The 72,089-nt window shown below is 37.2% G+C and overlaps 1 protein-coding gene across 7 annotated transcripts; it reads left to right on the top strand.

Annotated features, from left to right (window-relative positions):
• The first annotated feature begins 19,240 nt into the window (after positions 1–19,240).
• On the top strand, positions 19,241–69,825 carry LOC137234493 (uncharacterized). 7 transcript variants are annotated; one of them, XM_067758002.1, is made up of 4 exons: positions 19,361–19,410; positions 48,210–48,299; positions 48,661–48,859; positions 68,780–69,825. In XM_067758002.1, exons 3-4 carry the CDS (start codon positions 48,675–48,677, stop codon positions 69,735–69,737), a joined length of 1,143 nt encoding a protein of 380 aa, XP_067614103.1. In that variant the 5' UTR covers positions 19,361–19,410; positions 48,210–48,299; positions 48,661–48,674; the 3' UTR covers positions 69,738–69,825. The 7 variants fall into 7 exon arrangements, with proteins under 7 accessions (XP_067614099.1, XP_067614101.1, XP_067614103.1 ...); XM_067757998.1 differs by lacking the exons at positions 19,361–19,410; positions 48,210–48,299 and adding an exon at positions 19,241–19,320; XM_067758000.1 differs by lacking the exon at positions 48,210–48,299 and having other exon boundaries at positions 19,272–19,410.
• Positions 69,826–72,089: the final 2,264 nt, after the last annotated feature.

The following is a 72,089-nucleotide window of genomic DNA, read 5'->3' as shown; positions in this document are numbered from 1 at the left end:
CATAAGCAACGGAAGAGCTCTTGGTATATTTGATGCAGCCATCCAGAAATTGCGCAAGGATTTTTTAGGAAGGCTTAAATAGATTTTGGTATATGACGAAAGACGAATTCAACTCGACTTGGCCGCCAGAAAATTGCTGTGGTGAATGGAAGCAGGCAACTCCAGCGGATTTGTGTTATCCCGCCGTGTTCTTCCTCTTATGCTCCTCTGTTGATGTTGATGTGGCACCAATTCATCACTCATTTCAGTGAATACCATATGAAATGCAATACAGTGTATTGCCTATACTTTATTCCTTAATTTGAAACAAATTCGCAACAATAATTAAACTTCAATTTTTTAAACAAAATAAGAAATGGGCAACGAAATTTCAAATGACAAAACAGCTGACTTCGAAAATTCGAAATTCCTATTCCCCAAATATTGTTCTCTCTAGGAGAAAAGAATTGGAGGAATTTTTCCGCGGGAATAAAAAAATTCCGAGGGAATATTTAGAATTGGGCTGCTTATGTTTTGAATTCAGTAGAAAACAAGTAAGGAAATTAAAGTTTGGACGAAACCGAACACTATATACCTAAATGTTTGCTCTTACATATATTTTAAGGAAACGCCACGAACATTAAATGATTTAAAAGATTTTTGATCGACTTATAGCATTTAAAAAAACTTGTTTAAGTCAGAAGAAGGTTTTTCTAAACGGGGTTGCCCCTAGGCAGTGGTTTCGCAAGCACGCCGAGTGTATTTCTCCCATGAAAGCATCCCAGTGAAAATTCATCTGCTTTGCAGATGCGGCAACTGAGATGCCGTTAAGAACAGACATGAAATATGCAGGTCTTGCCCCTCAATTTGTGAAGAAAATAAAAAATAGCGCGACGCAAATTGGCAAATCGCATCAAGTATTTTTTCCATGGCACTAAACGATTTTTGGAGAAATTAACTAAATATAAGGGGATCATAGGAATTTTCTTTTTTTACCTTTTGTGCTTTGTACTACCATATCTCTACTGGAACTATTGTTACGTACCAAATATATATATATTGGAAATTTCTTTAAGATTAAAATTGTAAGCCCCTTTTTTTCAAAGTAGGCGTGGTCCTTATCCGCTTTTGATCGGATCTATATATAATACCAAGGACTAAATTCCATCAATAGATTTTGATTTACGGCTTGCAAAACTTACATTTTCTTCTGTCCAATGAGAGCTGGCGGCCACCGTGGTGTGATGGTAGCGTGCTCCGCCTACCACACCGTATGCCCTGGGTCCACACCCCGGGCAAAGCAACATCAAAATTTTTTTATTCTAATTGAAGAAAATTTTTCTAAGCGGCGTCGGCACTCGGCAGTGTTTGGCAAGCGCTCCGGGTGTATTTCTGTCATGAAAAGCTCTCAGTGAAAATTCATCTGCCTTGCAGATGCCGTTCGGAGTCGGCATAAAACATGTAGGTCCCGTCCGGCCAATTTGTAGGGAAAATCAAGAGGAGCACGACGCAAATTGGAAGAGAAGCTCGGCCTTAGATCTCTTCGGAGGTTATCGCGCCTTACATTTATTTTATTTATTTAATGAGAGCGGCGCCACTCCCATTTTACAAAATTGTAATAAACTTATATTGTAAGTCGCAACTTTTTTTTATCCATTCGTGACGAGCCCCCCCTTCATCAGTATTTGTTAAAGCATTGTTCCTTTTTCTATTTCCCAAAGTGGGCGTGGATATAATCTGATTTCGACCATTTTCAATACCAATATATGGTCGACGATGCTGTAAAAGCTGCTAATTCCATCCACCAAAATTACACAGAAGAACGAGAAAGCTCTATTGCATGACAAGTTAAAATGTATTGAAATTTTATGAAGCTAGCAGCTTTTCATGATTTTATTGGAGTTAGTCATTCTAGACAATAAACACATACTTTTCTTTTACCACCATATGCAGAAATCGTCTCCCATTCCACCATTATCAAAAAGTCGGTTTTAGTTAAGTGCGGAGCTTTTACCGCATCGTCGGCAATCTCAATTTATGCTCAAGTGTTGGTGTCCATGGCGTTAATGTACTGAACTTTGTTGATCTTAAACATGTAGACTATCGGCACTTGGTAAAGTATCGGGGAAAAGTATCAATACTTTACTCAGGACTTGAAAAAAAGTATCGATACTTTACTCAGGACTTGAAAAAAAGTATCGAGTACGAAAACTCGAGTATTTTTTGGAAAAGCATCCATACTACTTACTCAGTACTCGTATCGTTCTATCACTAGATGCACGTATTTACTCTCTATCTAAACAAACACATACATAAACATATGTACGTGTTATTTTTTTTTTATTTTCCTGTTTGCATTTAACTTAACTTTACGCTCGTGGCTTTAAATTGATAATTGTGACAATTTTAACCACTTACACTTTACTCAAGCTACCTAGTTGTTGTTGTTGCATTAACGATTAAGACACTTCCCAAGTTTTTTGGGAAGAGTTATCGATGTCGATGGTCCTTTGCCGCATGTAGATCCGATACGTTTTGGTAACAAAGCACCATCGAGAACGATTAACATGACTACATTAAACCTTCTAGGCCATCCCGCACCCTCAACCCCTAGTTGCATGAGGAACTTAGGGTCGCCAGAGCCTAGCCTGCTAAAGATGTGTATTATAAATTCATATTTCTAACAGGATTCCACTCGCGTAGGTGAGGTTGACAATTGATTAGCGAAAGCTCTGAATTTATAAAGCTTTGTAATCGCTTAGACGAATAAACGATTGCAAGTAAGAGCTCTTCTTTATACCCAGTGATACTTCGTAAGTAAAACTATTACAAAATTTACATGAAAGTCATATAACACAAAGCATTTTTAAGAAGAATATGTGACGCTCCGCGAGAAAAAGACTTCTAACTCAAAAAAACAATTTGCTTAACGTTTTGTTACAAATAAAAGTTCATTCTCGAAATTGGTAAAAACCAGAGATCGATATCCTTATTACTTTTTGAGTTATGAGCAGTCGACAGTAGTTGTGCCGTATACGGTTGATCATGAGAAAGCTAGCGCACACGACCTAATATAACATCCAAACCAAGAAGAATTAAACAAGGGGTGCCACAGGGTGGTGTCCTATCCCCACTTCTGTTTAACTTCTACATATCAAAGCTACCTTCACGGTCTGTTTTCTTATGTCCCCAGAATACCGCCTACACAATGAGGTGAGAGTACTCCCCATTAGGGAGAGAAATGAAATGCTAAACAAATAGTTTCTGTTGAATACCCAAAAATCTGGGCATCCCAGCAGACTTCTGATTGATGAGGCTACACGGCCCAGGGGCTTAAGGGGTCATCTCTGTAAGCATTATGATGAAATACGGCACCTGAGAACACAGCCGTATGAAGCAAAAAAGCAAAAGCAGGTCCTAAGTGATATCCACAAACAAGCGTCGGACCTCTATGCCAAGAATTGTCCGCCGAATCCGGTACTTAAAGAAAAATACCCAGAAGTAGCAGAGGAGGAACGCACTCTCCCTAGGGAAACGCGCGTTACTCTAGCTCTACTTCGATCTGGGTACTGTAACAGGTTAAACTCTTACCTATCCAGAATCAACCCCGACATACAAAATGTATGCACTGCGTGCAATGTGTGCCCACATGACACCAACAATCTCTTCAATTGTAATGTGGAACCAACGCCTCTAACACCCCTCTCATGATGGTCCACCCCTGTTGAAACAGCAATTTTCCTTGCACACCCGTTAGAGAACATTGTTGACAATTTGTGATTGGTCGCATCTATTTGATGGGCAAAGCACTGCTACAACAACAACGACAACAACCTAATATACCTGCTCTCCGTGTAAAATAAACATCGTTCGAGTTAGGGGCCTCTTCTCGCGTCATATACCATAAACCATACACTTAAGTATATTTACTTTAACTATGTATTGATACTTTCATAAAACCACACTATTGCTACATACCGTTAGTATAGTACAATGGACGTAAGGATCATGTTCAATATTTCATAGAAGAAGAAGAATGTAGCCAGGTAGAAAATTGATTTTTAATATTCTGCAAAAAATCCGATTTCTTAAGAAACTCTGACTCGGAAATTTGTCTACTATACTTACATTATTTCATTATTTCTCTTTAAATAGTTAATTACATGCAATTAAGATTAAGCTACTCTTCCCTAAAAAGTATAAAAGGAAAAATGCTAGTGACGGTAAGAAAATTGAAAGGATCTTGCAAAATGAGGCTTCATTTTAAAACGTATTATTTTAAATTAATCAGTTTCCTCGGTACTCTACGCTCCCTGACAAAAAATTTCTTAAAAATTGGCGGAACTCCAATTACCAAGGCGCCTTAACTAAATTATAACTCACGGCGTATGCAGATGACGTTTCAGTCATCATACCCGGTAGTTGTCTACCAACAATCAGCTCTCTGAGGGATCAGGCGTTTCGGGATGTATATGCCTGGATATCTGCAAAAGCAATCCTAGGCCAATTTTCTTACATATTTTGTTGCCACGGTCGAAAAATGAAATACAGGTGGTCGCAGGACAAAATTTTTATATTTGAAATGCTGACTCATTTCACCAAATGTACGGTCTAAAAATATCCAGTAAATTTATGGATGGCGCCATGGTTCAACTATACAATGTTGGCTCATCTGTAAAGCAACAAAATATGTCTGTTGAAATTGTCAAAATCTGTGTATTGGTGTTGGTGCGAATGGTATGGAATGGAAACATAAAACTTAGCAGTTTTTGTATGTGTAAGTAAAATGTTGCCAATGTGTTGGTTTCATTTTGAGTTTGCCATCTCCTTTTGACAATCCCTTCGACCATGCAATGACATAAATAAAATCAGCTGATGAGATGAGCCAACCTGTATAATTGAACCATGTATGGCGCTTTGTTCTTTCATATCAGATCGAAATGTGTCCAAATACGTAAATCTATGTAGTTTTTTGGATATATGAGAAAAGATGTTTCGGTTAAGCGACAATACGAAAACAGGACCAGCGAGTTTCCGGTAACGACAGTTTCTTCTCCTCAAGGTGATACCATACCAGGAGTTGGATGCTCGATCTCGATGGTAATAGAAGTATGAGTAAAAAATATCGGTATCGAATGGAAAAATGTGGATATTCCCCGCTTTCCTCTGAATAATAATCCAGATCCCTAAAACAATTTTACATGTAAATGCAGCAACAAATTGGTCCATACCGCTTACATTGTTGTTGCATTTGCAGGCCTAATTTCTATCGGGATATGAATCATTGTTCATTGAAACGCGCATATTAATCGTATCATATCATCATTCGTATCCCTTTTTTAAAACCTGATAAATTAGGAAACGACCATATACTCAGTTTTACTTAGGGCTTTATTCTGTTTTGCGAACGATAACTCAGACGAACAATTCGCCTCCTAACGATTTCGTCTAGCAATGGTATTCTCTATCATTTTCGTTCGTCCTTCACGTCTCTTACTTTATGTCACACATGAAGGCGAAATCAAGTATCAAATGATATTGTGGCGAATGTTGACATCACTATGCTGTTAGTAAATAATCACAACAACAAAAGCGGCAAGCAGCTACACTTATGTACAAGGCAACGAAAAACATTTCATACACATAACCAGCAGCTTAAAGCAAAGCGTTTATCTCACATACACATATGTATGTAGTCATCAGCTAAGAGACAAAGTTCTTACTCACATATACACACGCGTATAGCTAAATAACTAAGTATGTAATACGACTGTTCCATCTTCGTGAAAAGTCTATAGCTGGAGACATTGGTGCTTTATCGGTAACCGTATCGGTAACCTTAGAACAGCTGATTCGACCAATCTTATGAGAATCAATGCAATCGATTATTGGTGCCGCTAAGGTCGTAACCGTATCGTAGCCAACCAATTTGGTTTTGGTTTACCGTCGTAACGATAAACAGCTGATTACGTTAGGGATACGGATACAGCGATACGACATACGGCACCAATGACTCCAGCTTATACCAGCGATCCTCAGCTAGTGAAATAATTATTGACGCCACTTCACACGTATTATTATTCTCTTTCGTCTTTAGTTGTCGCTGAACAAGCAGAGTAGCAGCATCGGATGAGGCTATTGTTAATTTGCCCATTTGCGAAAATATATTTTGCAAACAAACGCTCATGCGCAGAATGTTTTCATGGTTTAATGTTAACAATTTATTTTGTTTAACTTTTTCCTTAGACTCATGCAATAAAGTAGTATTTGTAAGACGTATTTACGAATTACTTTTTGTGTGTTAACAAACATGCGTGCATGCGTCCTACCTCAACGAATTTTCATCAACAACTAAACCACTACCAATAAGATGATTTTAGTTTTACTTACACAGCCATAGTTTTCATTTTGAGGACCGGTCTAGACCTTAGGAGAAACATACGAACGAAGCAGTAGAGAGTATAGAAGCAGCCCAAGCTGAGGAATCAGAATCCGCTTGATTTAAACATGCTATTAGTTGTGAAGTATAATTGTGAAGTAATACTTCCAAAGTAGTCTAATAAAGACAATTTTGCATTACTGAATATTGGAGTTATTTATTCGACAGTTCAGAGATTCGAACGTTAGCAGAAGGTTTAAAATAAGCGGAGTTTCCCGAAATTCGTTACAATATATTGCCATTGTTTAAAATGGTGTAAATACACTAGCGATTCGTATCTGAGGCGAAAAGAACGTTCGTTTTGTAATAGAGAATGAGGGCCTTAATTTGATCTTTTTTAATTTTTCATATCATTTCAAACTGAAACCTCTTATTGCAAAGTCCATAACATAAAATTATATAATTAATATCTAAATATTTATATAAATATATTACAAGTACACATTTAAATATATATAATATTTAATAAGCAAATATATAATGTTTATATTAATGTGTTTATTTTAAATAAGACTGTTTTAGTAGATTAACATAATGTTTAAGCAAAGGAAATTATTACTAACTAAATTAATTGTATATTAATTGTTTACATACATAAATTAACATATAACAACAATAGCCGATTTTTGTTTGCAAGCGAGTGGAAATAAAACGCTACATAAATTAGCGAATTGAATAGAAAATAACAACAAAAAGTAAGCTAGTTCAGTTGGCTAAGCGGTTTGAGGTGAAATCGCTTAAGCCACAGGCGACCAAAAAAATTAAATTAAAGAAAAAAAACTTTTTTAAAAATAAGCTTGTATTATTGGTTAATAAAATTAACTAAAAAGTAAAAAATAAAATGACTGTAAAGAAATATATCACTTTATAAGTTCATTGTAACCTTTAGCGATAATTAGGTTTATTCGTCTGCGACAAAAAAATTCCATATTGTACATAATTATATATTTTTAGCATTAAAACTTTACACCTAATTTATTAAATCTTACACTTTATATCCCAGTCCTAATTGTTCTAATAAAAGCGTGTTAAATTTTGATTAATTGATCTTGCTAATGATCAGTTATCAGCTGAGTGAAAGAAATTGTGCTTTTGAAACGATACGTTGAGCCAACTGTCAACAACCAATCGATAAAAACGTTGAGTGAATAGAACGGAAAATTTGTATGCTCACTGATTTGTCGTAACGTTGCAACTGTGCGTTCCAAGAAGTTATCACTAATCAACTTCGCGAGCAGTTGTGCTTTTAAAATGCGCCCCATGCTTTGTTCAACTCATTCAAATGAATTTGTATATGTATATGTGCATACACATGTTCACGTGTTCTTGCAACAAGAAAACGTTAAATACATACATACATACTTATGAAAATACAGATTTTCGAGAAAACATATCGTATGTATTTGCCAAAAGTGGCTTCACCTTCGGATATCGGTTGTCAGATCTTTCGCGTTCAACGCTATCGCGGTGTCAGGATGAAGAAGACTCTCAACCAAACTACTGATACGAATCGCTACGTTTAAATAACCCTGACTGAGTACACGATTTTTTATGTCATGATCCGAATATATTTGGGCATATTCATAATCGAAATAAAATGTGACTAAGTTAGTTGAAGCATTTTTGACAGAGAGCACATATAAAATTATGTCAAACATCATCAAAATTAAAATCATATTTTATTGTTACTTTGCCTATGTCGCGTTCAGTTTACTACTACTCATTGCAGATTTCTGCTCTCTGGGTTAAACCTGTAAAACAAAATCAAGTGCGCAGAAAAGTATGCAACATTGAGGAATGACAGCCTAACTTCTACGTTCGTTGTATACACTAACAAAGCGAAGTTACCTCGTTCTTGAGCCACTGTAGGTTATTCAGCATCCCTCTAAACAAAGGACCTAGGCTTTTATTCCCTTGTGAACACAAATATTTACCGATAACTCTGTTTTCGATTAATTTATCGAATTCTCGCAAAGTAATATTGCATTGTCATCGGAGTTATACATGTGTGCAAAATTTCAGCTCAATCGGATACCGGGAAGTGTATCAAATTTAACTTGCAAGATTTGATTACAAACAACAGCCAAGTGAAGGTAAATAAAAGCTTATAAAAAGGGCACTATTGTGAACGAGCGAAAGGAATGTATATACGAATGAGCGGATAAACGAAAATATCAAAACAACAGCGTGGCGGCAGTGTGACATACATACAAACATACGCATTCCATGTATTTTGTTTTTGTAATTCTCTGGTTTAGTGTCAAAAACGTATTGCGCCAGAAGGAGAAATGTCAATGCAGCTAAAAAAAAGTACCCATTACCTGATAAACTTCCACCACCCTATATGGTTCCGCCATGATGAAAGTGTTTAGTTTGTTTGAAGCGTTTTTTTTTTCAAACTCGTTTGCAAAAAAAAAAACAACTAATATGACAGCAGCAATTTGCTTTGAAAAATAAAGTTATCGATAATATTAAATTAAGCGAAAAACGCATATGTTAACATAAGAAAATTGTACCAAAAAAAGGAAAAAAATAGAAAATTTGTTAAGTAATTGCAAGTTTATAAGCAATTCCAAGTTATATAGCATAATGGTAATAAATAAAATTAAAGTGTAAATCAATTGATTTTTAATTATAGCAAATTCAATCAAAAATTTATTTGTTTTAGTTAAATCTAAATTTATGTATGGAATCGATTTGTTCTGATAGTCTCAAAAATAAATGCAAAGCATGCATTTAAACTTTTATTTCAAACTAAAATTAGATACTTTAATTTTCAATTAGTTTGAATCCATCAAGTAGATCCAATTACCCAAAGAGGTGCCTTATTTGAAGGGGCCCTTATTTTTTGCAAGTGGTTCGAAATAAAACGCGTGGTAGATTAGGAAATTGCATACAAAGCAACAACAGCTAGATTAGTTGGCTATTGAGTTTGAAATGAAATCGCTTAAGCAACAGTCGACAGAAAAACGGGCACTATTGTGAACGAGCGAACGGTAATTCTCTGTATTAGTGTCAAAAACGTACTAAGCTAGAAGTAGAAATGTCAAAGCAGCTTAAAAAAGTACGATATGGCTGATTTCCTTTCACCACCTGCATTGCTCTCCCAAGATGAAACTGTTTAGCTAGTTGCAAGGCGAATTCAGCAGAGGTGGTGTTATCCCAACAGCTGATTGCTTCTTCTTGATAATTTTCCATACAAAGCCTTGTACAACAATATGTCAGTTAATCGAAATCAATAAAAATTTTCTTTTGACTTGACATTCTTCTGCACGGCGAATTGGTTGAATTCGCTTTGCCACCACCTGGTATGGATTCGCCTTGGCTAGTTGAATCGTTTTTTTTTTTTTCAAGCTCCCTTGCAAAAAACAACAACAAGTGAAAGGTGTGCAGAGGCATGTCACAGAGGTGTTCTGTCTCCTTTACATGGGGCTGTGATATTAAGCGAGCTACTAATAAAGCTGAGGGCCATTGGCTGTCGAGTAGCTGCCCACGCAGATGGCCTGGTAATCCAAATCAGGGGTAAATTGCTGGACACCGTGGTCCATATTTTGCAATAATATCTCGTTACGGTGGCTAAGTGGGGTGACTCACACACAAGCGCTCAACACTGGCATAATGGAACTGGTTCATTTTGCGAGGAAACAAACTGTCCCCGCTTTCCGTACTCCCTAGATTAGGTGTATCTTTGGTACTCTCTGATGACCGGAAGCTATCTTAAAAACCACATTTGGAGGTATAGAAAGGCATCGGTGGCTTTGGACTGCTTCGGGAACTGCTGGAGCTCACTAGACAAGGCTAACATTAGAAAACCATCGACTGTGGGATTGAAAGTCATAAGGGGTGGCCAATCGTTAATCAATCTCCCTGACTTGGGCTTTTTAAATTCACCCGATCATTCTTACCAACTTCTACTTTATCTCAGAGAGGACAGATGAGGCGACAACTGCTCCCTGAACGCTTTATCTAAAGTTTTACTTCAGCCAATACTCTGAGAGGATGCGTTGCGATGGTATACTATCAACTGCTACTACAATCGGATGTTCAAGTGGCTATTACACCACTGAATTCAACTGTGATGCGATCGAGGGCGGTATAAAAGGGATAGACTTGTCTTGCGATCGCGTCGAACTAAATAAAGATTATAATAACTACGTTGTTGTTGCTGTAGCGAAAAATCCACTCCCTGAGAGTCGCTAGAGCCCCGGCTGCTTAAGAAACAGGATTCGCCACGGGTAGGTGAGGTTGACAATTGGGTTGGATAAATTATAAATTGCGCTGGCGACCTCTTGAAAGAGTTGCGCTACACAACCCATTGAATCATTCGGGTATTTTATGTGCCTCCTACTGCAGGCATACCTGCCACGGGTATATTCTAAGCCCCCTAACACACTGGGATCTTAACCAGTCGTAGAAAGCCTTAGAAAATTCGTAGTAACGCTGGTTTGTTCCTGTGATCACCGAGTTATGTAGGTATATGCTGAGCGTAGTAAAACATGCTGGGCTGCGATGTCCGGGAAGTGAATAACATGTTATCTAACGGTCGGTCAGCAAAGTTATTGGGTTCATCAATACTGATTGGAGTTTTGACGACTCACTTTTCAATCGGAGTCCATGCGGTAAGCTTTTAATGTGTTGAAAAAATCTTCTGTTTTGATAGCCAATCTGAACTATTCCAACCACACAGGCATCACAACCATAATAGTTTCCAGAAATTAATCTCTATTCAGGACTTCGTTGCTCTACTCATTATTTTGACTGCGGTTTCACCAAAATCGGCTGCATCACTTCTGTTGCTCAGTTCAGTTGCAGAGCAACATTGACTTACATTTTCTCCCTCTCTGCTTTTGGTACCTTTGGACATCAAAATTATCAGTGATGCCTGAACTTTTCCAAGCGTCCATAGAGTATCTACCTCTTTAGTAAGCTGGTCCTATGAAGTAATTGATGTCCTTCATATTCTCCGCTATACTGGAAGTTTTATTTGGGTGCCTACTATACCCTGTTAAGTGCGAGTACCTATAGTAAGTATGCCAAAAGTGCCCTTTCGGAGTAGTCAAAAGCTCCCTCATCATACATACACATATGCACGCCCTTACATTTTTTGTTTGTGTGTATGTGACATGTAATTTATATATGATGAATTTCATATCAAAGGCTGAAAAAAACGTACATTTTGAACCCGACCCCCTCAGAATTTGATGAAATTTTGCATGGGGTTACATCTTACCCACCCAAACACAACCTCATTTTTAGAAATTGCATTTTCGAAAAATTATGGGCGTGGCAAGGTATCGAAATATCCGAAAATATTAGAAAAATGACGATAATAGGTACTTTTAAAGTGTGATTACTACGGAATGGCTTTACCGATTTCAAAGATCTTCATACCATTAGAAAGGTATTGAAAAAAAAATTTTTTTTTAAATAAAATTTAAAACTGAAAAAACACTTCAAAGATCAAGCGATTTTGAAAAATAAAATTTTATTTTAGAAAGGTCTATTTAATATATATAACATATCTGAAAACTAGAAGGGTGTTTTTTTTCTGTTTTTTTTTAATTTATTTAAGTAAATGCATCTCTTGGTTACTTTCTGATATTTTGATATCACGCGTAAACTAATCAACCGGTTACAAACATTTTTATACCGTTAGAAAGGTATTAAAATCACCTTTTGAAAAAATACACTGTAAAAAATTTTTATTCCAGTGGGGTTCACCCCAGCTAACATCAAAACAACGGCTCGAATACTTCACGTACAAGGAAAAGGTCGGCGGCTCAATGTACTTGAGAAAATGGAGATATACAAGTTAAAAACGTTTGACGGCAGGATAATAAACGAACAAACCAACACTATCTCTGACGAAATATTTGAACCCTTAAAACTAGTTTACAAAAAACAGCACAAGCCAGAAGGTACAGCAACCAAACACGTAACAATGAACAAGCAAAAACGAAAAATTTACCAAACGGCAAAAATCACCGATTTCTACCTACCTCAACCTACCGCTTAGCTAACAAGCGGTATGTCTAGATACCTACAAAAACAACCCTTGGAAAAGGTAACAATTCGGACGTATCAATACCGCGCACACACACACGCATATTAACGTTACCTACCACGGACACATAGATTGACATTACCTGCCACACCACCCATGGACTATAAAAAACAACACAACGGATAGACACAGACCAGAACGAAACTAGGCATTGATATGGAATCAACTAATAAATACAGATGTGTGCAGCTATCAAGAAAATGTTCCTCTCAACTTCGAAACCTTAGCTTAAACGAAGCAGCGCTGATATCAGAGCATTTTCCAGCAGTCTCCGACATTCATCGTTGCCGTATTTGCGAAAGTTGTCGCTTTAAACTTAGGATGCTATCAAGATTGCTGATAATCAGCGTTCTACTGAAACGGAAAGTGAAGAGGCACAAGAAATCTTGACTAGCGGTGAATTGTATCAAGAATATAAGGAAGTTCCAACATGCAGCAGCTATACTAAATCACTCGAACGCAACGAACTCGTCGACAATATAAATAAGCATGTTATTCCTCATCTTGGAAGCCATCCATCGCCAATGAAGCGAAAATATTTAGAAAGGGATTCATATTGCAAAAAAAACACAGCAAATTGCGCAAAGTATTTCGGATTCACTTGGAGGTGGTTCACTGTCAGCTTTATCAGAAGACCTAAAGAAGATGAAAGCTTACTACGAACAAATTTTGGAGAACATGAAATATCAAATCGAAAACTGCTCAAATAATTTGGATAAGCAAAAAATATTATCTCTGTTACCAAACACCATGACATCTAAGGAAATTAAAGACATTTTTGGGCATGAATTATCTTACGAATTGATAAAAATTAGCAAAGATATACAAAAAAATAAAACAAAGTTTTCGGACGTCAAACGCTCTAGCATGGACAGGCGTAGTTTACCTGAACAAACTAGTAAGTAAGCAAATATTCCGAAAATCAGCAGTATGAGCTGCGCAAAGTTGTATATTAAATCTAAATAAATAAAAAATTTACTTTATCAAGTCTATTTCTATTTATTGTGCGTGTCTGAAAAATTTGATAATACTATTCTTGTTCGAATCTATTAGAATACTTAGTCATAGTATCTGTATCTGTATAACTTCCAAAGTATAGCTAGGTACCATTTTTGTCACACAATAGCAAAATTAAAAAAAGTTAACAAGAGATGGTTTTACTTATAAATTTTTTTAACAGAAAAAAAACACCATTCTAGTTTTTATATTGAATCGACCTTTCTAAAAATTTTTTTTTTTAAATCGCTTGGTCTTTGAAGTGTTTTCCCAGTTTGAAAAAAAAAATGTAGAAAAAAATTAAAAAAAATTATTATTTCAGTGTAATATAGAATCTTTACAGTATAACCTTTCAAAGGTGATTTTAATACCTTTCTAACGGTATAAAAATTTTTGAAATCGGTTGATTAGTTTACGCGTGATATCAAAATATCAGAAAGTAACCAAGAGATGCATTTACTTAAATAAATTAAAAAAAAAACAAAAAAAAAACAACCTTCTAGTTTTCAGGTATGTTATACATATTAAATCTACCTTTCTAAAAAAAATTTTTTTTTTAATCGCTTGGTCTTTGAAGTGTTTTCCCAGTTTGAAAAAAAAAATTTTGAAAAAAATTAAAAAACTTTTTTTTTTTCAGTGTAATATAGAATCTTTTCAGTATATGTTTTCAAAGGTGATTTTAATACCTTTCTAATGGTATAAAAATTTTTAAAATTGGTTGATTAATTTACGCGTGATATCCAAATATGAGAAAGTAAACAAGAGATGCATTTACTTAAAAAAATTAAAAAAAAAAACCCCATTTTAGTCTTCAGATATGTTATATATATTAAATAGACCTTTCTAAAATAAAATTTTATTTTTCAAAATCGCTTGATCTTTGAAGCGTTTTCTCAGTTTTAAATTTTATTAAAAAAATTTTTTTTCAGTGTACTAAAAATTTTTACAGTATATTTTTTCGAAATCTTATTTCAATACCTTTCTAATGATATGAAGATCTTTGAAATCGGTAAAGCCATTCCGTAGTAATCACACTTTAAAAGTACCTATTATCGTCATTTTTCTAATATTTTCGGATTTTTCGATACCTTGCCACGCCCACAATTTTACGAAAATGCAATTTCTAAAAATGAGGTTGTGTTTGGGTGGGTAAGATGTAACCCCATGCAAAATTTCATCAAATTCTGAGGGGGTTGGGTTCAACGCATATTGGATTTGATATGAAATTCATCATATGCGGAATTGGAATACTGCTGCATATTTGTAGGAGTAATAGCATCCCAATGCAGCATATATTTTCATTGTGGGAATAGAACTTCTGTGAATTAGAGATGAGTAATCAAAATTTCATACCTAATTTGGTACTAAAAGTGTACATTTTCGATGCCAATCGCCATTATAAAGGCAAGACATCGAATAATTCTTTAAAGCAAATCCTTTTCGAATGGTTCATACTCTGAGCCTGATTAATGTTGGACTCCGAAAAAATTCAAGAGGGTCGCGGTGCATCGAAAAATAATACCTTCAGCTGAGGTTAATTTACCCATTATTGATTCTACAGAATTCAAATGCATTAGAATCAATCTCGGAATGGGTTGTGTCTATATCGCGGTCTGCTATATCCCACCATCTTCTGATCCTTCGGTGTATATGGATCACATTTTTCTCTGCTCAAAATTGTTAATTCATTAATGAAGCCCATTGATTCGATGATAGTCCTGGTGACTTTAATATCCCGCATGTATTATGGACCATATCTGATCAGAATATTGTACCTATTTCTTCTAACCTGTCCAACAACGAATTTTTAGCCGAAATAACTGAACTTTGCCTTAAACAGATAAATATAATTCCTAACATGTTCGGGAGGACCCTTGATTTGGTATTTGTCGATGATACATCAAAATATACTCTAAGCCGGGGTGAACCTCTTACTGTAGCTGAAGACCCTTACCATCCTTCCCTGGAAATAGCATACGAATTCGAAAGAAATTCTCCGAGTAGCATTGCTACTAAATACGACTCTAGTTTCAGATTTCAATTCGCGAAGGCTAATTTTAGTAAACTTAATCAAACTTTATCTACAGTGGCTTGGCCCAAATATGGTGTTGATATTGACAAAAATTTTTCTGACTTTTATACCACCATTTACGGTATTTTGGAAAAACACGTACCTAAGCGAAAACGTGTGTCTACCGAATCAGTCCAAATATGGTTCACTAAAGAGCTGAAGTCCTTAAAAAACAGAAAATCTCGCTTCTTCAAATTATACAAAAGGTCGGGCTCTCACTCCGATTACTTGCATTACTCTATTTTGCGTCATAAATATTTTGAATTAAACAAAAAGTGCTATAATACGTACATCTGTAAGATGAAAAGGAAAATAACTTGCAATCCGAAAGCTTTCTATAATTTCGTGAACTCTAAACGTAGGGTTAAAGGGTTTCCCTCTGCTTTAAAATACCAGGGTGATTTGTCTAGCGACGATCAAGATATTGCTAATTTCTTTGCACAATTTTTCAAGTCCAACTATTCCAATGAATTTAATACTTTTTCAAATGAATATCCATTTCAGCTTAACTCACTTAACACCATTAATGTTCCAGAAATATATCCGGATGAAGTTTTTTCATATTTAACGTCTTTGAAAGAATCTTACAAGTACGGTCCTGATTTAATTCCTACTTGTTTTCTTAAAAAATGCGCTGAGCACATTTATCAGCCACTAACTGATTTATTCAATATGTCCCTAAAAAGTGGAGTCTTTCCTTCTGCTTGGAAGGAATCTTTTCTCATACCCCTTCACAAAAGTGGTAGTAGGTCGTGTGTAGAGAACTATCGAGGAATAGCAAAGTTGTCGGCCATCCCAAAGTTGTTTGAAGCTATCGTTACCAATCAGCTAACATTTTCCATTTCTACTTTGATTGCAGAACCGCAACACGGATTCTGTAAAGGCAAATCTACCATTACTAATCTACTTGAATTCACAACTCATGTTTCTAAGGGATTTAGAGAAAATCTTCACACAGATGTTATTTATACTGATTTCAGTAAAGCATTTGACAAAGTATCCCACTCCTTACTTATCTACAAGCTGGATCGGCTTGGCTTCCAACCTGGTCTCGCCCAGTGGATCTCGTCGTATCTCTGCGGTCGAACGCAAAAAGTTATTTTTAAAAATACTTTTTCAAATGTCATCGATGTTCCCTCTGGCGTCCCACAAGGCAGCCACCTTGGTCCAATTCTGTTCTTGCTATTTATTAATGATATCTGTACCACTATAAAATATTCCAAAATCTTAATGTATGCTGATGATGTAAAACTTTTTAGGTCTTATGCGTCTATCGAAGAACGTCCCTTGCTTCAAGGGGATTTAAACTGCCTAGTTACTTGGTGCAACGTAAATTCAATGCCGCTGAAACTCAATAAATGCAAATTCATGTCCCTCTCTCAAAGATCTTTGCCAGCAGCCTCTTACGTAATTAATAATTTTTGTCTTCTATCAGTAAACTATTTTGAGGACTTGGGAGTCACGATAGATGCTAAACTTAGTTTCAACCTTCATATTAATGCTACTGTCAATAAGGCTAGAGGTGTTCTTTCATACGTGAAACGGTGGTCCAAAGAATTTAGTGACCCTTATGTAACTAAAGCCCTTTTCATCACCTTAGTTAGACCGATACTAGAATACGGATCAATAGTCTGGAATCCACAATATCGAGTTCATGCAGATAGACTTGAATCAATACAAAAGCAATTTCTACTTTTCTCTTTAAGGAATTTTCAGTGGGACTCTGCGTATAATCTTCCACCTTATACTAGTCGGTTAAAGCTTATCAATCTTCCAACTCTTGCAAGTCGTAGAGAAATGCTAGGCGTTATATTTATGGCTAAACTCCTGAATGGACTGATTTCTAGTCCAATTCTTTTGAACGAAGTAAATTTCAACGTCCCATCACGGGTGTCAAGACATTACAAACCTCTTCTTTTGCGTCAGTGTAGAACTAATTTCGAATTAAATGAATCTTTTCGGTGTTTGTGTCATGATTTTAACACTCATTCTAATTCATTTGATATAACGGATTCACTTTTTACCATAAAGAAAACTGTCTTATCATATCTTAACTCTTAACAAAAAAAAAAAAAAAAAAAAAATCAAATAAATTAAAAATGTTCACTTATTTAACAATGTAGTATATATATGTATAATTTCTATGTAATTTCTAACTGTTATGTATAGTACTCAGCTGATGATTTTTATTCTGTAGCTGAGCAGTTTTAGATCTCGACGCTTAACAAACCTCCGCCTATCAACAACTCGGCAATAACAAATCCGTGCGTCATGCGGATGCGCCCCTCGCGCCGGTCGGGCGGGCTTTGGAGGGTTTAATCCGTTGGGTATTATTATTATTATTATTATTATGAGGGCACTGAGGTAGGAGTGATTCTGAAAATGGAAAAGACAAACAAATAATTTCTTTAAAAAAAACTGCACATTTCTCACTCACGAAGTACGGCCACAGCCTACATACGATTTCTAGCAAGGACGACAAAAGCACTCTTACGATGGGAAATGTCGCGCTGCCTCGGAGACGTGTGCTGGAATACTGTAACTTTTTCAATGACATTCGCCATCGTTTTATGACGATTCGATAAATATATCAATTTCGATGGTCAATAGAGACTTTTTATTGATATACGTTAATCTATGATCAGCTATTATCCCTAAATTGTAAAAGGATACTAAACATTTGTTTAACAGCATCAGCTGTGAATGCAAGTTTCTTTCATTTAGGGCCAGATTATGTATGACGCCGTGCCATTTTGAGTTGCATTCATTGACATTCACATTTACCACTATATAATACTAAAAATTTCACAAAAGCAATGAGGTTTACTTTTACTCACTGAGGTGAATGAATGCCGTTATGTCATACGTATTCTGGTTCACCAGAGAATATACGACTCGTTGAGTTATACATAATATACCCCTTAAACTCAATAAAATTGTCACCAACTAGCTATATCTAAACTGGGGCCAAATCGTAACATCCGTGATCGTATAACTCGCCACGTAAAAATATGATTTTCGAATTATGACATACGTGAACGTACTACTTCGATCGTGATTTTGAATCACAACGTACGTGACGAGTGACTGGACGTACACGTTACGTTCCACTTTCATTCGAACACAAACTGGCAATCGTATACCCACAAATTTCATTGAAAATGTATGAAATTTGTTAAAATATATGAATAAATAAAATATAATAACAAATTTCAAAATCTTATGATTAACAAAGGTGGACTTCACACAAACCAAATCCAAGCCAAAAGTAATTATTGGCGGAATTCATGGCGAAACATCCGCTTTGGTATCGGCTTGCTTCAAATTTAATTTCTCCAGAAAATACTAAAAGCTTCTTAAGTTAAATATCTTCAAGAAACTGCAATAATATGTTGTCACAATGAAATAATACATAAATGATATGCTTATGCTTTGTTTGATAAGTCCAAAGGGTTACTGCACTCTCTTAACCACCTTCGGACTATCTTTTCATCGCCTTCGCTATTACTGGAGCTCAAACAAAACAGTAAAATTGGATCAATCGCAGTTATCTACTTTATTTTTTATATTTTTGGCAACCAATTTGACAGTTCAAAATCTATTGGGAGCTAAAAATACAATCCAACCTAATGTGGATCGTAAACTCGCGTTTTCAATCTCGTCGTGAACGGTTCGCTGAAATTCCTTGCAGCTCAACCACATGAAAAATTAGACTTTATAACATGTGGTTGAGTACAAATCCAGACCGCAAGGAATTTCACAGCGCTACGCGTAAGTAAAATGTTTTCGCGTTAAATAACTAAAAAAAGTGAAACATTTTCAACAAATAACATACAAACCACTCACGGGAAGTGTTAAAATGTATGTATAAAATTTTCGTTTTATACGCAAATTCAGTTGCAAAATCATACAAGTGCTATCGGGCTAATAACCGAAAAAAATTAACTTCAACAAGTAAGGAAGGTTAAGTTCGGGTGTAACCGAACATTACATACTCAGTTGAGAGCTATGATGACAACATAAGGGAAAATAACCATGCAGGAAAATGAACCGAGGGAAACCCTGGAATGTGTATCAAATGAAAGGCATTAAAGAGTATTTTATGAGGGGTGGACGCCATTTAGGGATATAGCCATAAAGGTGGATCAGGGTTGACTCTAGAATGCGTTTGTACGATATGGGTATCAAATAAAAGGTGTTAATGAGTATTTTAAAAGGGAGTGGGCCTTAGTTCTATAGGTGGATGCCGTTTCGAAATATCGCCATAATGGTGGACCAGGGGTGACTCTAGAATGTGTTTGTACGATATGGGTATCAAATTAAAGGTATTAATGAGGGTTTTAAAAGGGAGTGGTGGTTGTTGTATAGGTGGTCGCCTTTTCGAGATATCGCCATAAAGGTAGACCAGGGGTGACCCTAGAATTTGTTTGTACAATATGGGTATCAAAAGAAAGGTGTTAATAAGTATTTTAAAAGGGAGTAATCCTTAGTTCCATAGGTGGACGCCGTTTCGAGATATCGCCACAAAGGTGGAGCAGGGGTGACCCTAGAATTTGTTTGTACAATATGGCCATCAAACGAATGGTGTTAATGAGTATTTTAAAAGGGAGTGGGCCTTAGTTCTATAGGTGGATGCCGTTTCGAAATATCGCCATAATGGTGGACCAGGGGTGACTCTAGAATGTGTTTGTACGATATGGGTATCAAATTAAAGGTATTAATGAGGGTTTTAAAAGGGAGTGGTGGTTGTTGTATAGGTGGTCGCCTTTTCGAGATATCGCCATAAAGGTAGACCAGGGGTGACCCTAGAATTTGTTTGTACAATATGGGTATCAAAAGAAAGGTGTTAATAAGTATTTTAAAAGGGAGTAATCCTTAGTTCCATAGGTGGACGCCGTTTCGAGATATCGCCATAAAGGTGGAGCAGGGGTGACCCTAGAATTTGTTTGTACAATATGGGTATCAAAAGAAAGGTGTTAATGAGTATTTTAAAAGGGAGTAATCCTTAGTTCCATAGGTGGACGCCGTTTCGATATATCACCATAAAGGTGGAGCAGGGGTGACCCTAGAATTTGTTTGTACAATATGGATATCAAACGAAAGGAGTTAATGAGTATTTTAAAAGGGAGTGGGCCTTAGTTCTATAGGTGGACGCCTTTTCGAGGTATCGCAGTAAAGGTGGACCAGGGGTGACTCTAGACTTTGTTTGTACGATATGGGTATCAAATGAAAGGTGTTAATGAGTATTTTTAAAAGGGAGTAATCCTTAGTTCCATAGGTGGACGCCGTTTCTAGATATCGCCATAAAGGTGGGCCAGGGGTGACTCTATAATTTGTTTGTACAATATGGGTATCAAATGAAAGGTGTTAATGAGTATTTTAAAAGGGAGTAATCCTTAGTTCCATAGGTGGACGCCGTTTCGAGATATCGCTATAAAGGTGGACCAGGGGTGACTTTAGAATATGTTTGTACGATATGGGTATCAAATGAAAGGTGCCAAGGAGTATTTTAAAAGGCCGTGGGGCTTAGTTCTATAGGTGGACGCCTTTTCGAGATATCGCCATAAAGGTGGACCAGGGGTGACTCTAGAATGAGTTTGTACGATATGGCTATCAAATTAAAGGTATTAATGAGAGTTTTAAAAGGGAGTGGTGTGAAGGCGTTTTCCAGATATCGACCAAAATGTGGACCAGGTGACCCAGAACATCATCTGTTGGATACCGCTAATTTATTTATATATGTAATACCTGCCAAGATTTTAAGGGTTTTTTATTTCGCTCTGCAGAACTTTTTCATTTTCTTCTACTTAATATGGTAGGCGTCACAACCATTTTATAAAGTTTTTTGTAAAGTTATATTTCGAGTCCGTGGTGTGATGGTAACGTGCTCTGCCTATCACACCGTATGCCCTGGGTTCAACTCCCGGGCAAAGCAACATCAAAATTTTAGAAATAAGATTTTTCAATTAGAAGAAAATTTTTCTAAGCGGGGTCGCCCCTCGGCAGTGTCTGGCAAGCGCTCCGATTGTATTTCTGCCATGAAAAGCTCTCAGTGAAAACTCATCTGCCTTGCAGATGCCGTTCGGAGTCGGCATAAAACATGTAGGTCCCGTCCGGCCAATTTGTAGGGAAAAATCAAGAGGAGCACGACGCAAATTGGAAGAGAAGCTCGGCCTTAGATCTCTTCGGAGGTTATCGCGCCTTACATTTATTTTATTTTTTTATATTTCGCGTCAATAAAACAATCCAAATACCTTACCATGTTTCATCCCTTTTTTCGTATTTGGTATAGAATTATGGCATTTTTTCATTTTTCATAATTTTCGATATCGAAAAAGTGGGCGTGGTCATTGTCGGATTTCGTTCATTTTTCATACCAAGATAAAGTGAGTTCAGATAAGTACGTGAACTAAGTTCATTAAAGATATGTCGATTTTTGCTCAAGTTATCGTGTTAACGGCCATGCGGAAGGACAGACGGACGACTGTGTATAAAAACTGGGTGTGGCATCAACCAATTTCGCCCATTTTCACAGAAAACAGTTAACGTCATAAAATCTATGCCCCTGCCAAATTTCAAAAGGATTGGTTAATTTTTGTTCGATTTATGGCGTTAACAGTATCCTAGACAAATTAAATGAAAAAGGGCGGAGCCACGCCCATTTCGAAATTTTCCTTTATTTTTGTATTTTTTTTGCACCATATCATTACTGGAGTTGAATGTTGACATAATTTACTTATATACTGTAAAGATATTAAATTTTTTGTTAAAATTTTACTTAAAAAAAAAATTTTTTTTAAAAGTGGGCGTGGTCCTTCTCCAATTTTGCTAATTTTTATTAAGCGTACATATAGTTATAGGAGTAACGTTCATGCCAAATTTCATCATGATATCTTCAACGACTGCCAAATTACAGCTTGCAAAATTGTTAAATTACCTTCTTTTAAAAGTGGGCGGTGCCAAGCCCATTGTCCAAAATTTTACTAATTTTCTATTCTGCGTCATAAGTTCAACTCATCTACCAAGTTTCGTCGCTTTAGCTGTCTTTTGTAATGAATTATCGCACTTTTTCGGTTTTTCGAAATTATCGATATCGAAAAAGTGGGCGTGGTTATAGTCCGATATCGTTCATTTTAAATAGCGATCTGAGATGAGTACTCAGGAACCTACATACCAAATTTCATCAAGATACCTCAAAATTTACTCAAGTTATCGTGTTAACGGACGGACGGACGGACGGACGGACATGGCTCAATCAAATTTTTTTTCGATCCTGATTATTTTGATATATGGAAGTCTATATCTATCTCGATTCCTTTATATATGTACACCAACCGTTATCCAATCAAACTTAATATACTCTGTGAGCTCTGCTCAACTGAGTATAAGAATTACTATGTTTTAAAAAAAAAAAAATTTACAAAAATGTGTAAAATTAAACATACATAAAGCTATCGATTTATGTATATACATGCATACCGTTGTGGAAAATAGAATACATAATGTCCCCGAGGACAAACGGAACTTTAAAAAAAATTTAACCAAATACATAAATGTACAGTCATGTACATATAATCATAGTTCACTTAAACTGGCTACAGTATAAAATCAACTACGATGTATATCTTTACTAAAATAAAACAACATAAAAATATTAAAGACAAATTACCGGATTATACATAACGCCACCGTGGATCAACGGAACAAAAAACGGGACTTCTACATAAATGTACATATATGTAATAATGAATCATGCAACCATAAAGTGGACAAAAATACCAACTTATATTGAAAAGAAACAAAAATTGAAACTATGGTGATTTTGAAGATTTGAAAAAATATCAACAAATGAAAGACCTTTACCAAATTAAATTGGACATAAATGCAAATTTAATAAATAACAAAAATACATATAACGGCACCGATAATATTTAACGGGATAGAAAATATCCTCATATTTTAATGTACAGTCATGGACACATGAATAGAGTGAATATGAAAAATAATTACAATAATTTAATGGATAATTAACAACTTAAGTCAATGTGAATATAACCTGGCGTTCTTTTTTTTTTTTTTTGAAATTATTGGAATGTATATAAATTTATGAAAATATGATACCTTATATGACGAATATAAATTTACAAAAATAAGTTTAAGGAATTACTGGCAAAAAAAGCATAAAATAATAACTATAACAAGCGCATTACAATACCTTGTCTAACCTGATTTCAACTTTACAATTAAACAAATTTCTACGATTGGAAGTGCAACTTTATGATTAAAATATTAATAATCTACATAAAGAAAACAAGTCACCACTTGGAATTACCCAAAAAGCTGAATTATTTAACAAATTAACATGACACATGATGACTATATTAACATTGCTATTACAATGGGAGGATGTCTGAAGCCACTGGCTTGGGCATGATGGGGGTACCACTTGCTGGATGGGAGTGAAATTATGATACATACATAAATATATAATTCACGATGAATTGCAAATTTTGAAAAAAGCACATGGCAACAAGCCATATATTTAGCAATTACAAGGAGAAAATTTGTGCTACGGGTTTTTACTTTGCGACATATGTTAGCTGCTTATGCATGTCTAAATGTTGCAAGTATATTACCCTTATACGTTTGTTAACCTGGCGATTTAAGAGGCAATTTAAAGGTCCTCTTGCCATTTATTGGAATTGAAAAATTCAATTCCCAAAACAGGAAAAAAAATGTGGATCGTAAAATTTATTGTGAATTGAAAATAAATTACGTTCGGTTTGCTATCGCATGTTTTAATCCCATTTTGTTTATAAGTTTGACGTATCACGTAATTTTCTTTCATATGGTTGCCGATTCGTGATCGTATATTACGATTCGAGCCAAGGCGAATCTATACCAGGTGGTGGCAAAGCGAATTAAATCAATTCGCCGTGCAGATGAATGTCAAGTCAAAAGAAAATTTTCATAGATTTCGATTAACTGACATTTTGTTGTACAAGGCTTTGTATGGAAAATTATCAAGAAGAAGCAATCAGCTGATGGGATAACACCACCTCTGCTGAATTCGCCTTGATTGGAGCTCTGAGTGAATGAATAGCTCAAGTGAAAAATGGTTACTGAAAATTTTGACCCGTAGTGTTGCTAAAAGTTAGTGGATTCGCATACTAATAAAAATAGTATCCACGATAAGAGAATCAATACCAACCGCTTTGTCGCCTTCAATGCAAATATTGGCAGCCCGGAAAGGAGTTGTAACTATCCTGCTATGTTTGAACTTGAGTAGTACACATTATTTTTTAATTTTAGTCATGTGTTTATTGGTAAAATGTCACAAGTGCACGACATGTGCGCTTTTTAAAAATAAATGCAATATACCATAGCCTATAAAATCGAAAAAATAAAGGTCGATATGTGTTGTTTTGGCAATAAATTGGTCTAGATTAAAACTATACAATGCATTTAAAATGTTTTTGTTTTTCCGCAAAAGTGGACATGTGCTCTTTTAATAATAAAAGATTCAATTAGATCGTAAAAACAGCATTAGTGGAGAAAATCCTATGAGGCAATTTTAATATATGGGTCGATACATATCAAACCTGCCTAAGTCTACCATAAGCCAATTTTGGAAAACGACTGTTCTTTCTTTTTGCGTAATATAATTTATGTATGTAGCTATTTCAAAATTGTATAAATGTTTACTTGATAAATATTAAAACCATTTACGAAGAAAAACCAATGAAAAATTAAACCATGTTTGAAATAAAACAGTTTTAAGGTTAGACTTGGGCGCGTTTGAAATAAAACAGATGGACTTAGTTGTTTTTTAACGAAAATTGATCGGGACATAAGCAGTTTTGAAAAGCGTATTACGAATTGAAAGGTATCGGATTAATATCCTCTTCCTTTTTGCTTTATTCGATGGCAAAATTTGAACACACTCGCTATTATCATCCATTTTTATTTAAACACACTCACTTTTTAACCGTGCAGCTGTAAATAGTTCGTTAAATTATGTCACAAAATCAAAAGCAGAGGACTTAAGCCGGAGTCATTGGTGCCGTATGTCGTATCGCTGTATCCGTATCCCTAACGTAATCAGCTGTTTATCGTTACGACGGTAAACCAAAACCCAATTGGTTGGCTACGATACGGCTACGACCTTAGCGGCACCAATAATCGATTGCATTGATTCTCATAAGATAGGTCGAATCAGCTGTTATAATGCTACCGATACGGTTACCGATAAAGCACCAATGTCTCCAGCTTTAAGTAATTTTGATTTACAGGTACGGTGGGACTAAGGCAGCTTTGAAAAGATGGCTGAACTAGAATGCATTTTTTAGTGTAAGCAATATGACTTGGTCATTAGACTGGGTCGATTTATTAACCGATATCGTGCCATCGATTTTTCGATAGGATTTTGCACTCAAGAAAAAAATGTTCCACTCCACTACGCATACTCGAAAAAATTATTTTCAAGCCTGCGAAAAAAAAAACGGCGAAAGGATAAATTTTTCGACCAAAACACTCCCCAAAACCCCAAATATATATATATATTTTTTTCAAATAATTGTTATCGCCAACGTTTTTACAACAGTTTTTTTGAAAAAAAATTTTTTTTTTGGATTTTGGGAGTGTTTTGGTTGAAAAATTTTCCCTTTCGCCATTTTTTTTTGCAGGCTCGAAAATTGTATTTTTGGGTACGCGTAGTGGAACTTTTTTTCCTGAACCCAAATCCTATCGAAAAATCGATGGCGCAATATCGGTTCACTTTCGTCCATACAAATCGACCCAGGTTATTGGTCATATTTGTTTTTTTCAATATAGAGATTTGTCGGGTCAAAAAATATCGAAAAATTTCATATGTGGACTTAGGCACTTTTGATCGACTCATATGTATGAATACCACTACTATTTTCAGGCCATCAGTACACGAGTACTTTTTTATAGATACATTTTCAACTGCTAAATAACAGCACTGTTCATGCAATCGACATGTTGCGTGTTCGATGTTGCATTGTAACGTCAATCTGGCAGTCATACAAATAATGATTTTCTTATTTCGAAGCAATTTGCTACTGCTCACGCTGACTGCAACAACGGAAGTGTTCATTAAATTTAGTGAATTGTAAATAAATATAAACATTTAATTTATAACAATAACAAATAAGTATTGCAACAATAGTATGATAAAGAAATGTTTAAGTAAAAGCTTTCTATTGAAGCGGCAAAAAGAATGGACAACAGTCGTTTGGTGAATGGTTGAGAAACTATTACAAGTGAAAAATCAATGCAGCAAAGGTTTAAAAAAATTACAATAACAACAAACGTTTGTTCAACCGGTTTTAAGAAAGATATAAAAGAAAATAACAAACACTATGGTTGAGAATTTCGCAAATGAAACTATACACATAGAAGACAAAACATTCCACGTAGGTATGTATGTATCTATGTAACGCTGTGTGTTATAAATCAAAGCGGTGAAAGTAAATAAAGGGCCACACTAGCTGGCCGTCAAGCGCTAAACAACTTTCTCCAAGAGAATCCGTGCAGATGGTGAGGTCGTCATTGCGGTCTGTGTAATACTTCATAACGATAAATTGTGTTATCGATATCGCATGAAAAATGTTAAAATAAGAATTTCAATGCATAAAGCGTCAGCTATCGTTAAGAAGAAAAGTCTGCCGTGCTTTGCAACGACGCGCTAGAATGGCTTGAAAAGTTAAGCGTCCTTCACTACTGAAATTGAATGAACAGTAGTGGAATTCACTAACAACAATGCGATTTGTCGAGATTTTAATTAACGATTTTGTCGCTTGCCTTATCGATTGTACTGTTCACTAACATAGTTTTAACGACTCGAAATAAAGGACATTTAAATTTCGTTTTAATAGTAGTAAGGTGGCAGCACAGCTTAACGAAACCTAAAAAATGTGAAAAGCACAAAAGGAATGCCAAAAATAAATAAATTCCGTATACTAACTGCTTTTAACGCCTCGATTCTGAGCGTTACCGGTAAAATAGTTCCCAGAACATTATGTAACCGAATATCGTTACCAGTTCTTTTATTCGCGATTCTGGCCCAAGTGGTAACGCTGTCATCACCAAGAAACTCACCAGTGTCTGTGGAGAAATTTGAGTGGTAGTTTTCTTCACTTTCACGGTTGCCACTTTGGTCCATTTGGACCAAAAATGGTCCCTTCCAACCCCATTTAGTCCGCTGGTCCCTTTTCTTCAATTTTGGTCCTTTTTAGGCAGTAGCCACGATTGGTACTTTTCTTTCTTTTTCACTCAGGTAAAAATTCATAATATTGCCCAAAAATTCGCCACACTTTCGTTAGCCCCCATATAATTTTGAATTTACTTCAATGGAACTCTCACCATAAAACAATGCTCAGTCAGTAAAATGTACCAGAACAATAACGTTTCACCTAGGATATAATTAAGCCAGTCATTAAAAAGAAAAGTGTTGGCTAACACATTGTCGTTAATTGTTGATGAAATAACCGACTAATCAAAAAAAAAATCTTGTTTTATAATAATATTAATAACGGCTAGATATTTCGATCGGTTATACAACACTATGTAAAATATATGAAAATAAAAATTTCTTCTCGCTTAGCATAGCTTATAGCGAGCACTCTGTCGTGAGCCTAACACTTTCAAAACTTATACAAATAAATTCGATGCATTACTTCTCGTTTGGAACTTTGATATTTAAATATTTCTCACCCAGCTCAATGAGTTCAAGGAATTCCAGGACTATTGTGGTGTTAAGCAACGCAAGGTATTGAAAACTAAGTATCTTCGCACAAGAAATATTTTAACTCTAAGACAGAAGGAAGCAAATGCAAAAGAGATTTGATTTCGGAAGAAATGTTTTGTATATAATTATTTCCGTAGGTGCTAGCAGAATTCCTGAGTCCTGAGATCAAAACTCACGCTTACTGAATCTAGGCTCTGACATTAAGTTTAAACGCTAAGAGAAAAGGTAAGCATCTATAAAAATAGCACTAACAAAATTTCCTAGTTTCATTTATGATTTACTGAGTTTTCCACATACATAGTTCGGCAACACCAGAACGCAAATTTAGAACCGTTTCTTACTAGAACCTAACTGCACCATACATTTTATTTCATTGCAATCAACAACATAATGCTGGAACCAAGAGCTTTGTGACCAAAACTAGGTTCACAACGTTTTATGACTATCCTATGTCAAAATATAGTATCATTTTTGGTTGCATGCCCATATATTTGTTTGTTCAGCTTGAATTAAAGGAAAGTCTTCACTAGGTTTAGTCAAATTTTGTATAGAAACATCCTAAAATTTTGTATTTTATACTAATAAAATAAAACCAAAATTTGGTTCTTTTTTCAATGAATTTTGGTCCCAAATGAAAACACGGTGTGGCAACCGTGTTCGCTTTACTGAAAATGTCTCACTTGTAGATACGAGGTTAACGAATAAACGATGTGTATATGCATATTATGCATGTTAGGTTTCTACATAGGTATATTGTAATTTATTCTGTGAAAGTACATAATGTAAACAAATATGTATAGCAAGAGGCAACACTTTTTTACTATTATCTTTACTTATTTGTGCTTACAATTCTTTATTTTTCAGTTTTACCCTTTTCTGAACAACAGCTGTTGTGTGGTTATTTCGATGTAACCACCTACTTTTGTGGGTAAAAAATTATCCGGCTACTTTCGCAGGTAGAATATCAAAAGGGTGTAAAAGTTGCCACATGATTTCGTTACCGTGGTGAAGAATGTTGTTACCACACTAGAATCGGGGCGTAAAAGTAACTATTGTGCAAGTTTTTACATATTGTAACAAAAGTTAAGTAAATGCGGTATTAATTTGATTTTTTTCTCTGTTGATTTCGCAGTTATTCTTGTACCCCTTAATTGACCATCAAGCTGAGAAATAATATCATGAGCCAAGTCTGGGGTTAGTCGGTACAGATTTCGAAACTCCGTTAAATTCAAATGAAATGGGTTATCTATTTCTCTTTGAAGGTGTCTGTCCACTGGCGATGGACTTAGTAATTCTTCATCTTGTGGTGAAACGTACTCCAAGTACTCAAATGCCATTTGATTTATTAAGCAGCTTTTCCTGTTTAAAAGTATTTAGGTCAACTTCCGATTTTCTTTTTAAATAAAATTACCAAAAATATTAATTTTTTTGGGGTCATACCTGTAGTGGAATTCACTAACTTTTTTAAGGACATTTGCAATCGCTTTATTTGCGAATCGGTAACTATAACGATTTCGTTATTCAGTAGCCATTTTGTATCGATATTCGTTTATCGACGATCAGCTGTGTTGTTAAATAAACGGCAAGTAAATTGGCTGTGTTAAAAATCCAGAAATTAATATTTCTGGCAATTTTAGTTAAAAAAGAAAATCGAAACTTTAATTAAATACTTTTAAACAGGAAAAGCTGTTTTATAAATCAAATGCCATTTGAGTACTTGGCGTACGTTTTATCACAAGATGAAGAATTACTAAGTCCATCGCCAGTGGACAGACACCTTCTTGGAGAAGTAGATAACCAATTCTACTTGAATGTAACGGAGTTTCGAAAGCTGTACCGACTAACCCCAGACTTGGCTCGTGATATTATTTCTCAACTTGATGGTCAATTAAGGGGTACAAGAATAACTGCGAAATCAACAGAGAAAAAAATCAAATTAATACCGCATTTACTTACATTTTGTTAAAATATGTAAAAACTTGCACTTTAGTTACTTTTAAAATAACTTAGTAAACGGAATTTATTTATTTTTGGCATTCCTTTTGTGCTTTTCGCATTTTATAGGTTTCGTTAAGCTGTGCTGCCTTCTTTCTACTATTAAAACGAAATATAAGTGTCATTTATTTCGAGTCTTTAAAACTAAGTTAGTGAATAGCACAATCGATAAGGCAAGCGACAAAATCGTTAATTAAAATCCCGACAAATCGCATCGTTATAAGTTAGTGAATTCCACTACTGGTGTATTCTTGGGAAAATCCGGGTTTTTTCAGCAGTATTTCCAAACAGGAGGTTTGCATGAACTTAAATTCACCGCAGCTCGAAATTTGTTACTGCAACAACAACAAAGTGTACTGGAACGACCGTGTTAGGGCTATCATTTAAATGTAACCTCGTTCATTCTTGAGAGGTATCGACTTAAGCCAAGGGATATCTATCAGTACATATTTGCGTTTGCCGGGAAAAATATATTTAAAACGATCACACTTTTATGTATTTATTTATTTAGTCTATGATATACAGAGAATCCTACAGACTAGATTTCATAAGAATTCATATACTTATATATAATAAAGAACCACTTAACTTAAGGCAGAAAAGAGCATATTTTTAAAGCATTGCCGCGATAAAGAAAAATCAATACAATGTTTATGATTAATTGAGTTGATTACAATTAGAGCGCGTGTGATTGGTCCATTCAGCTCATAATTAGACTTAAAATTCTCAAGAGCAAACATATACAGACCAATTCTAAATATTCTCGCGGATTTTTTTATTCCCCCGGAAAAACTCCTCTAATTCTGTTCTCCTAGGGAGAACAATAATTGGGGAATAGGAATTTCGAATTTTCGAAGTCAGCTGTTTTGTCAATTGAAATTTCGTTGCACATTTCTTCTTTTGTTTAAAAAATTTAAAAGTTTAATTATTGTTGCAAATTTGTTGGAAATTAAGAAATAAAATATAAACAATGCACAGTATTTATAGCATTTCATGTGGTATTCACTGAAATGAGTAATGAATTGGTGCCACAGCAACATCAACAGCGGAACATAAGAAGAAGACGGCCGCATAACACAAATCTGCCGGAGTTGCCTGCTTTCATTCAGCAAAGCAATTTTCTGGCGGCCAAGTTGAGTTGAATTCGTCCTTCGTCATATGCCAAAATCTATTTAAGCCTTATTAAAAAATCTTTGCGCAATTTCTGGATGGTTGCATCAAATATGTATACCAAGAGCTCTACCGTTGCTTATGATATACTTTTTGACTTAAAATAAAGAATATTGTGGTTGTAGTTGTTGTTGTATTAACAGTGAGAATATTGTGGTAGGATGTAAATACGTATTTTAGCACAAATTTGTACAAATAAGTGTTCTTTCTTAAAATAACCAATTTTCTTTAACTATTTTGATTTTAATTTAACTAGTGAAAAAACTCCTATGAAATGGCAGAGAAATCTCCCTCCCCTCCACATTCATAATATCTACTTTTCTCCCATAACCGGTTTCCGCTTTTTCGAACATTGTTCAGAATAGGAGGAAAGGGAGAAGTGAAAAAACTCACAAGGAATTTTTATTTAGAATACGAGGAATGGGAGAAGGGAAAAAACTCGCACGGAATTTTCGTTTAGAATTGGGCTGATAATGTTGACGCAAATTACGTTGTGGAACATGGAAGTTCAAAGATTCAAGAATTATTGGACAATCGATTACACCATTAACAATATCATAAAGGAACATCATTGTGGATATTACCCTTCTACTTTCCAGGGAATGAAGGTCAATTAACTTACACCTTGAAGAATAAGGAGGAAGGGGCTGGTCGAATTTTAAATCAGATAAACAGTACATCATAAAAGTTTTCTGAACACGATCATCCTCATATTATGAACCTCATAGTGAGGACTCCATATGATGGAAGCATATTCAAGCCTAGATCTAACGAACGCATTATACAACAGCTTGTTAGTATATGGGTCCTTAAATTCGGAGCAATTTATTTTAATAAATGCCAATAAGTCGAAGTCACTGTATTTCTTAATTTAGAATACGTAACACTGTAACATTTATTGACATTGAGCGCGAGCTTATTTCTACAGCACCAAGCATTAAAATCATTGAGTTCAGTTTGAAGAATGGAAACATCAGACTCTTTTAATTTTCAAAAAGATTTGTAAATCATCAGCATACATGAGGAGACGACATTGTTTAAAACAAGCACATACGTCATTGAAAAACATAATGAAAAAAGTGAACCAAGGATGCTTCCCTGAGGTACGCCCGATGTAGCCACATAAGGTGCTGACTCCACACCGTCAATAACGACGAAATTGACTCTATTGGATAAGTATGAACTTATCCATTGTAGAAATGAGGAATGAAATCCCCATCTTTCTAGCTTACACAATAGTACGCAGTGCGATACTCTGTCAAAAGCTTTGGCTAAATCATTATTAACACAATCAACTTGACAGCCATCCGTGAATGATGAAATGCAATTATTAGAAAATACAGTGAGATTGGACACTGTGGAACGTCCTGGAACAAAATCATGTTGACAAGAACTTAGATAAGGATTAACCATGAATGGTATTTTAGCCATAACAATTTTCTCAAACAATTTAGATATAACAGGAAGTTTAGAGATTGGACGATAATTTGAAACTTCATTTTTATTGCCACTCTTATGAATTGGTTGAATGTACGAAATTTTCCATTCATCCAAAAAAATGCCAGACTTAAGTGATAAATTAAATAAATAAATTAGAGGTTCCGCAACAGAAACCGCACATTGCTTTAAAAAGAAAGATGAAAATAGTTGATAATCGCATTGCTTTGAATTTTTGATAGCCTTAATACCCAAAGTAACGTCATCAATATCAAGAACTAATGAGCACAAGTTGAGATAAGATGGTATATTATTGAACATATCACCATTGTCATTCAGTGGTTCATCACTCACGAAATTCGCCTTAAAAAATTCAGCAAAATAATTAACTTTGTCGAAAGACGATGTGGAATTCTTACCTTGGTACGGCACAGACACGGGAACTGTCGAAGATGTGCGCTTGGAGCGAATGAAATTCATAAAATTCAAGCTCCAGTATTAATGGAACATGATGCTTATCTGTATTGGACAACGGACAGCAGGCGCGAGACAAATTATAATTTAGATCATTGCTAACAAAAATTAAATCTAAGATTTTACCAAGCGAGTTTACAAAATTATTAATTTGAACTAAATGCAAACTATAAAAATTATCAACAATTTTTGCCAATGTATATCGTGCAAAGGATCGACGTACTGATCGGGACGTTCTGGCTCAAATTGTAATACGCGTCGTCTCGCAATATTTCTAAAATATTTGTGGCTTTCTGCTGCTCACGCTCAAGAGCATCCATCAAGGCACATACAGGCAATGACGCATCAACTTCATCACGGAACTTTTAAGTAGGGGTTGGTTGACCTATAAGGTTGAATATGGTCATATCAAATCGTTCCCGAGATGGTCGAGCTGGTACCTTATTCATTCTAGTTGCCGGAACGTGCCGAACACCGATAACACTCTCCCAAATCTTCGAGGATCATCTTTATCTTTGAAACAACACTCATCAAATTGGTGGAATGGGACCTTCATGTTTTACGTCCGAACGGCATCTCCAAGCCAGATAAGTTTTCACGAGAACCTTTTCATGCCAGAAATACTCTCGGAGTGTTGGTCAAATCACCGCCCAGAAAAACTTTTTCTAATTGAAAACCCGTTTTTTATAAATATTTGATGTTGCTTTGCCTGGGCTCGAGCACGCTACCACCACACCTAGGCGGCCGCCACTACAACTAAACCTGCATGACCGCATATTCAGAGTTCTAAGTTTGGCGATCAGACGACTCTATATCCGAAGTTGGTTAGTCGATTCTAGCCATAAAGATTTGTGTGGTCCTTAATATATCTGGGAGTTTTCTGCGGGTAATTTATGGTGCATACTTCCACCTGCCGTGGTGTGGTGATAGCATGCTCTTCTACCACACCGAAGATCAGAAGCGATGCCGTCGCTCGGCAGTGGTTTCGCAAACGCAACGAGTGTATTTCACCTGATTGTAAATGCCAATCGGAGTCGGCACAAAATGTTTGTATCTCACCCTGCCAATTTGTAGGAAACATTTAAAAGTAGTATGATGCAAATTGAAAGAGACTCTCTGCCTAAATCTCCCTGGAGGTATATCGCGTCTTGTATTTTTTGAAAACTTTGTTGAAAAAGTCAGACCGCGAACATCAAGACGGGCACACAAACTAAAGAATATTGCTGCTTCCAGTACCATCACGATCATTGAGGTCCAATCCAATGACTTATCAAATTGATTTTGACAACTTCTCAATTTCCACTCAGTCCACAGTAGAAATATATGACCCGGCTTGTACCGGATTAATATCTTTCTGCGGTAACACTCTCAAAAACCTTAAAACATACAGAAGAAGATATGTTTATAACTGCTAATTTGACCTGAAAGACTCCCCTTCGATCAGCTAAGCTAAACTTTAAAGTTCTTTGCAAATAAACCGCATCCAACCTTCCTATCTAGCTTTGATGTTGTTGTTGTCGTTGTAGCGATACGGTTTCTCCCCTAAGGCTTTGGGGAGTGTTACCGATGTGATGGTCCTTTGCCGGATACAGATCCGGCACGCTCCAGTAACACAGCACCATTAAGGTCCTAACCCGACCATCTCGGAAACGATTTATATGGCCACATTAAACATTCAGGCTGTACCACCCTCCCCACCACCAAGTTCGATGAAGAGCTTGGCGTCGCCAGAACCTCGTCTGTTAGTGAAACAGGATTCGCCGCGGATATGTGATGTTGACAATTGAGCTTGGAGAAGCTATATATTGCGCTGGCAACTGAAGTATTGCGCACACAGCCCCTTGAATCTGGTATTTTAGTCGCCTCTCACCACAGGCATACCTACCGCGGATATATTCTGACCCCCTAACGCGCTGGAGGAATCTACCGATCATACCGTGTTACTCTGGGAAATGAATTCAAAGGCAAACTTGTATTGACTTTTCTTATATAGTTTGAGCTTTTAAACTGTGGATGGCATACAGAGAGACCGTGCTATAATATTCCATGTTAAAACATTGGACATTTTTGATTTCTTCTTGATGGCTGAGTTGACCTGTAATGCCTTATGTACGCAGCCAGTTCTATCAAATTGTTTGAAGAAAAAAATCCAGTTGTAGAACTCTGTTAAACCTTCTTTTACGTTAAGGTCATTTGGTGACCTTTTTTGCTTTGTTTTTCTGATATCTCTTGATAGGAGAAAAATTATGGAATCTCCTTTCATGACTTTGTGTATTAAGCGAAACTCCTTCTACAAAGCCTAAAAAGCAAGATTTAGCCTATTCCAATAACTGATAATAAACAAACTTACGTGGGCGCACCATAAGGTCATTCAGTGAACAGAGCTGTTCTTCTGAGCACAAAAAGAAATTATCGGTTGGAAAATAATAAAAATGATAGTAATTGGATACCATAGATCTTTTAGAACATTTAGGCGAATTTTTTTCCAATTAATGTTACGGGGATATTTTTTTTCCTAAAGATTTATGGAGGCCTATGTTTTCTATGCCGATTACAAATGGCAACTTCTTAAGGAGTGGTATTATTATATGGAAAACTTTTCATTGCAGAATACACTCGGAAGGTGTGCCGGATCACTTCCAAGAGACGGACCCGCTTAAAAAACTTTTTTAAAAGGGTTAATTCTTCCATTGGCTGAACTAATGACCTTCGGTATGGTAGGCCGGCATCCTCTGTATATATCACGTCCACGATATACATATAATCAATTAAACCAATAAATCTTACCAACTGCATCAGAAAGTTTTTACCGATAAGCATTGCAAATAGCAATTTAGCATGTATCTTAAGCAGTGGCGTAGTGAGGTTTTCTTGGAGGAATATATTTTTGGTGCCCCCTATAGTGATAAACTATATTTTTATTAAAAATTTATTTGATATTAAAATTAAATATTTTCATGTTTTAAGAATTCTGAAATAACTCGTTTAAAAATTTTCATTTTGAAAGAACATTAAAAGTAAAGTAAGATAAAAATTATTTACAAAATTATAGCATATTTTATACAAGTAACAACCCTACAATATATTTGGTGATAAACCAAATAATAAAAATATTTATTTATTTTTTAAATTTATTTTAGTCATTTGAAGTATTTATTTTAAACTAATTAGAATTTTCTTCTTTTTTCTTCTTTGAAAATTTTCATTTTCAAAAAAAAAAACTCAATTAAAAAATTATTTAAAAATTTAAATATAAATATTTTATTATAATAGGTAACACTATACCGCCCCCCCCCCCCCCCACACATTTTTTCCAAAACAGTATAATTTTATATATTCACAAATTATAAACCAATAAATAATAATAATAATATTGTAACGAATTTTCTGCAAATCCTCTTATTTGCAATCCTCTGCTAAGTTCGAATCACTAAACTGTTGAATAAATAACTCCAATATTGAATGATGGAAAAATGGCCTTTATTAAGTACTTCACAATAACACTCAAACTGTGCAACGAATAGCTTAATAACCAAACTGATATCTTAAAGGAAACTGACTTTCAAAATAATAGTGCTATTGCTCGCTAGATATCGTCTTACTCGTAACTGCTTGACAATTCAAATCAAACTGAATTCCTTCTTACTCGCTGGCGCCGCTTTTATAGTTTACGCTGCATACTTCTAGGCTCTTCGATTTCCAGAAGTTACTAGTTGTTTCGGCTACAAAATCGCCAGCCACAACTACGTGCACAAATTATTGCTCTCTCTTGTGACAACTCAGATAAGGTATATGCATGTGTTTGTAGTTTACAGTCTCCCGCACACACATAAGCGTATAAGTAAATTCATCGGTGTGTGACATCTCATCTCTCGCTGCCTTGTATGTCAATGTTGCTCGTCGGAATGTGTACATATGTGTAGACGCAATTATTGATTCGTTTATGTAGATACATAATGATTGAATTATTGATGTGCATTCACGTCACTGCTTAGATCGGCTTAGAGCTGGCAGCACTCCTTAGTTTTGCTAATATTCGTAACACTGCCCTCCACCTAAGTCTGATCGTCCCGATCAGACAAATCTCTCGATCTAAACGCTGCTAATCTCTCCAAATGAACCACTTTCATTTTGGTTCGTGGTTTGGTAGTGGTTTGTATGCGGTACACTACATCGTTAATCCGTTTTACAACTTTGTATGGGCCTTCCCAGTTACACTGCAATTTCGGGGACAACCCTTTTTTTCGTTGTGGGTTGTATAGCAGCACCAAATCTCCTTCCTGAAACCCTTCCGAATTAATTGCTTTATCGTACCTCGCTTTCATCTTGTCACTCATAATCTTTGCTCGTTGCCTTACCAGATCGTGTATCTCTCTCAGCTCTTCTTCTAAGACATCAGTGGATTTCTTGACATTCCTCTCCGCATCGGCATCTATCCCATACTTCAAATCAGCTGGCAGTCGAAGGTCATTGCCAAAAATTACCTTTGCGGGAGTTTGGCCCGTTGTGTCATGTACTGCCGATCGGTAGGCCATCAAGAATAATGATATGTGTGTATCCCAGTCCTTATGGTACTTGTCGACTACTTTCCTTAAATGCTCCTCCAATGTTCTATTGAAACGTTCCACCATACCATCGGACTGAGGATGCAATGCAGTTGTCCGTGTTTTTCGAATGCCCAACTTCTTGCACAGTTCTTGGAACACAGCTGATTCAAAATTCCTGCCTTGGTCAGAATGTAACTCCATTGGTACACCATACCTAGCAACCCATTCGTTTTTAACCACTTCTGCTACTGTTTCTGCTTCTTGGTTTGGGATTGGGTATACCTCTGGCCATTTACTGAAATAATCCATAACCACCAGTACGTATTTGTTTCCGCGGTTGCTAGTAGGAAATGGACCTGCGACATCCATGGCGATCCTTTCAAATGGTGCACCTGAAATATACTGCTTCATCTGGCCACGACTTCGGGTTTTGGGCCCTTTCGCTCTGTTGCATACCTCGCAATTGGCAATCCACTCGGTGACCGACTGACGGCAACCAACCCAATAGAATCTCTGCTTAATTTTCTCGAGTGTCTTCGTGATTCCAAGATGGCCTCCACTTGGACCATTGTGCAACTCGCTGAGCACGTCAGGAATCCTCTTTCTGGGAACAACTATAAGTTTCTTCTTGCACTGACCATCCTCACTCTCCCATACTCGATGCAAGCAACCGGATATCAATTCCAAACTGTTCCACTGTGCCCAATATGACTTCGCAATGGGACTCTCTGCTGACATATCCTCTCTGCTTGGTCTTTCGTTTCGTTCGAGCCCTTGCATAACATGTGACAGACCTGTATCTTCTAGCTGACACTTTCTTAGTTGTTCCTTGTCCCATTCATCCGTACACGTTATAGTCATTAGCCGGACATCTATAATGTCTTCTTTAGCCTCGGCCTTTGAACAGTGCTTGCATTCCAAACTACATGGCCTTCGTGACATTGCATCGGCATTTCCATGGGTACTACCTTTTCGATGCTCAATGGAAAAGTCATAGCTTTGAAGTCGCTCGATCCACCGTGCCAATTGTCCTTCCGGATTACGGAACTGCAGAAGCCATTTCAATGCTGCGTGATCTGTCCTGACATGGAATCGCTGGCCGTAGAGGTATTTGTGAAAATGTTTAATGCACTCTACCAATGCCAACAGCTCTCTCCGCGTAACACAGTAGTTCCTCTCTGGTTTTCCAATCGAACGGCTGTAATATGCAACTACCTTCTCCTGTCCATCGACCAGTTGTGATAAAACGCCTCCTATAGCATATCCACTTGCATCTGTATCTAGAATAAATGTTGCTCCTGGAATCGGATATGCTAACATTGGGGCAGTGCACAAACGCTCCTTCAATGTTTGGAAAGCCACTTCTTGCTCCTTCTTCCATTCAAAAGCTTTGTTTTTTCTTGTAAGCTCATGGAGGCTATGGGCTACGCTGGAAAAATTTGGTACAAATCGGCGGTAATATGTGCACAGCCCAAGAAAACTTCTCAATTCATGTAGATTCTGTGGTCTTGGCCAATCCTGTACAGCCTCTATTTTTTCGTTCGCAGTGCAGATGCCCTCTGTCGTTACCTTGTGACCCAAATAATTGACTTCCTTTTTAAACAGCGCACACTTTTTGGGACTTAACTTCAGACCAGCGCCAGCTGGAAAACTTCCTCCAAGTTCTTAAGATGTTCATCAAAGTTCTTGCCCAATACGATGATGTCGTCCAGGTACACCAAGCATGTTTTCCAATGTAGTCCTTTCAGTACCTGGTCCATGAGTCTCTCAAAAGTAGCTGGTGCATTACAAAGTCCAAAAGGCATCACTGTAAATTGCCAAAGACCATCACCGACACTGAAGGCTGTTTTCTCTTTATCTTCCTCCTTCACCTCCACTTGCCAGTAGCCGCTTTTCAAGTCCAGCGTGGAAAACCATTTCGTACCAGATAGCGAGTCCAGAGTGTCGTCAATTCTTGGCAATGGGTAGCTATCCTTTTTCGTTACGTCATTCAACTTCCGGTAGTCCACGCAAAACCTCATTTTTCCATCCTTTTTTTTTACAAGTACTACCGGTGAGCTCCATGGACTAGCTGATGGTTCGATGACGCCGCTGTCGTTCATTTCTTGAATGATTTGACTCACAACTTCCCGCTTCGCCAGTGGAACACTACGTGGAGCTTGACGGATCGGTCTCGCATCTCCAGTGTCAATTTGATGTTTCACAACGTTGGTGCGGCCTGGTTTAGAATCATCCTGGTCAAATATGTTCGCGTACTTTAGGAGCAGTTGTTTTGCCTTACTCTGATATGCTTCCTCTAGTCCCTGCATCCATGCCGTGATGTCATTTGAAAGATCAGTATTACTAGCTGAAACGTGTTCCTGGAGCTGTTCACAGTTAATAACCACTTCAGCCTCTTGGCATCTTCCCAAAATAGCTCCTTTAGTCAGTTTGAGTGGTGACTTGAACTCATTGAGTACTCTTACCGGAATACGTCCATCTTGTTTTGTCATAGCCAGGGTTTTTCCTACAAGTATGTTTAGTGCTGATTTGTTTGCTGCTTCGACAACCCACAATTTGTTTGTCCCACAATCTCCATCAACCTTTGCCCAGATGACTGCTTCGGATTTTGGTGGTATTTGCTGACTCTCTTCCACCAGCACTCGTTTACTGCTGTAGCCTCTCTCGTAGCCGAAATTAAGTGGTACATCCATGTTTTTATATCGCATCGTCTTGCTTTGCATGTCGATCTTGATGCCCTGGTCGATTAAGAAGTCCACTCCAATTATGATTTCATCAACAATTTCTGCCACTATAAAATTGTGTACTACCATGACGTTCCCAATTGCGACTTCACATTCTACTTCTCCAATTACCTGGGTGTCCTCTCCCGTGGCTGTACGTAATCTTGCTCCAAGCAATGGTCTTATCTTTTTGTTGACTAAATCCGCTCGAATGATGGAATGAGATGCACCCGTATCTACAGTCAATAACCGTTCCTTTCCGTCCACATGTCCTCCAACAGTAAGGTTGCTCGATCTTCTTCCAATCTGCGAGATAGAGATTATGGGGCATTCAATTGCGGGAGCCAGCTGTCGCCCCTTGCGGCTGACTCGATTTAGTTTAACGATTGAGTGGTCTTGGATATTTGCTCATCACCTTCTGCTCTGCGTTTACGACCACCCACATTGTTGGAGCTATTGGGACCGCTGCTGCAATGTCGTGCAATATGACCTGGGTTGCCGCACTTGAAACATTTAATAACTCCGGCATTTTTCTGTTGTGATCCCTTCAGTGCTTCCAAAATAGTGTCTACCCAATCTGGTCTTTCCACTTCTACACGATGAGCTTTGTATGCTGGTTTACTCAATAGTGAGGCCGTTTCCTGAGTCAATGCATGTGATACCGTTTCAGAAAATGTCAGCTTTGGGTTTGCGTATGTAGCTCGCTTCGTTTCCACGTCCCGTATGCCATTTATGAAACTCTGGATTTTTACCCTTTCAGTGTATTCCACGGGTGTGTCCGCATTTGCAAGATGAGCCAATCTTTCAATATCTGAAGCAAACTCCTGCAATGTTTCATTTGCTTTTTGGTAGCGGTTTTGCAACTCAATTTGGAATATCTGTTTCCTATGCTCGCTTCCGTAACGTCTCTCTAAAGCGCTCATCAATGTTTCGTAGTGGTTCCGCTCGTACTCTGGGATGGTCTGTAAGATTTCCGCGGCAGGCCCTTTCAGTGCCACGAACAGAGCTGCAACTTTATCTTCAGCATTCCATTGGTTCACTGCTGCGGTCTTCTCAAACTGTAGCTTAAAGACCTGAAAGGGAACAGAACCGTCAAAGGATGGTGTCTTTACCTTTGGATTACTCGCTGAAACAGCTGGGCGGTTTAGTTGTAACTGCTCCATACGACCTTTTAACGCTTCTATTTCGGCATCAATTTTGTCCTCGAGTTGTAAAATTTTTGCATCCTGCTCTTCCAGTTTCACAAAGAGCTGCGCTGATACCTGTTCCGAAATTTGTGCCGACATTTCAGATATACGTGCCTCTTGCGCTTCCAGTTGAGATGCCAAATATGTCTTCTGTTCTTCCATCTTGGATGTTATACGTGTCTCCTGCGATTCTAGTTGTGATGCCATATATGTCTTCTGTTCTTCCATCTTGGATGTTATACGGTTCTCCTGCGATTCCATATATGTCTGCTGTTCTGCCAGTTGAGATGACACTGTCGATGTTTGAGCAGATATTGCAGCTAAAATCATGTTCAAGTCTGTACTGGTAACCGTCTGCGATGTTTCGTTCTTCTCTTCAATTTTTGTTGTCTCCTCGCCATCAAGATGAAAGACATGCTCTTCCACATCAATTCCTTCTGCTTCCATTGCTTCTCGTAGCCGTGCCTGAAGTTCGAGTTTAACGCCGCTTGTATTCAATCCACGGCTCTCCAACTCCTTCTTCAGTTGCGGGATCTTCAATTCACTTAACTTTGCCATGTCCTTGTTGTCCTCTAGAATTTATTCAACAATCCCACTTCTGACACCAATTGTAACGAATTTTCTGCAAATCCTCTTATTTGCAATCCTCTGCTAAGTTCGAATCACTAAACTGTTGAATAAATAACTCCAATATTGAATGATGGAAAAATGGCCTTTATTAAGTACTTCACAATAACACTCAAACTGTGCAACGAATAGCTTAATAACCAAACTGATATCTTAAAGGAAACTGACTTTCAAAATAATAGTGCTATTGCTCGCTAGATATCGTCTTACTCGTAACTGCTTGACAATTCAAATCAAACTGAATTCCTTCTTACTCGCTGGCGCCGCTTTTATAGTTTACGCTGCATACTTCTAGGCTCTTCGATTTCCAGAAGTTACTAGTTGTTTCGGCTACAAAATCGCCAGCCACAACTACGTGCACAAATTATTGCTCTCTCTTGTGACAACTCAGATAAGGTATATGCATGTGTTTGTAGTTTACAGTCTCCCGCACACACATAAGCGTATAAGTAAATTCATCGGTGTGTGACATCTCATCTCTCGCTGCCTTGTATGTCAATGTTGCTCGTCGGAATGTGTACATATGTGTAGACGCAATTATTGATTCGTTTATGTAGATACATAATGATTGAATTATTGATGTGCATTCACGTCACTGCTTAGATCGGCTTAGAGCTGGCAGCACTCCTTAGTTTTGCTAATATTCGTAACAATATGATTATCATTAGTAGAACTGAAATCGATATGCAAAATTTGCTTGCCTTTGAGGAACCAAATATATCAATGATATCATCAAAATTTATCTTTTAAAATTTTTCTTTTTCCACACTTAATAATGTTAGGTCACTTAGGCGACCTTGCCCCATCGTCGATCGTAAATATGTCAAAATCAGTTTTAATTTGCTGAATGAACGTTCGCAGCTAGCAATTGATACGGAGATACTGAAGAGTATTTAAAGTGCCGCTCGCAAGTTTGGAAAAACATTTTCTCCATACGAGATTATAAAAGTACGTAATTCTAATAGAGTTTTAGGTTCAATTTCTTTTCTACTGTGAAGTAATATTTTGGAGCCACATATTTCCATAAAAAGTTCTCCTTCCACCGAAATCTTTATTATAAATTCACCCAAGTTTTTACAGTTTCTTTCTAAGTCGTTATTATCCTTGTTTAACAAATTTTTAACGTCTAAGAGAAATCCAAATTTAAAATTAAGGTCATGTAAATCTTGTACGTATTTCTTTTTGGAGATGATCGAGAACACTTTTCATAACGCGTGAAATTTCACATTCTGCGGAAAGACCAACATCTCTAGCCGATTCTACGGGTACTTTGCGGCGCCTTCTTACACGTTTTACTATATCAATATTCCATTTTTGACAAAGAGACTTTGCTTTTTCCATTGCTTCTTCACAGACAGGGTCTCGCATTTCGAATAGCTCAGTCGCTAATGATTTAAGATCATGATACGTTTCTCTAAAATTCATCCCCGGTTTTGTAATCTAAGCTGCACACGATCAATCCTCCTTAAGATTTCATACCAGGAATGAACTCATGTTATGAAATTAAAATGAAGTATATTTTGCAACAGGATTGTAGCTTCGCTTCTGGTGTTAGTGTCCTCTGCTAATTTTTCTAAGTGTTCTACTATATTCTCTAGCCCATCGACGATAACGGTAACTGCTTATATTCTGGCGCTCCATCGTGTTTCAGATTCACGTTTGACAGTTTTTTTTAAAGCAATTTTTAAATTCCCATCGTAACTTTGAACGTGAGAAAAAAAGATATATGCTTTCATTTATTCCAAAACCTGTCGCAATTGTTCCATATATATGTATGCATTTTTTACTATAGAAAATTTTTTCCAGAAATCATAAAAATACAAATTATCATGGAAGTTCTGCTTTGCGGACCATTTGGCGCTTCCTGTGAGTAGCGATCGGGTCAAGATGCCCCTCTTTTCCCCTCACGGCGCCACTGATCGTAAGAGCTCATATATATGTATATAAACCTAAACTTTGTCTATAAACCTAAGAATAATCAATACAATTTATAAATATTGAAAACTGTATCTGATATTATAAACCCTTAGGCCGATATACATAGAAAACATAGCGCTGGTCATTTTGCGACCTTAAGGGCCAATTAAACTTCCTTAACCCTAACGCTATAGTCCTAACCATACCCGTATTCATAAACATCTCCAATGTGATCGATTAATGGTGCCTTAACCTAAAAATCATAAAAATGAAGCTATGATATTGTTACGAATATTAGCAACACTAAGGGGTATTGCCATCTCTAAGCCGATGCTAAACAGTGACGTGAATGCACATCAATAATTCAATCATTTTGTCTACACCTATGTACGTACACGCAGCGGAGAAGAGATGTACAAACACATCCAGATATCTTATCTGTGATGCTCCTTAAGGTATGCAATTATAATTGTGGAAGTGTTGCTCACACATACAAGCGCTTGGGGTATGAGAGAAGCTATAAAAATTATACATCTGTAGTTTTAGCTGAGAAATTTATTACTAGTAAGTTCTGGAATTAGAAAAGTCTAGAAATATGCAACGAGGAAATCAGACAGTATAAAAAGGCGACAACAGTAGAGGCGAGTTTGAGTTTCATTTGAGCTATTCATCAGTTTGGTTTAATTAAGCAAGCTATTCGTTGCAAAGTATAAGTGTTATTATGAAGTACTTTAATAAAGGCCATTTTTCCATTATTCAATATTGGAGTTATTTATTCAACAGTTTAGTGATTCGAAAGTTAGCAGAAGATTGCAAATAAGGGAAATTGCAAGTAAATTCGTTACAATAGGTGTCAGAAGAGGAATTGTTGAATAAATTCCAGAGGACAACAAGGACATGGCAAAGTTAAGTGAATTGAAGATCCCGCAACTGAAGAAGGAGTTGGAGAACTGTGGATTGAATACAACCGGCATTAAACTCTAATTTCAGGCACGACTACGAGAGGCAATGGAATTAGAAGGAATTGACGGGGAAGGGTATGTCTTTCATATTGATGGCGATGAGACAACAAAATTGGAGGAGAAAAATGAAACACCGCAGACAATGGCGAACACAGACTTGGACATGATATTGGCTGCAAATCGGCACAAATATCCGAAATTTCATCACAAATCTCCACCAACATGTCATCACAACTAGAGTCGCAAGAGACACGTATAACATCTAAGATGGAAGCACAAGAGGAGCGCTTATCATTACAGGTGGCAGAAATGTCTTCGCAGTTGGAAGCACAGGAAGCAAGTGCAACATCAAAGCTGGAAGCACAGGATACAAAAATTGTGCAGCTCGAGGACAAAATTGATGCTGAGATAGAAGCTTTGAGAGTTCGTATACAGGAGTTACAGTTAAATCGCCCAGCTGTTTCAGCAAGCAATCCAAAGGTAAAAACTCCATCTTTTGACGGCTCTGTTCCTTTCCAGGTGTTTAAGATTCAGTTTGAGAAGACCGCAGCAGTGAACAACTGGAGTGCTGAAGATAAAAATGCTGCACTATTCGTGGCATTGAAAGGATCTGCTGCTGGAATCCTACAGACTATTCCCGAGGGAGAGCGGAACAACTAGGAAACATTGATGAGTGCTCTGGAGAGACGATACGGAACTGAGCATCGGAGACAGATATACCAAATGGAGTTACTGAACCGCTTCTAGAGGCCTGGTGAAACTTTGCAAGAGTTTGCTTCGGATGTTGAAAGGTTGGCTCATTTGGCAAATGCGGACGCCCCCGTGGAATACACCGACAGGGTAAAAATCCAGAGTTTTATAAATGGCATACGAGACGTCGAAACAAAGCGAACTACATACGCAAATCCAAAGCCAACATTCGCAGAAACGGTATCACATGCTCTGATTCAGGAAACAGCGTCGCTTCTGTGTAAGCCAGTTTTCAAAGCACGCCGTGTGTGCCAGAGTGGGTAGACGCAATATTGGATGCGCTTAAAAGATCGCAAAAGCGGAGTGAAAAAGTTATCAAATGCTTCAAATGCGAGAAGCCCGGTCACATTGCACGTCATTGCAATCTTGATCCTAGTGGTTTCAACAGCATGGGTGGTCTTAATAACAAAGCTGGAGGGGATGAGCAAGAGCGATTAAGATGTAGAGATCGAGAGCTAGCTCCAGCTATTGAATGTCCTGTGATATCTGTGTCGTAAATTTGTAGAAAATCGAGCAGTCTTACCGTCAGAGGGAATGTGGATGGCAAAGAACGTGTTCTGACTGTAGATACGGGCGCATCTCATTCCTTAATCCGATCTGACTTGGTCAACATGAGAGTAAAACCGTTACCTGGAGCAAGGTTGCGTACGGTCACTGGCGAGTATAACCAAGTCCAGGGAGAAGTGGTATGTGAAGTCTTGATTGGAAAGGTCACAGTTCTACACAAATTCGTTGTGGCGGAGATCGTTGGTGAAGTCATATTGGGAGTGAACTTCTTGGTTGACCATGACATCAAGATCGATATGCAGAGAAGGGTGATGCGTTATAAGAACCAGGATATACCACTTAACTTCAGTTTGCAGAAAGGGATCAGTAGTAATCGAGTACTCGAGTCGAGAAGACTCGACAAAGACCACGAAAGTCAAAGGCAAAGGTTGATGGAACGAATGGGCCAAACAAATCAAAACCGAAGGTACCTGTGAGAGAAACACTGGCATTGGAAAGCCCTAACGGACGTACTAAAACGAAGGAAAGAATTTCGCAGAAAGAATGCAAGGGTGGTTTCAAGCCAGGGCACACTACTGTTGTGAAGCGTCGGAACGATACTGATTATGCAAAGAAAATCCGTTCAGCGTAAGCTCTACGAAGTAGTTCCTTGGCCAAACAACAGAGTGAGAAGGAACGAACCAGGGTATTGAGTAGTACGATGAAACACAGGTACGATGAGAACAATAATTCGAAAGGTTTCTTGGCGGGAGATTTGGTACTGTTATACAACCCTCACCGGCGGAAAGGTGTTCCATCCAAATTTCGGTGCAGTTGGGAAGGCCCGTACAAAGTTGTGAAGAAGATCAGTGACACCATCTACCGCATACAAACCATTGGGAAACCACGAAGTAGAAGAGTGGTACATTTGGAGATGCTAGTGGCGTTTAGATCGAGAGATTTGTCTGATCGGGACTATCAGACTTAGGTGTTACGAATATTAGCAACGCTAAGGGGTATTGCCATCTCTAAGCCGATGCTAAACAGTGACGTGAATGCACATCAATAATTGAATCATTTTGTCTACACCTATGTACGTACACGCAGCGGAGAAGAGATGCGCAAACAAGAGATTGCAAATAAGGGAAATTGCAAGTAAATTCGTTACAATATATTTATGGCTTTAGCGTTAAGGTAGGTTCGATCAGCTGTTTTATCTCGTTGTGGATAAGTCACCATTAATTGGCTCTTTAACACCACGTGTGTAAGTTTTTCTTAACGTAACCGATGGGTTAAAAACGCCTTTATCAGAATTTGAATTCATTAACACCCCATCTCAAAAGGAACCAATATTATGCTGACATCGGCCCCTTTTGGAACTGCAGCCAAGCTAAGGCAATCCTCAACTCAATGTTTTCTAACTACTATCTGCACAGTACATCGATAGTAATAAAAAATTAAATCGACCATCGATAGCTTCTCGAGTGTTGTCGATAGTTTTAGCACGCACTACATATTACCGTCGTTTCCACACCTACACAACCAACCGCGCTTTTCCCGCCTAAATAAATATTTGTTTCCACGCGATGAACTGGTTTTGATTTTGTTTGTAGACGATTAACGCGTTCGAACAGCGAAACGCTTTGACACACATCCATATAGATGGGTTTGAGTAGCAAGTAGCCGAGTGCACATAATAGAGAGTGAGTATGTAGACATTGAACGTTTTATAGTAAACAGGTGTAATTCAAAATAATTTTTTTAGATAACAACAAGTTGTATTCCATCCCACAGTGCTGCCATAAAAAAGATGCAAAGCCGGCTATGTCTGTCATTTTAGTCTTATTGATAGCTTCTAAATCTGTGTATAAGCTCATCCGACGGGTATTTTGGTATCTATATAATTTGCTCAAAAGTGTAAACTTTAAGTTACATCTATTTACAATAAAACGTGCTAATTTACATACATACATACAATGCTCAACTCTTATTACATATTTGCTCAATGTATTCATGTTTTATCTTGAATGATTTTAAAATTAGTTTTCATTTTGCATTTCGTAGGCAAACTAGCAACAATGGATCACCACAATATTATTGAAGAGAATTGTAAAAGCACGGATAAACTGAGTTCAGACGAGCCACCAGAGGATACCGAGGCACAAGCTTATTTGGATCATTTGTTGCGTGATGGTGCACTTGAAGGTGATAGTGGCGAACCAATGGAAATGCCGCCATGGTACAATGATGCCTTATTTAGAAAGTGAGTATCCAAAAATAAAATATGTAGTTCAAATATGTATCCATTATGTAAGTTAAATTGTTTACGAGTGCATTTTTTTGTGTCCGTAGCGTGTAAAAAAGAAAATAAATTGCACGAATTTAAGGAACCTTAATTGCATAATTGGGCGCTAGTGCCATAAATATAGTTACAAGTATTAAAATGCTCCACCTACCACAGTAAAGAGACTGGGTTCACGCTCCGGGCAAAGCAACATCAAAAATTTAGAAAGAAGTTTCTTCAATTAGAATCAAATTTTTCTAAGGGTGGTCGGCATGAAAAGCTTCTCAGCGAAAACTCATCAGCCTTGCAGATGATCTTCGGAGTCGGCGTTCCGGAAAATTGTTGGAAAAATTAAAAGGAGGACGACGCAAACTGGAAGAGAAGCTGTCTTCGGAGGTTATCGCGCCTTGATTTTACGTCTTTTTATTAGCTCTAGCGCCACTTAGAGCACCAACCAAGTAACATCTCAACTTAAGCTTCTCTGACCTTCCCTTTATCCTGTTGCCCCAGCTAGTGTTGATAAAAAGACATTAATCTTCCGAATATTTTACTCTAAGACATTCGAAGGGTTTTCCCATCATCCATGTTTATGTACGATATATATAGAGGCGGACCGGAAAAAAAAATCGAAATCTTGAGAAAAAAATGGTTTTTAATTAGAACAAATTTTGGTAAGCGGGGTTGTTGTTGTTTGTCTAAGCTTTGGTGATTCGGCGGGCGAATCGGTTTTTTTTATAGTTATATTATTTTGTTATTTTTAGTGGACTGTATATTATTTTATTGTTTAGAGAGAGGTCGCTATGCGCCTGTTACACCTTGTATGTATTCATTGGGGGCGAGCACTGGGGGATCCAATGTATTGGCTGCGGGTTGAGCCACCTTGCTTTGCTTTGAAAAACCCCGCTTTGGGATTAAAAATTTAAACTATGTCTTTAGAATATTTCACTAACCAGTTGAGAATTACAAGCACACTCAATGGCTTATGAAACAAACTAACGAGAAATGTTCGTAGTATAAGTCACTTAAACATTGTTGTTGTACCGATAAGGCCCGAAGGCCTTGGGGAGTGTTTTCGATGCTGATGGTCCTTTGCTGGATGCAGATCCGGTAAATTCCGGTAACAAGAACCATAAAGGTACTAGCCCGACCACCTCGGCAATGATTTTGTTTGACCACATGAGACCTTCTAGGTCATCCACCGCCTTCCCACACCCTATATCAATCAGGATTTTGAAGTCACCAGAGCCTCGGCTGTTAATGAAACAAGATTCGCCACGGGTAAATGAGGTTGACAATTGGGTTGGAGAAGCTATGTATATATTGCTCTGGCAACGCCTTGAGGGTGGCGCTACACAACCCCTTGAATCAATTTGGTATTTTAGTGGCCTCTTACGACAGTCATACCTACCGCTGGTGTATTCTAAGCCCCCTAACCAGCTGGGGCTTGGTAAGCGGGATGCCCCTCGGTAGTGGCTTGGAAACGCTCCGTGTGTATTTCTGTCATGAAGGCGGCAGAAAACATGTAAATCACGTCACGCAAATTTTAAGGAAAAGTGAATCAAGGTACTACAACTCAAATTGGAGGAGAGGTCGGCCTAAATCTCCTCGGAAGCATAACGCGTTCGGCATTTGTTTTATTTTTTTTCTTTAAAGGCGGAATTGATCAGGGAGTTATTTTTATAATTTACTTTTCATTTGTGTATTAGTCTTAACTTCTTCGCAGGAACGATTATTCTAGATATTTCTAGGTGGACATAATAATCTGTTCCCAAATACTTTATCTATCTGCCCGAAAAAGCGAAGCTACAATGCTGCTTTCAGTAGCATCACAAGAATCATATCCATAGCTGGGGGACTGCTTCAATAGCATAACAAACCGTCATATGCTATTTTGCGTAACTTTCCGGATCAATATGCGGCAGAGGACCATCAACATCGATAAAACTCATAAAAAAAGAAAACATCGCCACACATGCCCCTAGTATAGAAGCGATTAACAAGATAACACAATACAAGTGAACATTGCAGGCATTTCATTCGCGGGTCTATCGATGCCCGCCAATTCGTAAACTTCTGAAATAGTTTATCATGCACTTAAAAACAAGATCTGTACCTCAAAACTTTGTTAAACTCTATCTTTAACACTTCCCATCTGCATTTTTGGTGTGTCAGGAGTTGGGAATGAATGCGTCCTTTCGCCACGATCGTTCGTAAGTGTCCTGGTTACCAAACATATTTAGGTTTTCTTTACCATCCACCGATCAGCAGACTGTCGGTTGCCGATACACCGGCTCAGCAGATAATATTCTACGTATAAACCACTTGTCGTTTCACCATCCATCAATCGACTTTCCGCCATTCACCTTTCATAATCCACCAACAATCATGAAACGTCCGATCATAGTTCTAAATCTACTGGTAACTTTGGCACCGATATACACTCTTCGTCCGACCATTCACAGGTCATCATTCACCCTTAACCAACTACCAGTTAATGAGTCTTCATTCACAACCCACAATCCGAATGATTTTCCGCCAACTGCTTCCGGCATTCGAGAACCAAATTACTTCTAAGTCATTACTTTAGTTGATTTTGGTACCAGCCACTCGTTCACTGTTCCACCGGGAGCTTAGGTACCATTCGTTATTCGTTCACTTCTCCTATTACCTTGAACCGGCGACTTAGTCATCTAATCATTGTCCCTTCTTCCCGACTAATACTTTGCCCACCATCCCGACGAGTTTCCCACTCTCCCTTAAGTTGTAGTCATTAATAAAGGAAGTGGAACCTTCAACCAGCACCTAGACTTCGAAGAAACCCACTTTACACAATTAATTTATCAACTCCGGTCAATAAAATGCATTATACCTAAGGGTTAAATTACCACATACAGCTGAACAGTTTATAAAAAATAAATTAATGTAAGGCGCGATAACCCCCGAAGAGATTTTAGGCCGAGCTTCTTTTCCAATTTGCGTCGTGCTCCTTTTAAATTTTCCTACAAATTGGCGGGACCTACTTGTTCTATGGCGACTCCGAACGGCATCTGCAAGGCAAATGAGTTTTCACTGAGTGCTTTTCATGGCAGAAATACACTCAGAGTGTGTGCCAAACACTGCCGACGGGCGACTCCGCTTAGAAAAATTTTCTGCTTATTGAAAAATTTTGTTTCGAAAATTTTGATGTTGCTTTTCCCGGCGCTTGAACCCAGGATCTTCGGTGTGTATGGCGGAGCGCGCTACCATCACACCATGGCGGCCGCCAACAGTTTGGCACGGTCTAATCAGCCCTATAGCAGTAAGATTCAATTTTTTGTATAATAAGCTTCATAAAATTTTACATGCGGTTATTAAGAACGGCTTATCTGCTTGAGTGCCTTGCTCTCTCTCGCATAGCGGAGTGGCGGAATAGAGATAATTCCATTTGTTATTTCACAATAAGTAGAAATTTTGGTTTATATAATCGCTCAAATTTCAGTCAGTTTCTTCAACCCTTCTGTAATTTCAGACTAGCTAGGTACCCCAGCGGGTTAGGGGTTTAGAATATACCAGCGGTAGGTATGCCTGTCGTAACTAACGCGACTAAAATACCAAATAGATTCAAGGCGTTGTGTAGCGCCACCCTTTCAGGTTGCCAACGCAATATATAGCTTCTCAAAACCCAATTGTCAACCTCACCTATCCGTGGCGAATCCTGTTTCCTTAACAGCCGAGGCTCTGGCGACCCCGAACTCCCCATTGATCTAGGGGGTGGGAGGGCGGATATGGCCTAGAAGGTCGCATGTGGTCATAACAAATCGTTCCAGAGATGGTCGGGCTTGGTACCGGAACGTACCGGATCTGCATCCGGCAAAGGACCATCAACATCGATAACACTCCCCAAGGCCTTCGGGGAGTGTCCTTATCGCTACAACAACAAGGAAGTTTGGGCCAGATTATTACTTTTCGTCGCAGTCACTGACTTCCAGACTCTCCACTATATAATACCAAAAATTTCAAAAAGGCACTCACAGTCATTGTCGAGACATCACACTGATCGGTCGACACCTACCACCGTGTTAATCGCGACAACCTTCCAAAAAGTAAAAGTGATTATCTCTTGTTCTACTCGTGAACCACACACACTCTTGTTGTAAACGGTTGTTAATAAAAGCAAAAAAGAAGCTCACAATTGAGCAAAACAAAAGAAAAGTAATGAACGAACCACATGATGCTCAATCGAGCATCAAAAGAAGCCAACCGCTTATACAAACTAACAAAGAGAAAACATTAGACATCGCCTCTCCCGGACCTAAATATCTAATTATCAACAGAATAGATTCCGAACAAACCTTAACATATGTGTCACCATTCCTATTAAAGAAAACAATAGACAGTGTATGTGGAGGAGAAAAAAAACTTGTAAAAAACTTCGAAACGGTACACTTCTAGTTAAAACAAAAACACAACAACAAGCTGAGAAACTTATTAAGCTATCAGCAATTAATGAAAATATAAGAGTCGAGGTTAGTGTGCACACATCGCTCAATTTTAGCAAAGGTGTCATTTACTCTAACGATCTCCGAGGAATAAGCGAAGAAGAAATTAAAAGCGAACTCCAACAACAAAATGTCATTGAAGTAAAAAAAATTATGAAGAAGTCTAACGACATCCTAACGGAAACAGGCCTTATAATCCTAACTTGTTCCACCATAAACTTACCCGAACGCATCAATATTGGCTACCAATCAATAAACATAAGGCCCTACATTCCTCTCCCACTTCGTTGTACAAACTGTTTGGAATTCGAACACACCGCAAAGTTTTGGAAAAACACAAAGCGTTGCATTAACTGCGGTCTCACGGCTCATACCAATGAAGAACTCAAAGAAAAGTGCAACAACACAACAGTTTGCTTCAACTGCGAAAAACACCAACAGAACGACACTAAACACTTTGTACTCAACAAAAGCTGTCCAATATTCATCACACAAAAAGAATTACAAGCCATAAAAACACTCCAAAGAGTGGATACCAAAACAGCAAAACAAATTTATTACGAGCGCCATCAACACGGCTCCGTTACATACGCATCAGCAACTAAAGCAAAAACCACAAACTATTCAGCTGACCGCAATCAAATAACATACGAAGACGAAAACACAACACTCTGTCAATCAACGACTACTCAGAGAGAAACAAGCAACGCAAAGTCTAGCAAACCAACAACTCATATAATCTCCAACGAAGACTGTAAACGGTCAACAACAAAATCAATTACAAATAAAATAACTCAAAACGCACCAAAAGCCGCTCAAATTTTCCCGAGAACCGCCTCAAATAGGCTAAAGAGGCAACTCAAGGCAAAACAGAAAACTCATGATAGTTTTAAGAATAACAAATCAAAGACCAATACACACAACTTCGATAGCACAGAATCCTCTGATATGGAGGTACTTTAACTTAAGCTAGTTAGATTTATAAGAAACTAAACACAAATCCCACTCCATTACCCTTAACCCTCTCCAAGTCCCTTCTTTTCTCCAAATGTCATTAAAATTTATTCAATGGAACATACGAGGCTATAGCAATAACTATAACGAACTCCTTATACTAATAAAGACTCATTCTCCAACAATCATTGCACTCCAAGAGACACATTTGCAAACCGTCTCCAATATACCAATACCAATTAACTACAATATCTACGCTTCTAATTCCTGCAGTTCATACGGTGGCACCGCCCTTCTGATACATAAGTCTATTCAACACACCCCACTACACATTCGCGGCGCAATTGATACAGTCGCTTCCACAGTCTTTTCGAAAATAAAATTCACAGTGTTTTCTATATATATACCACCAAAAAAACCTTTCAATCTAAGAAACCTTGAGGATGTATTCCACAACTGCCATTCCGCATGCATAGTAGCAGGCGACTTTACTACCCAGCTGGCATAACGACTGGGGTTCTCCCAAAAACAACAAAAGAGGTAAAATTATATCGAAATTTATTAATCAATCACAATTTGTGTTGCTCAATGACGGCTCGCCTACTCATCTGAGCACACACGGTACGTTCAGCCACCTTGATTTAACCTTTTGCTCACCCTCAATAGCGGTCGAAGCAAAATGGGATTTAGAGACCACTTTATATAGTAGCGACCATTACTCCATAATAACAACCCTTTTCCCAACGGCAGGAATACCTCTACAAAAACAAAGACCTCGATTCAACTTGAACAAAGCGAACTGGCCCTTGTACCAAACACTCACAGACCAACACAACAGCGAAACAACAATCAGCAACAACATTAACCAAGAAGCAGGAAACCTACACAAGATCCTTTTAAAATCAGCCAACCAATCCATCCCTCAGACAACATACACACGCAAACAACAAGTTCCCTGGTGGAATTCACAATTACAAGAACTACGCAAAACAAAAAAACAACTTTGGCACACCTTCAAACGCAACATTACACAACAAAACTTATTAAACTACAAAATAGCTAACGCAATATTTAAACGAGAAGTTAAAAAAGAAAAAAGAAAATCAATAAACCAATTTACTTCTGAAATCAACCCTACATCGCCCCCCGGCAAAATCTGGAAAAACATCCAGACATTTTGCGGACTAAAGACACACCACAGCATACATAGCAGTAACCCAGCCAACAACCCCGATCAGCAAATTTTAGACAAGCCAGCAATGGCAAACGAATTCTGTAAATACTGGTCAAACTTGTCCAGTTATGAAAAATACCCGGTGCCTTTTTTACAAGCCAAATCTAGAATTACCATTCTCCCTCCTCCAAGTCCCACACAAACCAGCGAGCCTACCCAAATAATTAATAAAGAAATTAACTTTCTCGAATTTACAACAGCACTCAACCAACTAAAAGGGAAAACTCCTGGATCCGACAGAATATCATATCCCATGATTAAAAACTCTGCCCATGCCGTCAAACTGAGTCTTTTAAAAATATATAACAACATTTTTAACAACTATATCCCTCAGATGTATAAAAATAGTACCATAATCCCTATATTAAAACCAAATAGCAACAAAACTAACATAGCTTCCTACAGACCCATATCACTCAATCCCTGCTGTTCAAAATTATTAGACAAAATTATAGCCAACAGACTATGGTGGTTTGCTTCGAAGGGCAACCTATTCAATAGTCGACAGTTCGGCTTCAAAAAAGGCAAATCCACAACTGACGTCTTACTCTATCTGGACCACCAAATAACAAGCACCCTATCCAAAAAAGGACACATTTCAATACTTTCGCTAGACTTCGCGAAAGCATTCGACAATGTGGGAATTCATACCATCGTCGACCAACTAGTAGAATGGAGAGCTGGTCACAAAATCATCAACTATATTATACACTACATGGAAAATAGAAAAATAATAGTCAAAGTGAACAACCAATATTCAGACAGCCGCCCCCTATATAACGGTATACCACAAGGTTCCCCCCTCACAGTCGTACTGTTTCTAATAGCTTACAACAAATTATGCGACGTTATCACGCTTCACAAAGAAGTAGAGTTCTGTGCATATGCAGATGATTTCCAAATAATACGCAAATTAAACAAAAACAAAAACATAGTCGTGAATCTTGATGATATAATTAGCGACATTCAAAATTGGTGTAATTACTCAGGTGCAGTCCTGTCTACAGAAAAGTGCAAACATCTCCACATATGCCGGAAGAAAAACTGTACTTGCACACTAATAGCCAATAACTTTAACTTTAACACCAGTAACAACCTAAAAATTTTAGGTGTACTCGTCAACAATCGATACACTTGGTTAAATCACATAGAAAATCTGCAAGCGTCACTATCAAAACGACTCAACATAATAAAATGTATGGCTAGCAACAAATTCAATGCCAACCCGTCGACACTTATAAATGTAGTCAATGCCCTTCTCATGTCGAAGATAGATTACGCCCTATTTTTATATGGATACAGCGCAAAATCTCAAACAAACAAAATTAAATCTATATACCATTCGGCGATACGAACCTCGTTAGGTGCCTTTCGAACTACTCCAGTGACTAGTCTACTACACGAAGCTAACATCAAACCACTAGAAATTCGTCGAGATTTAACAATTGCAAAATTAAGTAAGCAAATACTAAGTAACAGAAATAGTCTCATTTCTGCTATTACCAAACGTCTCAATAAAGCCAAACGAACTCCTAAAATACAATCAGCACTATATAAAACTGTTAATATAGCCCAATCTTTAGGAATCCCATTTCTACCGATAAACAATACTGCAGAAAGACGCCCGCCATGGTTCTTAAATCCTACATCCATAAATACCAGTCTTCGTATATTCAACAAATCAACCACCGCCCCCGAAGTATACCGATGTAGTTTCCTCGACATACAAAGCAAACTCGATAACAACAAATTTTTGTATACCGACGGATCTAAAACTCGCAGTGGTGTATCCTACAGCATAACAACCTCTTCTGAAATTTTAAAAACGTCTCTCCTTCCGGACTACACCTCAGTTTTCACAGCTGAAATAATCGCTATAGCAGAAGCCCTTAACATAGCAAAACAAAGACCAGGACACTTCGCCGTCTGTAGCGACTCACTCTCAGCACTCGACGCTATCTCAAACACAAACAACCATAATCACTATGCTTCCATGATCAGAAGTACTCTTATAGACTTCCATCCTAGACTGAAACTTATCTGGATTCCAGGACACGTTAAAATACCTGGCAATGAATTCGCCGACCAAACAGCGAGAGAAGCTACCTCCTCACCTTTAACTATGACCGCAAATTACAACCACAACGACATCAAGAACTTTATAAAAACGCACTTCACTAAAATACACAGATCACAAATACACAACACAACCGCCTGGTACAAAAACATGACCGTTAAACAACCATGCATCCAAACATACCTTAACTTCGCCCACAAAGATAACCCGCACAGACTAGATCTAACTAAAATCATTCGCCTCAGATTAGGTCACACCAAACTAACACACCAGCACAGATTCGACAACAACTTATCTCAAACATGTCCCTACTGCAATAGCACCACATTAATTAATGTCGAGCACATCCTAAGCGACTGCAGGATGTTCCATACCCAACGCACAACTATACTCACCCAAAATCCAAATTCCCTGCTATCAAATCCCAGCCCTCAAAGCATATCTACAATCTTGAGATTTTTAAAATCATCACACCTGTACTTCGAAATCTAAAGAGTTAAGTTAACATGCAACGTAATTATTTATTTTAAAAACATTATAACTATACATAAGAAATTAAGCACATACACATACAAACTTTTAAACCCAGGAGTCAGCTGATGGCCTGCGTTGCTATAGCTGTTTTTTCCCGTTAGCCTATAATTTTAATTATGAGTTAGCGATAATAAATAAATAATAATAAATGATAATCAAAAAGGCACTCAGGTTTACTGACACGCACTGAAGTGAATGAATGCTCTTACATCGTACGAATTCTGGTTCACACAAGACACAAATGACTCTTTTCGCTATACTCAATTTGCCCCTTACCCACCTTAATGTGCGTTCCGAACTTCGCCCGGGTTAGGCTGCTTAGAATATACCCGGGGCAGGTATGCCTGTCGTAAGAGGCGACTAAATACCAAATTTATGCACGGCACTGTGCAGCGCAACCTTTTCAAGGGGTTGCCAGCGCAATCCCAATTCTCAACCTCACCTACCCGTGGCCTAACGCGTTTCTTCAACAGCCGAATCTCTGGCGACCCCGAGTTCCTCATGGATCGGTATGGCCTAGAAGGTTTCATGTGGTCATACCAAATCGTTCCGGGCTAGTACGTTAATAGCGCTTGTCAGCGGAACGTACCGGATCTGCATCCGGCAGAGGACCATCAACATCGCTAACACTCCCCAAGGCCTTCGGGGAGTGTCCTTATCGCTACAACAACAACGTCGCATACATGTCATACTAGAGTACATATCTTTCATTACAGATTAAATATTAGAATTGTCTCCCACTGTTTACATAGTCACGAAATGTATATTGTTTTTATTTTTGTTTATACTAAGTTGAGCAGAGCTCACAGATTATATTCACACCAATTCTAAATATTCTCGCGGAATTTTGTTCTCGCGGATTTTTTTATTCCCGCGGAAAAATTCCTCCAATTCTTTTCTCCTAGGGAGAAGAATAATTGGGGAATAGGAATTTCGAGTTTTCGAAGTCAGCTGTTTTGTCAATTGAAATTTCGTTGCGCATTTCTTATTTTGATTAAAAGATAGAAAAGTTTAATTATTGTTGCGAATTTGTTTGAAATTAAGAAATAAAATATAAGCAATGCATAGTATTGCATTTCATGTGGTATTCACTGAAATGAGTAATGAATTGGTGCCACAGCAACATCAACAGAGGAGCATAAGAAGAAGAAGACGGCGGGATAACACAAATCAGCCGGAGTTGCCTGCTTTCATTCAGCAAAACTATTTTCTGGCGGTCAAGTCGAGTTGAATTAGTCTTTCATCATATGCCAAAGTCTATTTAAGCCTTCTTAAAAATCCTTGTGCAATTTCTGGATGGCTGCATCAAATATACGAAGAGCTCTTCCGTAGCTTATGATATACATTTCGACTTAAAATAAAGAATATTGTGGTTGTTGTTGTTGTATTAACAGTGAGAATATTGTGGTAGAATGTAAATACATATTGTAACGAATTTGCCGCAAATCCTCTTATTTGCCCTTTTGGTAGGTTCGTATCGCTAAACTGTTGAATAAATAACTCTAATATTGAATAATGGAAAAATGGCTTTATTATAATACTTCACAATAACACTCAAACTGTGCAACGAATAGCTTAATAACCAAACTGATAGCTTAAAGGAAACTGACTTTCAAAATAATACTGCTATTGCTCGCTAGATATCGTCTTAGTCGTAACTGCTTGACAACTCAAATCAAACTGAATTCCAGCGCCTCTACACTTGTTGCCTTATATACTGTCTGATTTCAACGTTCGCATCTTCTAGGCGCTTCTAGAATCTACTAGTCCAGTAGCTCTCAAACTTCTCAGCTGTAACTACAATTGCACAATTTTATAGTTTTTCTCATTGCATACTTATAGGAGTATCTCAGGCATATGCATGTGTTTATGCATTGACTCTCCGCTGGTCGTATACGTACATGGTACATATATGTAGACGCAGTTATCGTTTCGTTTATGTAGATACATAATGATTGAATTATTGATGTGCATTCACGTCACTGCTAAGCATCGGCTTAGAGACGATAGCATCGCTCAGTGCTGCTAACATTCGTTACAATATTTCAGCACAAATTTGTACAAATAAGTGTTCCTTCTTAAAAGAACCAATTTCCTTTAACTATTTTTATGCATTCCCTTTAATTTACCAAGTGAAAAAACTCCTATGAAATGGCAGAGAAATCTCCCTCTCCCTCACATTCATAATACCTACTTTTCTCCCATAACCGGTTTCCGGTTTTTCGAACATTGTTCAGAATAGGAGGAAAGGAAGAAGTGAAAAAATTCACAATGAATTTTTATTTAGAATACGAAGAATGGGAGAAGGGAAAAAACTCGCACGGAATTTTCGTTTAGAATTGGGCTGATTAAGTTTGATTGGATAATGGTTGGTTGTACAGGTATAAAGAAATCGAAATAGATATAGACTTCCATATATCAAAATCATCAGGATCGAAAAAAAATTTGATTGAGCCATGTCCGTCCGTCCGTCCGTTAACACGATAACTTGAGTAAATTTTGAGGTATCTTGATGAAATTTGGTATGTAGATTCCTGAGCGCTCATCTCAGATCGCTATTTAAAATGAACGATATCGGCCTATAACCACGCCCACTATTTCGATATCGAAAATTTCGAAAAACCGAAAAAGTGCGATAATTCATTACCAAAGACAGATAAAGCGATGAAACTTGGTAGGTGGGTTGAACTTATGACGCAGAATAGAAAATTAGTAAAATTTTGGACAACGGGCGTGGCACCGCCCACTTTTAAAAGAAGGTAATTTAAAACTTTTGCAAGCTGTAATTTGGCAGTCGTTGAAGACATCATGATGAAATTTGGCAGGAACGTTACTTCTATTACTATATGCACGCTTAATAAAAATTTGCAAAATCGGAGAAGGACCACGCCCACTTTTAAAAACAATTTTTTTTTTAAGTAAAATTTAACAAAAAATTTAATATCTTTACAGTATATAAGTTAATTATGTCAACATTCAACTCCAGTAATGATATGGTGCAACAAAATACAAAAATAAAAGAAAATTTCATAATGGGCGTGGCTCCGCCCTTTTTCATTTAATTTGTCTAGGATACTTTTAATGCCATAAGTCGGACAAAAATTTACCAATTCTTTTGAAATTTGGTAGAGGCGTAGATTTTATGACGTTAACTGTTTTCTGTGAAAATGGGCGAAATCGGTTGAAGCCACGCCCATTTTTTATACACAGTCGTCCGTCTGTCCTTCCGCTCGGCCGTTAACACGATAACTTGAGCAAAAATCGATATATCTTTACTGAACTTAGTTCACGTACTTATCTGAACTCACTTTATCTTGGTATAAAAAATGAACGAAATCCGACTATGACCACGCCCACTTTTTCGAAATCGAAAATTACGAAAAATGAAAAAATGCCATAATTCTATACCAAATACGAAAAAAGCGATGAAACATGGTAATTGGATTGGTTTATTGACGCGAAATATAACTTTAGAAAAAACTTTGTAAAATGGTTGTGACACCTACCATATTAAATAGAAGAAAATGAAAAAGTTCTGCAGGGCGAAATAAAAAATCCTTGAAATCTTGGCGGGTGTTACATATATAAATAAATTAGCGGTATCCAACAGATGATGTTCTGGGTCACCCTGGTCCACATTTTGGTCGATATCTGGAAAACGCCTTCACATATACAACTACCACCACTCCCTTTTAAAACTCTCATTAATACCTTTCATTTGATACCCATATCGTACAAACATATTCTAGAGTCACCCCTGGTCCACCTTTATTGCGATACCTCGAAAAGGCGTCCACCTATAGAACTAAGGCCCACTCCCTTTTAAAATACTCATTAACACCTTTCGTTTGATACCCATATTGTACAAACGCATTCTAGAGTCACCCCTGGTACACCTTTATGGCGATATCTCGAAACGGCGTCCACCTATGGAACTAAGGATTACTCACACATGTCACACAAACACATTCCAGAGTTTCCCTCGGTTCATTTTCCTACACGGTTATTTTCCCTTATGTTGTCACCATAGCTCTCAACTGAGTATATAATGTTCGGTTACACCCGAACTTAACCTTCCTTACTGGTTTTTTTCTGTTTTATTTAAAGGCAGGTTGTTTAGAATTATTAGATCATGATATGATAATTCTATTTTTGTTTCATAACAATAACATTTTTTATTTAACAACAATAACTTATTGCGAGATTAAGTCTGATTACTTTTAGGCCGAACTTATCATCTAACTTACAGAAAAGTGGCGAGGAATCACCTGACGAAGTAGTCGCTGCCAAGAAATTGCTATTGAGAGGCAAGAAAAGCTCAATGAGTTTCGAGTTCGGCACCTCTGGCTTGTGAGTGAAGCCCTTAATCATAACAATTATTTCAAATTGTCTCCTCGCTATTAATTAGCTCAATTATACTTATTTGCAAATAGTATATTCTAACAGCTCTTAATGATCTTACTTACTCACATTCCTACTTTCGTACATACAAAGAGCAGCTTTTGATGTAAACCGATGTAACTCAACATTTAAATTTTTCGAGATTTTATGATTTGATTAATGTATCCATTGTTTTGAGTTTGATGTAATATTTAAAGAGATAATGTTTGTGAAAAAAATATAAATACCTTTGAACTAGTATTTTAATATTTTATTTTGTTATATTACATTGATCTTTATTGTCCGGCCCCGCCAGTTCAACCTAACATACACTGTTGTAGTATTCAGAAATACTCCTTGTGTATGATTTTTGTATTCGGAAGAAAATTTTTTATAGTTCCAGCAAACATTTGGAGGCAGAAGAAATTCAGAAAGGAGGGCTAATTCGGATCGTTTACGCTTATTATGAACTCATTTATGAGTCCGGAGTTAACGTATATCCCTTATTGATATTCGACCGAACTGAGCTTAATTTCATACGTTATATGAGCCTAAGTAAGAGTCCGATATAACTCCTAATAGGGTAGAAACAGCTCATAATTTGCTTCTTATATAACTTTTCGGAATCATTTACGAGCTAAGTATAAGGTATCAGATATGCTGGATCAGAGCGTATTTTGAACGCATGACATTAAAAATGGGGAAGCATATCCTCAATATTGGTTGGGAAATAGAAATTTCGGAGGAAATGCATAAATGTAGAGATACTGACGTCAGCTGCAATTAGGAAAGACTGGCTTGACAGACCAATCAGGGCATACCACGGAGGCAGTTTTCCTCAAATACTAAAATGCCGATCATTAACGAAGATGATTAGATAGAAGCGTCCACGCCAATTTAAAATGGAAACAACAAGACACATTATAAGCTATAATTTTGGCGAAATTAAATATGAAAGAAAATTTTTTCATAATAAAATGTGAATATTTGTATCAAAGTTGCTTTGTTTGCTGAACACTCTTGGCATATAGCTCATAATTTTCATCATATCGGAGTCACAAAAGACTACTTTTTCACATAAGTATTTCAGACTCATATCGGATTCCTAAATTATGTGCGCTCCGAGAATGTTTGAGGGGGTAAAGTTAATTACTTAAAAAGAAAAATACAAAGCAAAAGTTAAGGAAATTATTCAAAATATTTAAGCACCCCTTCAGGCTTTTACTTTATATCATGAAGGTGGTGTGTCCCTAAATGCGATGCATCCGCAGAAAATGTAAACCGTCGTTTCGTACTCCAGCTCATAAAAGCGGCGGATTTGTGTATCGGAAAGATTTAACTTACTTTGATCATATCGTAGATTTCAGTGTTCTGTATAGTACCCAGTAAGAGTTCGTAGGTTCTCCCTGCTTTGATTAATATGAGTTTGGCTGATACTATCCTTGCTGGGAGTATACTTAAAGTATTTGGCCTGCCTTTGCCCTAGACATTCTCAGGATTTCTGCCTGAAAAATAGTGGGGTAGCATCACATTGGTATCGATTTCTTGAAATTCGACCAACAGATGCTAGCTGCCATTTTTCATCATCAAATTTTGATCCATGAATAGTAAGTGTGTGGACCCTTTATCATTCAAATTGGCCTAACTCTTAAAGTGTCCTAGAAATTAACCGATTAATTGAATTATCTAAAATAACAAAAATATAATTTCATTTACCTAACAAACTAAAATGTTTTGCGTTCCATTGGTTTACAATAAAACGAGCGATATATTTACATTAGGGTGAATTACTTTAGAGACTGGTATGTTAATATTATTCAAAAAACTCTGAATTTTCACAAATTAAGAAAGCTTTCAAAAATCATCGAAAATAATTATATTGAAAGTGCTGGTAGATGATGATTACTCTTTTATAGAGTCCACACACTGTGAGTCAAAGTCAATAGTCAGTTTCGATGTGTTAGCGAAAATATTTAATATCAGTCACACAGACTCTGGCTGACTTGACTCGTGAAAATCAAAATAAGGCGAGGCCACACGTGCACAGTTGACTCGCGAGTCATACGCACTGTGCGTGTAGACCTTATTAGGATTCCATTATGCCTTCATCCTTAATAATAGTATTTTTAAAAACTAAGTAATTTTATTTAATTAGCGAGACTTGCTCATACTGCTTTATACAATTGTTTTGTTATTGATATTAGAGAAAAATTTCAAATTTTACAAACGGCGATGGTTACTATGACATGTTTCTGAATTTCACTTCCTTATCAACTGGCTTCTCGGGAGCTGAGTATTGAACTCGAATCTCCAACGTTCATACCAGTGTAAAGGCAGATGCCTTTAACCACTCAGCCATATGAATTCCCCGCTTAACTTAAGTCTGGCTCAGAACCAACGAAATAGTGCCAACAAAAGAACTAGATCTAAACTATAAATTTTCACGCTATTTTGAAATAGTACAAATAAACTGAATATATCTATACTAACAATTTTTTTACTACTAACATACATACATAGAAGGCAACAAAGAATATTTCACTTACATTACTAGCAGCTAGAAGCGAAAAGAATATTTCACACACACGTAGACGGCAAGAAAGTGCCCATATGGCCTTACATCAACTAAAGATATACATGTATGTAGCCAAGGCCAATAAGAGGTATATAAACAAGAAATAAATAAGAAACTATTCGAGACGGCTGTTCGCGAAAAGTTTAGACCCTGGGAGAAATAGGTGAACAAGGCGAAATGAGAGTGTAAAAGCAGCGTAGTTCAAGCGACGCCAATCTGTTTGGTTTTAACATGCTATCCGTTAAGTACGCGAGTATTGTAATTGTGAAGTGTTACTACCAAAGTAGTGTAAATAAAGAGCATTTTGCTATACTAATATTTGCGTTATTTATGCGACAGTTCAAAGAACTGACCTATAAAAGCAAGTGCAGAATAATCAAGAATTCCTAAAGTCCCTTTCCGTCAGTTCAGGGTCAGAAGGATTGTTCTATGATGGGCGAGTTACGCCAACTGCCCAATGAGATAATTATTTTTCACACTTCACTTTTATATTGAGAGGATAAATTGTAGTCATAAAGAACCCTTTAAAATGTGAAAGCATTACCAGATAGCTGATTAAAGACGTTAAGTGGAGCAAGAATACTCAACATTGCGTTCAAAAAGTTATCACTTAATGATTGTGTTCGCTGTAAGCGCCCATTGTCACTAGTTTCGTGAAATTTTTCTAAGAATGCAGAATTGGTTAACGCATTTATAATGCTAATGCTAAAATGTGACCACATCCTGGTGCTAAACTTTGTATAGAAAATGTGAAAGAAATACCGCATTTTGAGCAAAATGCATCCAAAATACTGAATTCGGGCTGAGCTTGAATCGGAAGTTCCGGACGAATAAATTTTTACTAAGAAAACATATAATTCCAAAATGACTACTTATTATGTGCGCTTTTAACAAATTCTTTCTGTGATGAATTTTTTTTTTATTCAATTAAAATTCATAACGATATGCACATTCATTTACTGTATGAATGCAAATTATGTTTCACATGTTGATACTAAAGAAATTTCTACTATGATTAATGTTTCGCAAGTCATAAATAAGATAGTCGTCATTAATTTGACTAGAATAAACTATAGTGCATAGATAAGTTAGGTATAAACGCACATTAGGGTGAACTAAACGAAATAAATTTTCTAAATTAAAGACGAACCTCGATAACCTTCAAAAAAAAACATCTGTTATCTGTTGATTTTAGAAATTGCTCTTACCTTAAAAAAATAACATGACATATGAATTCTAGGTTACCATACCTGAGATATTGAAATGAAAAAAAATTATTGAAGTTTTAATGAAGATTTAACGTTAATCTTCTACGTTTCGATATTTAATTTTGAATGGTAAAAATTGCAAGATCTAATGTTAAATGTTTACAGAGGCCTAAATTTCGAACAAAGCACTAAGTAAATAAATAAATATATACATACTTGACGCTATTTACCTCCGAAGAGATCTAAGCCGAACTTCTCTCACCAATTTGTTCTACAAATTGAGGAGATGAGACCAACATGCTTAATGCCAACTTCGAATGGCATCTGCAAGGCAAATGAAGTTTCACTGAAAAACTTTTTATGGCAGAAATACACTCGGAGTGTTTGCCAAATCTTCTAATTGAAAAAACTTTTGGCTGACGTGCTCCATGTCACCTCACTAAGGAAGCTGCCGGTGTTTGTTATTTCTGGAAAAAATGTGTGGTTCACCCTAACGTATGTATCCATTACTACCAAGCGCAGTCATGAAATTGTAATGACATACAACTTTGTCGAATTATTTAGTATCAAAATGACATTACCGAATGAAAACTTGCAGTAATTGCTTTTTACCATAACAACTTCAAATTCCCAAAGCCTCGTTTTATTTTCTAAGATCGACTTGGTAGATAGCAACAAATTGACGTTTACGTCATAAAACTGAGAAGAATAATGTTTCAAAAAAGTCAGAGAGACAAGATAGAGTGGTAATCATGTTAGGAAACGAGCTAAGTCTAAGTAAGTCGTGAAATAACTTTAAAATGGATCCTAAATCTTAGAATGACATGTTCTTACATGGCAACTTGAGACTTCTAAACTCCAAGGTATGTGATATTCTGAGCTCTCCTCTATTCTTTTAATACTTCCAAGGCGCATCAGCCTTCTTCACTATAGCGGACGACATAAAGAAACGCCAAGGGACTCCTAGTATTTCTCCAATTTTCCCCTCAAATGCAGTTGAGGCCTCTAGTGTTGTTGCTGTAACCTCAAAAATACTCCCTTTACCGGCTGTGTACAGTCCCTTGCCGAATATGAATTTAGTACGCTGAGGTACTACCACCTTCTGGAACTATTCCAACAGCATCGGGAGCGATTTTTTAACCTCTCGAGCTTTCGGGTCTAAGTGCTAGCCCCTTAACCCGCTGGGGATTTCCGATGTATCTCCTTTCGTCTTTTACTATTGGCGTGTGTCGATAGAACTGCTTTCTGGGCAGAAGCTGTTTTTTTATTTAGGTGTTTGCTCAAATTATGCTCTATTTAGAGCATGCGATGCGACTAACCTGATATATTTAAAAATTAAGTTCTCTCTAACTTTTTAGCGTCACCCATAGCGGAACGATACAAGGTGGCAGCATGGTGATATACCTACAAACATAAATAAAAATTGCATGTACTTTGTTTTTGGAAATTCGATGGACAAATGTCAAAATCGTACTGCGCCGTAATTTGATGTATCAAATCAAATAAAAAAAGCCTAAAATCAGCTGTCCCATGCTGCCACCTTGTATCGTTGCGCCATGGCGTCACCCATGATAAAAATATAGAGAGGTAGTTCCAGTTGTTGTTGTTGTTCTTCTTCTTCTTCTCTGCCATTGCCGTCAATTGACATAAACTGTATTTTAGCATTCCCTTTTGAAAGAGTGCTACCATATCCTTAAAAATTAAACGACCCAAACCAATATTTTTGATTTGCATCTCTATTTTTTAACGTTCAACAAGCTTTTCCAGGCAGGCACCACCTGTCCAAGAACTGCATCTCCCGGAACATATGTATGTACCTTGCTCGTACGCGTTCTGTACAATATAACGTTTGCTCCGAGTCCGAGGCGCTTGCACGCGTGAATTTCGGTGCATTTAAACACTGGGCCGCCTCCGCAAAATAACGGTGGCCGTGTGGAAGGTTAAGTGCGGTGACACAGAGACTGCGGTTTTACTCTGAGATTCTAACAGAAGCCAATTGTAGGAAACATTAAAAGGAGCACGACGCAAATTGGAAGATAAACTCGGCCTATAATCTCTTCGGAGGTTATCGCGTCTCACATTTATTTATTATTTTTTTATTAAAGAAACAAAATCCTGCGACTTTTATCGAAACAAGGGATTATCTTGACAAGGCTGTACAATATTAACGCCTTGAAATATATTAAAGGAGTTTTTACAAATTTCCAAAGGCCAGAAATGTTGGAGGGTGTCAAACAAACTGCTTAGCAGTAGTTTGCAGGGTGGTTTCCCTGCTTAAGAGGTCGGTGTTTTAGGAGCACTACTCTCCTTCATGAAGTCTACGAACGAATGATTTTCCGGTTTTTTCGTTGCCCCCCTATGATTTCTACCTTTTCTCCCACTATCAATATCCTTTTCACTTCTTTGTATGTATCTATGAACTTGAATTTATGTAAGTTAACTGTTCTCATTTTTTCCAGGGGACAAACATATCTATCAAAATACCGTTTCATCGTTTCATCAGGCATGTTATACGGTCTTATAGCAGTACTCGCAATACCGTCCATACTTCGTGTACTAAGTTGTACACGACAATCCTCCACTGCTGCAACCGCTTATCGACGCTATATACGCACAACATTTCATACATATCTATGGTATGATGAACCTCCATCAAAAGATAAAAACTCCAAATTTTGGACTAGTCTACGAGCTGTACGTAAAGCGCATTCCACGTCGAGTCGTGCTTGCAACAAACTTGGAGCTGGACAAATCACACAAAAAGATCTTGCAATAACACAATTTGGTTTCATTGGTTATGCCACTTTGGGTGCATTCCGTGTACAGATTTTTGATGATGAATATTTGGAGAGCACATCGCATATGTGGCGCGTATTGGGCTATTTGCTTGGAATTAAAGACGAATATAATATATGTGGACGAAATTGGGCTGAGACGAAGGCGCGGTTGGATATTGTGATGCGTCGTGTATATGAGCCAGCTTTAAGTAATACTACAACAGAATTTGATCAAATGACAAGAGCGCTTATAGAAGGTTTAACTCCTTTAAATACCTTATTTACTGTTGGATCTTGTATATTTTTTACGAAACGTCTAAATTATGTACCAGGCTATGAATATTATTCGTTTGATTATCGTGCTGGTACAAGCAAAGATCCAAAACAAAAACTTTATTATTACGATTTAGGTTGGTATGATCGATTTTTAGTATCGTATGGTCTATTTCTAGTGACATATCTTCACAAATATAATATCGTACGTTGGTATCTAAATTTCCGCGTTTGGATAAATTTAGTTATCTTCTATTACTTTCCTTATATTGCCATCTGGAGATATGGAATTAAGAAGGCCTATGTTCGTATTTTTACAAAAGATGGAAAAGAGAATGATTACGACCTTCATTTGAAGGCGGATTGAAATGGCCACAAGAACGTGAACTAAAATAAGGTTCTTCATAAAGATGATCATTTCTTTAATTAACTTGTTTGTAAATCTTAGGCTTACTCACCATCAGCACCTGAAGTGTCTTTCAAGCCTCAATACTAAAATCACACTTAATCTCTAGTATCGTAAAATTGTCAGCCAAGCTTTTTCGAAATGTATTGTAACGAGTTTAGGGAAATTCCGCTTATTTGAAACCTTCTGCTAACGTTCGAATCGCTAAACTGTTGAATAAATCACTCCAATATTCAGTATTGCAAACTGGGCTTTATTTAGATTACTTTGGGAGTAGTACTTCACAATTATATTTCGCAACCAATAGCGTGTTTAAATCAAAACTCGCTCGTTATTACACCGCTTGCGCTGCTTTTATACTCTCGGTTTCCTCGTTCACCCATTTCTCCTAAAGTCTAGTAATTTCGCGAACAGTTGTAGCTCATGCTTGGTTAGTTACCAGCTATATAAGTAAATGTATATTTGTAGTTTATAGCCATATGCGTGTGTATGTGTGAATAACTACCTCGGCTGATGACTACATCTGTGTGTGAGATATCTCTTCGTCGCCCTCTACATAAGTTTTGCTAGCTTTAATGTACATAAGAGTGGCTGCTTCATGGTTTTTTTGTGGCATGTTTATTTACTAACAGCTTAGGAATTCTAATATTCGTCATAATATTAATTTGTCGATTTTATGCATAGCGGAACGATACAAGGTGGCAGCACGGTAACATAAATAACTACAAACAAATAAAAATTACATGTACTTTGTTTTTGTAAATCGATGGACTAATGTCAAAATCGTACTGCGCCGGAAGTTGAAGTGTCAAATCATTTTAAAAAAGTACCAATCAGCTGATTTTCGGCGATCAGCCATTTCTGGTTCCGGCATGATTTCATGCAACTGTCGACTCGTGTGAAGTTCTCTCTATAAAAGCTCGTGGCAAACTTGCCATATCCATATCCAGTGATGCCCCTATGAAATTACACACAAAAGTTCAAAAAATGCCCCAATTTGCCACATCTTAAATTAAAAAAATCCCATGAAATTCCCACAGGGTTTAAAATATTTCTATTGTTATATTGTTTTCACACAGAAACTTAATGATCTCATTTCACCTGCTAATGAAATCGTAAATTTTTTGCTTTCACACAGAAGTAACTGCTCGATTAGTATGAAGGATGAGACAGACAATCATGGCGGAACAATACAAGGTGGGAGCATGGTGACATACCTACAAACAAAAAAAATTCCATGTACTTGTAAATTCGATGGACAAATGTCAAAATCGTACTGCGCCGGTAGTTGATGTATCAAATCAAATAAAAAAGGTTATAATCAGCTGTTCGATGCGGCCACCTTGTATCGTTCCGCCATGCAGACAATGACATTTGCATTGACAAATAAGCCGTCTGTGTGAAAATAGTATTAGGCGTTGTGGTAGCGCCCTGCCCTCAAGTGGCGCAATGATACCGCGAAATTCCCACTATGTTTTTTTACCGAGTTGTTGATGTGAAGCGATTCGTACAGCATCGAAATAATGACAATTGCTTCTTGAGTTACCAGAAATACATACATATCATCTCGTGAAATTGTGTCAGGGTATAACGAGTGCTGATTAGTTTTAGTTGTATTATGATCAGATTTTCAAACATCGGCAGCTTTGCTACAACAAATTTCCTTTTTTATATGGAAGACAAAAAAAATCTCACTTTTTCTCTTTTTTTTAATTTTTAAATTTTATATATTTAACGAGCTCGAGGCCCTATACATATAAACAATCTACATCCAAGAGTTCTTGAGAATGATCTCAGATTGAGGTCGAAATATCGACTAATTAAAATTTAATATATATACATATATATAAAATTTATCCTGGTTTTAATCTGAATATATATGTATATGGCCTCGAGCTCGTTAAATATTTAAAATTTATAAATCTAAGGCCGAAAATAATCAGAAGATACCTTTTTTTTAATTTTAATGTCAAATATCCCTCAAAAGGCACAAATCACCTACCCAGATTGCGGATTCACGAGTTCAAAATTGCTTCGTTCTGCGCCTCTACGTCACAGTTGACTGTTTGTGCTAATGAAAGCAAGAGAGAAAAAAACAAGAGCTAAAGGAAAATGACGTATGAATTACCCATAAAAAGCAGCTGAACTTTTGTTTACATGCGCAATGCGCAATCTTCTGTGTGTGATTTGTGCTCAAAAGGGGTAACTTTCCAAAATCTGGTGTCACTGTTCATATCCATATAAAACATTGTGGATAGGACAAGTGTCATAACTTCTGCATAGACGCCAAACTTGAAAAAAGACCGATCACCT

Source organism: Eurosta solidaginis, chromosome 1 (assembly GCF_040869045.1).
Source record: "Eurosta solidaginis isolate ZX-2024a chromosome 1, ASM4086904v1, whole genome shotgun sequence".
Lineage (NCBI taxonomy): Eukaryota > Metazoa > Arthropoda > Insecta > Diptera > Tephritidae > Eurosta > Eurosta solidaginis.
The sequence above is the reverse complement of the archived record's forward strand: the minus strand, read 5'-3'. Positions and strand labels throughout refer to the sequence as shown.

Coding starts and splice junctions, on each gene's coding strand:
- LOC137234493 (XM_067757994.1), top strand. CDS start 19,413: ATGTATAAAATTTTCGTTTTATACGCAAATTCAGTTGCAAAATCATAC. Junction 19,504..48,660: donor AAAAAAATTAACTTCAACAA/GTAAGGAAGGTT, acceptor TGCATTTCGTAG/GCAAACTAGCAACAATGGAT. Junction 48,860..68,779: donor AATGATGCCTTATTTAGAAA/GTGAGTATCCAA, acceptor CATTTTTTCCAG/GGGACAAACATATCTATCAA.